At 41.5% G+C, this 67,498-nt stretch overlaps 2 protein-coding genes across 5 annotated transcripts; both read left to right on the top strand.

Annotated features, from left to right (window-relative positions):
* The first annotated feature begins 7,175 nt into the window (after nt 1–7,175).
* Nucleotides 7,176–46,321, top strand: hdac11 (histone deacetylase 11). Of its 4 annotated transcripts, none has more exons than XM_080728561.1 (11): nt 7,176–7,358; nt 9,821–9,884; nt 13,394–13,530; nt 14,278–14,378; nt 18,904–19,020; nt 23,952–23,994; nt 26,120–26,196; nt 26,902–26,964; nt 37,750–37,846; nt 44,173–44,351; nt 45,287–46,321. In XM_080728561.1, exons 2-11 carry the CDS (start codon nt 9,850–9,852, stop codon nt 45,527–45,529), a joined length of 1,092 nt encoding a protein of 363 aa, XP_080584687.1. In that variant the 5' UTR covers nt 7,176–7,358; nt 9,821–9,849; the 3' UTR covers nt 45,530–46,321. The 4 variants fall into 4 exon arrangements, with proteins under 4 accessions (XP_080584687.1, XP_080584684.1, XP_080584686.1 ...); XM_080728558.1 differs by having other exon boundaries at nt 13,391–13,530; XM_080728560.1 differs by having other exon boundaries at nt 7,176–7,362; nt 9,826–9,884.
* On the top strand, nt 20,283–21,323 carry LOC308286346 (kelch domain-containing protein 3-like; the record flags this gene model as incomplete). Its single annotated transcript, XM_080727343.1, has 1 exon — nt 20,283–21,323. One exon carries the CDS (start codon nt 20,283–20,285, stop codon nt 21,321–21,323), a length of 1,041 nt encoding a protein of 346 aa, XP_080583469.1.
* Nucleotides 46,322–67,498: the final 21,177 nt, after the last annotated feature.

Raw genomic sequence — 67,498 nt, 5'->3', positions numbered from 1 at the left:
CTATTTAATCCTTTTGGGGATGATGATGTTGTCATCTGCCCATTTGTCAATTTGGTAAAAATAAATTGGTTGAATAGAACTCATATTTTGGGACCATCGCTCCATTGTTCATAATGGTTTGTAATGTAGAGCCTTGCAGGCTGCTACTCCAGGAAGTCATGTGATCAAAGATGGCCGCGGTGTGAATATGGTCTATTGATACAACTTTACATAGAGACTACAGGATGTGGACTCCATCAATGCAACTTTACATCTATACAGACTGCACAGATTAGGTGTACAGTTATAGGCCTATTCTGTAAGAAACTGTTTTGACTTACAGGCCTTTACTGATACCATTACTAAAATACCATTACAATACTATTATTTAATTCATCAATAAACTATAGCCTACAATAAAAACAAGATACACATTTATCTGTGGAACCTAGTCAACTAAATGTATGTCTCAACTTCCAAGTGCTTATCAAGGTAGGTGTGTCCCAGTTAAAATATGATCATTTTGGGGGATCGCACGGCCTGAAAAGAGAACCACTGGTCTATATATACAGTATGACATGTAAGTTGTAAGATGGGTGGGACGTGAGGTGCGAGCACTTTCAAAGATTTTTACTCACGCCCTGATCCCGAAAAGGGTAGTCGACAAACATTTTCCGTCATAGTTTTTAGGGCTCTATTTTTGTCCATGCCTTACCCCTAATCCCTAAACCTTTTTGCCATTTTGAACAGCTGATCTACAAGCTCACCACGTGTCGATGTAAATCAACTATTTGAAGTACAGTATTTTAAAATGTTTTTCAAAATAGCAAAAGGGCAAAGAAGTTTATAGCTGATTGTCTACGAAATTAAACACTGCCAAGTGCCAACCATCACCATTTTAATCTACTGTAAAGACAGAGCTCTGCTGGTAGAAGGGTCATTAGTACATGCAGAGAAGTCATCACGACCACATTATTAGAGTTTGTATTAATAATCAAATAACAGCAGCAAGCACACACTGAGCTTCCTGCTGGGAACGGCAATGACACTTGGTTGTTGTGTCATTAGGAGTCTGGTGTTCACCACACACGCACGCACGCACACACACACGCACGCACGCACACCCACACGCACAAGCTGCAGTGAGATTTTATATCGGTTATTTCTGGTTAATGTTAACCCCCAGAATATGGATGCTGGTGTTAAAGTGGTTATGTCAAAGTACTTGAGTAAAAGTACAAAGGTATTGGCATCAACATACATTTAAAGGACCACTTCAGACATTTGCAACATCATCTTCATAATACTTGATCCGCATTAATGCTCATCTAACTATTAACCATGATAGATTCATTTAACTATTAACCATGATAGATTCATGAAAATCACCCGTCCCGAACCACAGTTAAGAACCACTGCTTTAGATGAGGACATTCAAACTATTTAGTGTTTCATGATGAGTGCTGTGCAAAAATACTCTATGCTCCATGCATGAAACCAAGCTTATACCATAAATAAAGGGATGGGGCATTCTAATGGCCATTTATGCCCTACATGATGAAAATGTGACAACATTTGAGTATGTCAAGAACAAAAAATAGCAGATCTCACATCGTGGTGCAATGGGAGCTTGTAGATCTGCTATTTTTGAAGAATTGTGTATATTATATTATAATATTGAAAAAGAAAATAATAATACTAATATTTTGGTCATTTTGAAAAGCAAGTCAAATCTCCCTGACACAAAATTCAGATATTTATATTTTTCAATGGTGATAAAAAAAAGAAAAGAAAAAGCACTTCTGGCAAAAAAAAGAAAAGAAAAAACTATTTGGGGCCTAGATGTTGGGTTTTGCCTAACCTTGTTACCTTAACCTGCAAACTGTAGAAAACATGTCATGTTAATGTTATAAATAAAGTGTGAATAATGAGACATTCCTATAGCAGCAGTGCTGTTGGGAAATGGTTTTGTCCACTTATATACAGATATATACAGATACACATTGTGTGTTACATGCTGTTGTAACCACAGTGTTCCATGAATTAATATTCATTTATTGAAATTACTTAACACCCCTTTACTTCAATGTATGATGGTGTACAAACATGTTTAACATTTTAACATTTTGAAAACAAGACAGACAGACAGACAGACAGACAGACAGACAGACAGACAGACAGACAGACAGACAGACAGACAGACAGACAGAGACTCTGTTGAAGTTGCAGTGATGATCAGAGCCAGGCACTGCTGTCACCAAACACTGGCATTTGTCCCTTGACTCCCTTGTCCCCTCCCTGTCCCCTCCTAATCCCTCGCATGCTGTACTCTGTACCCTCCTCTGCATGTCCCTGTCACCCAGAATCTGTTACATACTGTACTGTATTATACATTATATCAATGATTCACAGCCCTTTTCATTTCAATTGGACCCCCAGTTTGATATGCATTAGACTAGAGACCCCCGTTTGATGTCATTGTTATCTCTGGAACCCCCAGTTGCAGGACACATATAGTGGCCTTCAGATCTAGCAGTGGTGGAAAAAGTATTCAAATCTTTTACTTGAGTAAAAGTATCAATACTGCAACGGAGAAATAGTCTGATACAAGTAAAAGTCCGGAAATCAAAATTAAAAAAACGTATTAGTATCAAACGTAGAAAGTACCGGTACTCATTATGCAGAATGTCCTGTTTCACAAGTTTTCAAATGTATGTATAAAATCCTTAAAACACCAGTAAGACTCCCTAATCGGGAGATAAGCGACCGCCACGTCGCATACACAAACTTTAGAAGGCAATCATAGCCAATCAGGAGGGAATATGGGAAATGGGAAAGATCCATGTTGATGACATGACTTTAGAGATACTGTGTACCGCGTGATTTTAGGCCAAAATCTGTAGGAGCAGTGTCCAAATATGTATTTTTCAAAGATCTGCCTGATGCTGGCGCTAGAATAGGGCCATGTGAGAAATCAGGGGCAGAGGTTGTGATTTGCCATCCAAGGAGTGTGTGTGCAAAGTTTGGCATGGATAGGGGCAACGGTGGCGGAGATAAGAGTAGGGGCAAAAGTGTGGCGTGACGTGACAGACAGACAGACGGAGGGACAGACAGCTGGTGGAGCTTTTCATAGTAAGTTGCGACCTAACGGTCGCAATCAGAGCTATAGATCGGCTATTTTCAAATGGACAAAATGTACAGGGTTGATGTGGTTCGTTTATGTTTTGTAATAATAATCAAAAGCAACTAGTAAATAAAGTTTTTAAATAATTGCAGTGGAGTAAAACGTACATTGTTTGCCTCCGAGATGTATGGAGTAAAAGTCAAAGTACTGAAAATTGGAAATACTCCAGTAAAGTAAACTACACCTCAAGATTGTACTTAAGTAAAGTACTTGAGTACATGTAGCCTACAGTACTTAGTTTACACCACTAAAATCTAGTCATCTAAATCTGCAAGGTTAACCTGTCAAATAATTGTGGTGGAGTGAAAAGTACAATATTTGAGATGTACTTTAGTGTAATAGAATAGGGAAAAAAAGAATTATTAAGTATAAACTCATGCAGAGATCATTTAACGCAGACAATCAATAATCCCACAAGCAATAATAACCATCAACACTGTGGCCACGTTGTTTAAACCGATAAACGTGCAGGCGCGTAGCTGTGGTGTCCATGGGAACAGTGCCGTTGATGGATAGTGTTTACGTTGTGACTGATGAGCTGTTGAACGCAATACTGTTATCTCTGGGTGCATGCATGCTATGTGCTACGCTGCATACAGTCCCACACACATTACGCTTTAGAGTGTGAGCGTGAGTGTTGCACTATATGATCTGACAGGCTTATTGTCAAGGTCGTGGAGGGGTTCATTTCTCAATAATGTTTAATTTCTTTGTTCATTACTTATTACACTGTCACTGCTACATAATGAGGAAATTAATCAATTTGTACAGTTTTTACAATTAATTCATATTGCATTTCACGTTGCGATATTTACATATTCTTGCAGTTATTTTGGTTTTCGAAGAAATCGATCATTCGACACAAAATACGTCGGCAAAACTTTTTGTTTGTTTGCTTATTTTGCTGTTGTGCTTGGGTTGCATCCAACTATTGCAAAAAAAAGAAAAAAAAAGAAGAAAGAATCTGTATTAGAAGTTGGACTTTTTCAACTTTTGTTCAACATGTCTATAATAATAGACCTGTTTAACATAATATAGCTCTTACCTTTCAATTTGGGACAGCATCTTTTTAGATGTTGCTATGGGTGTGTTCGAAAATGCCCACACCGAGCGCAATCAAGTAGTATTAGTTTGTATTGGCCAGTAGGCCTACGTTTGGTGCTGTATTTCCGAACGCGCCCTATAGGCCTATATGTATACAGCAATAGTATTATTAATATTATTGAATAAAACCCCAAATAGGCTAAATATATTGCTACAGGCCTATAGCCTGCGTATTTAACGATATTAATATTATTTTTGGATACTGTGAAGTTTTACAGAAAACCGTAGACGGCGTGTTTAGAATCGGCCTCAGGTCTAAAAAGTTTAAAATGTTGGAATGTTCCCAGCAGAAAACACTGTGTGATATGTCTTCTTTTATTTTCCCGGACAGAGTATTTTACAAAGGTCACAGCCGTTCAGAAACAGTGATTATTTATAAGCTGGTCCACCTGGCTCTCATTGACTGCAATGCATTCCATCAAACTCCTGGCTGCAGTTTATGCAAATATGGGGTGGCTTTATCACCAGAGAATTATTTTCTAATCCGCCCCTTGGAAATGCAGGTTCCATACAGAGATTCCAGGCCAGGCTATTGATGATCCCCAAGGGGGCCCTGCACCCCAGGTTTGGGAAACAGTGGCATTGGGAAATAGTGGCATAATGGAGGAGTGCGACAGGATTAGTCCTGATAACCTCTTATCTCCATATTTCAACTTAAATTCTTTCATCGTAAAAGAGTGTTACCAAAAATATTGTGAAAATAGACGATTTACAAGTTTGTAGTAGCAGATCGGTAATTTACTAAATCTTCCTTCCTTTTTAACGATAATAAAAAAGGAACGGTTTTGGACATACAAGGTATGACAGCAACAATATCATAATTGTTATAATATTGTAGGCTGTAGCGTCCCCCAGGCTGTTGACTGTCTGAGGAAAGATACTTCCTGGATGCTCTTTATTGGTTTGTGTTGTGTTGTTATTGTGTTGTTATTTGCCCCTGAGGGAATGTGTACATATATTTATGTAGGTTATATATCATTTATATTGTATGGATATAATTTGGTTAGCTATGAGCAATAGGAGAAAATACAGGGAGCAACCCCTCCCTTCTGTGCTTGTATAGCCACTTAAACCCTATAGACCAGGGGTCTTCAATGTTTTTCAGTCTTAGCTGGGAGGGAGATGAAGCAGGGACCCTCACTACATGTTTTATAAAACTGTGTTGCTGATTAAACCTTTTTCATAGATAGCTTCATATAGACTTGTTTGACAGCACTTCAATGTTGGATTCATGTTAATGTGTATTTTAAGACATCTAACCACTTAATCCCTCAATAGTTAAAACTTGACCTTTTACTCTTTACTTGGTCTTCTTTTTCCCTCTTCACCGGATATCTCCAAGCTCACAATGCATCGCAACTTGTAGATCTGCTATTTTCTGTGATGTTCCCCTCAGAATAGGGATGGTAGGGTTCAAGTGGTTAATGTAAAAGAGATGTCCTATCACACAAAGATTTGGAGGTCCCCATCGCCTAGGCTGTAGTAACTCTGAGGACCTATAGGCTGTAGTAACTCTGAGGACCCCCTCGGGGTCCCGGACCTCCTGTTGAAGACCCCTGCTCTAGACTTCACAAACTTTACCTGGACATGAGTTGTCTCTGTACTTGGACAGCTTTTTTCCCCTGTCTACACCAAATGTCTTTGCCAAAAAAAATAGCAGATCTACAAGCTCACAATGTGTGATGCGTTGTGAGCTTGTAGATCTGTTATTTTATGTGCAAGTTTGCCGCTGAATATGGATACTGCACGGGGTTTATACAGTATTGTTTATCTTTTCAGGTATTGAAAGATTTACCCTGGCCTTTACCAATAAAATAAATGGTCAGCGACCCAAAACGGGTCCCCCCATATGTTTGAGAAAGTGTATTCTAGGTGACAAACATATAATATCATCAAATGACATCTTTATTATTACTAAGGTTGAAAATCACCAACGACAAAGTCAAAATAAAGTCTAACATAAAATGAAATCACATCATGTTTACACCGAGTTTTGTTCTAGTGCAGTGGTTCTCAACCAGTGAGCCGGGGAACACCAGTGGTCCATCAGGGGGTTAACTTCCAGGTGGTCCCAGCTAAATGATGGAGAGTTGGTGACCAAATGGACACTTATAGATCTTTATCTCTGAGTGTAAAATGAAACCAAATTTTATTTCATTTCATTTTACGCTCTAAAAAACATTGCTCAGTGCTGCCAGCCGGTCAGCAGGATGAATGTATTAATATAGACAATATTTTAGGCCAATAAAACAAACTTTATACCAAATTTCACACCCCACCTCAGGGGCTGCTGGACTAAATCAATACAGCAAGGAATTGTGGACTTAAATCTCCAACTATAATAAAATAGTTGTGGGTCTGGCAGAGAGGCTAAATCTCATGTGGTCCGTGGCTCAAATAAATAAAAAATGGACCTTGATATGAAAAGGGTTAAACCCACTGTTCTAGACTCTAGTGGTGAATAACAATGCCACTCTGTCTGTGCTCTTCTAATCTGTGCCAAGTGGAGAGTGCAGCCAGCGTAGTAATGTATGTAAACCATTGGTTCTCGGGGGGTACTTGAGGGTCGGGAGTTCCAGGGGGTCCCCAGCTAAATGATAATTTAATAAGAACCAAATGGGCCCTTATGGGTAGGCTATGTAACTCAGTGTGTACAAATTGAACCAAATGGTCTCGTTAAATTAACATAGATTTTACAAAATAAATTGGGGTCTCAGAGATAGAATGAACAACAATGCCTGTGTGTCACTCACGAGTCACGACTCACTCTCTCTGTGCTGTTCTAATCTGTGCCAAGTGCGCAGCCAGCGTAACGTAAGCGACGGAAACCCGCTGCTCTGCTGCAATGAGCCGTTCTACGTCCTCTACGTAGCTTACGCACGTTGCGCAGCACTTGACAGGAGCGCACTGACAGTAGTGTAGTCCGTGGGAAATGTTGCTGCGTTTGTTGTCGTTGCTGTTGTTGTTACACAGAAATAATCCCGTTTAGGCGAGGAACATGATTCTGCACTGACCCCCTCCAAGACCAGCGTCTGTTGTGTTCCGTGCGTTGCGTTCTGTGCGTGTGTGTTGTGGTATTTCTTTGCAGCAGGTGAGTCCAATCTGTTAATGTTTGATGCGATGCGTTTCCAAGCCTCACACAAGACACAATGATAGCTAAGCTGTGGCTGTAAACCACGACAACACGAAGAAGAGATGCAACGTAAAATAATGTTTAAATGAGTACAAAAAGAAACGCTTATTGCACATTGGTTGTGTAGAAGAAGAAGAAGAAGAATGTTCTTCCTTGTGTTTGCGTCTTTAGCTCTCTGTTTGTGCTGCTGCTGCGCGACAGTGCGCACTGCGCATGCGTCACTGGCACTGCTAGGACTACCACTGGTTCCCAAACCGTGGGTCGGGACCTGTGGTCGGGACCCATTTATTTTGTATTATTTATATGTATTCATATCTATTTAACCAGGTAGTTCCCTTTGAGCAGTGGTAGAAAAAGTACTTTTTACTCAAGTAAAAGTATTGATTGATTGATTGATTGATTGATTGATTGATTGATTGATTGAAGACTTTATTAGAAGTTTGCATAGGAAAAGGTACAGTTTCATGACAGTACAGTTCACTGGTAAAAGGTCTACTAAAAGGAGATCCTAGAAAAGACTAAGCTTATTTCCACAGGAAACCATTAAAGCATCTCATATAACATTGAATGACAGACGAATAGAACACAGTACTATGCAGTAGATATAGTCAGTAAAAAAAAAAGAAAGAAAGAACAAAAAACAGTAAGCCTTTACAAACAGTATTAAAGTATATTCAAAGAAGGGGCAGGGGAGGGTAGTGCTGGGCTAGGTTTGTAGAAACAAGTAAAACTGGCTTAGTCCCATTCCACTGACATTCACGTTGGCAAATATTGCGGCATGGTCATACTGGACCTCCAGAAGGCATTTGACACCGTCGATCACTCTATTCTGATTGATAAACTTAAAGCTATCGGTCTTGACAGCACAGTAGTGAAATGGATGCACTCTTACTTGGTGGGTAGGTAGCTCCTTTCGGAACCCCTCACTCCACTGCTACGCAGCTCCGAGATGGGGTTCCTACTGGTCGCATTCTAGAATCTTCCGGCTGGGTGGACGATCCGCTGTTAGCGATCACTTCTTACCTTTGGTGAACATTCTATCCAAAAAGTGACGGGTTTCTGCTGATCTATAATCGTTTTACTTCTTTATCGTGGAAGAAAATCGATGAAATAAAGACTTTATATCGCTCATTAGGTCAGCCGGTTCTGTGTTTCCCCGTTGTGTGTATACCACGTGACCAGGGGAGGCAGTAATGTTTTCCTATGCGGCCGCAACTTCCGGAATGTCTAAAAAACATGGGACCGTCACTTTTTGGATAGAATGTTCACCAAAGGTAAGAAGTGATCGCTAACAGCGGAACCCCATCTCTGAGCTGCGTAGCAGTGGAGTGAGGGGTTCCAAAAGGAGCTAGTGGGGAGGGAACAAATGGTGGAATGAATCCCTAGCCTCCTTCAAAATAGGTATGAAAAGTCACCTTCAGGCGTCTGCTACTCGAGACTAAGCCCCCATGTTTCCACCCCCCCTTTTGTAATTGATGTTATCTTATGTACTGTAAGTACTATGTTCTATCCTTCTGTCTTTCAATGTTATATGAGATACATAAAGTGGTTCCTGTGTAAATAAGCCGTAATGCTTACTAGGATTTCCTTTCAGTTGACTTTGTACCAGTGATTTGTGCTGTCATGAAACTGTACTTTTTTCTATTGTAAACTGCTAATAAGCTCTTCAATCAATCAATAAAAAATAAAAATAAAAACTCTGGAATAAAAAATGTAGTTGAGTAAAAGTACAACATCAAAATGTAAGCCTACTTAAAGTACCAAAAGTATTGGTATCAAAATGTACTTCTAGTACCAAAAGTAAAAATACTCATAATAACGTAAAAAAAAAACTATAATAATATTTTGAAAAAGCAGCTCTACAAGCTCACAATGCATCACATCTTGACACATTGTGAGCTTGTAGATCTGCTGTTTCTAAATGGCTGAAATGTACAGTTTATGGGGCTGAAGTGGTTAATGTGTGTTTTGCAGTAATACCGGTAATCACAATCTATAAAGTAACTAGTAACTATAAAGTGTTCAAATAATTGTAGTGGAGTAAAAGTAGATACAATATTTGCCTCTGAGATGTAGTGGAGTAGAAGTAAAAGTACTGGAAATTGGAAATACTCCAGTAAAGTTAAAGTACCTCAAAATTGTACTTACAGTAAGCACAGTACTTGAATAAAATTACTTAGCTACCACTGACCAGGTGGGTCCCTTTGAGATATGTATTATCTCTTAATTCTCTTTTACAACTCAGCCCTGGCCAGGGAATCAAAAAGCAGAGATTTTAACATAAAATACAATACAAAATAAATTTAAAAAATAAACATTTGTATGTATATATCAGATGTAGGATATAGCATTTGATGTTTGTATGTTTTTCATGTGCAGTCAGATGTAGTATTTTACAGTTATATGTTTTTCATGTGCAGATGAGAACAAGAAATGCGTGCTGGGGAAAATGTCTCACAAAGAAGATAGTGAACAGAAAAAAAGGTAAGAGCACAAACAACAAATACTAGACTTTACACGTTATTGTCTCACAAGGACACACTCCTTTCCAGTTATCAGACAACTAGACTATAAACAACAACACATACTGTACAACATTGGTTCTCAAAGTGGGGTCCTGGGACCCCCAGGACTCAGGAGTCATTGAGGGGGTTTGGATGTCCCCAGGAAAAGTAGCCAATCACAGCAAAAGTAGCATCACGATCATTTTAACCATATCCATTTATGTTGGATATTCAAAAATAGCAGATGTACAAGCTTGCATCGTGTCACTTATTGCCGCGCTGCAAGCTTGTAGATCTGTTTCCACTTTTCGTCTTCCTCAGAGTCAAACAGAGGAAGACAAAAGTGGAAACATCACCCCTGCAAAATAAAGAACTTGAAGACCAGTCGAGTGCTCCAGTATTTTTTATTTTTATTCTGTAGTCTCTCCTGAAGGGCCCAGGTATTATTTCTGATGCATTTTGTCCCTGTTGAGCACCGACGAGCCTGGCTGAAGCATGCAGACTTCTCTTTATCTATGACTGTAGGTATGTCCCAAAGCCAGCTAGTTTGCACTTCAATGTACCTCAAGATCAATGAACTAGTAGGAAAGTCACACGGCTGTGTGCAGACTGCAGAGGTTGCACATCCTTCAAATGAAGGGCAATCCATGACTCCCGGTAGCTCCGCCCCCAACTTTCCCTCCACGTTACTGCTTTGAAGTCCGACAGTCATTCAACAACACTGTCAGCACGATGGAGGAGAATGTCACACACAGACACACTGCATGTCGCGTTTTGGACCCAGAGCCTTGAAATCTCTTCCAAATCCGTCAACAAGACCTGGCATGAAATTAGAAAAATATGTAGTAGGCCTAGGCCTATTAAAACAAAGCAGCAGAGAATACAGAAGTTCTCTGCTGGATTCAGAGCCGTTTTACACTGACTCGGAAAGATTTAAATATGAATACACTGTATTGGCTAAATGGCGCATGACTATAACATCAACACCTTATTTGTTATGTTAAATAGCTACTGATTATCCCCCTTGGGATAATAAAGATATCTATCTATAGGTCTATATCTATTAAGTGGCCTGCCTAACATAAGCCATAAGCATACTACCATCATCATTATCAGCACAGACTTTATTTGTTTAGATCGATTCATGCCATTACAATGATTAGTGTTATTGACCTGGGCGGAATATGAGTTACTTTCATCAAGTCATATGAACTGAGAAAATGTGTAGGCTACTCATTTATACCAACACAAACATTGTATGTGTTTATATGAAGAAGCACCAAGGAATAGGCTACTTCATCTGATATAAAGCAACTTATCACTGGACTGGACAGTTGTGTACATAAGGTAAGAAAGACAACAACCTAATAAATATACCTACAAGTGAATTTGACGCCTAAACGGCGTGTTAATGTATAATTTATTTGATCTGTGAAGACTGTGATGATGGTGTTTAAACAGCCTATAGCGACGAATGAGGTAGGCAGTATCCTATTCTGTCTATTTCTCTTATTTCACAACAACCAGAATAAACTGCTTCAAATGTAGGCTAGGCCTACATGTTTCTTATCATGCCGATTGCTTATAAATCTAGAACATTTGATATCTCTGGCGTTAAAACGTCTCGATTCCGAAAAGTTTTAGCCGCGCGAGTCACAAAACCAACAAGGGTGTCGTCGCACCAAATTCTGGGCCCTGGGTACAAGGATTCACTGCGGGCCCACATGAATGTTCTTCATCTGGGGATTTCAAAAATAGCAGATATACAAGCTCGCAGCGCGGCACCCTCGAGTTTATATCTGCTATTTTTCAATAGCTAAAGTATAAAATAATTAAGGCCCTTCCACCATGGGCCTTAGTAACCCAGTCCCTCTCCCCCCTCTTGTGACGCACCTGCACAGTGCACACATCCTGCTGCATGTCAGAAATACACTTCGCGTTGTTCATTATCATTCATCATTAGGCTACTTTATCAGTAGCTATTTTACATAACAAATAAGGTGTTGTAGTCATGGGTCAATGGCCTTTTAGCCAACACAGTGTATTCATATTTAAATCGGCTTTTTGATATAAAAAAACGGCGATCTGTGGTCCAACAGACAGGGGCTTCCTCATTCTTTTTTTCCCCAAATATTCCTCTGCGGTTTTGTTCCATAGTTTTGTTCCATTAGCCGTGTAGGCTACTACACCTTCCTCCAACGCATGCCTTGCCCTGCCGACGGACCAGGAAGAGATTTCGAAGCTCTGGGTCCAACACTGAATTAGTATTTAATGTGTAAAATGTGTGTACAATCCGCCGTATTTCCCATTGAAGTGAATGAAGCCAATAGCGGCGCCCTGTGATAGTGGCGGAGGCAGCTTCTGGAGGGGGCGGAGCCGGTAGTCGTCCATTGAGGGTGCCCTGGCCTAGCCTATAGCTAGCCAAGCACATGTGGTTCTCAAAGTAACCACCAAAATAGCTTTGGTTCTAGAACTGGTTCTGTTCTAAATTCTTGGAACCGGCTTGCGTTTCCACCAGTTTACAGCAGAACTGCTGTAATTTTGGGGCGGCAAGGCTGAATGAGCCCATGCACCTGGGGAGCAGGTGTCCCCACTTCCCAGGCTTGGCAAGCAATGTGTCCAATATGACCGGTCAAAGTGTCAATATCACGGGGGAAATTCATTCGTCAATGGTAGTTACAGTTTCCCTTTTATTTCATGTTTTTAATAGTGATTTTTCGCTTGCCTTTGCAATTTTATATATCGCATTTGCATCTTAAAATGGTAAATGGTGCATTTATATTGCGCTTTTATCCAAGGAGCTTTACATAGATTGTGAATTACATTCACCCATTCACACACATACACCGATGGCAGAGGAAACCATGCAAGGCACCAACCCGCTCACCGGGAGCAACTGGGTTCAAGAGTCTTGCTCAAGGACTATTCGACATTAACTCAGGGGGAGCCCGGATTAGAACTGGGAGCCCTTCGGGAAAAGATAAAACAAGTTGTTTTTAGTTCCATTTATTAACACACTCTACAATAGCGATTGTATAAGTAAATATTGTATTACAGATTGGACTAAATAACATTTTATACATTGAATTTTTATATTTGTTTCTTAGAAAGGTTTAATTTTTATTTGGTTTTTGAATTCCTTTAGAAATGTTTTAGAGTTTGTATTGTTTTTTTTTTGTGTCGTTGAAAGTTTTAGACATTTCTAGAAATAGACATTTGTTTTCGGGACTTGAACCCGCGGCGTATCGCCAGGCATCAGAGCCTATATGTGTGCGCTTGGGTGGTCCGCTAGGCCAATTTTCAAAATACAGTATTTATCTTTGGAACCGAGTCAAACTAGATGTAATGCCTACAACTTCAAGTGCTTGTCAGGGTGGGGGGTCCCCAGTTCAAATAATGATTATTTTGGGGGGTCGCGGCCTTGCACTGGGTTGAAAGTGGGTTAACATGCTTTGAATTTGACTTTGTAATTTGTCTGTCCGTCAGCAGTGGTCTATACAGCAGCATTCCTCCAACATGTCTGCCTATAGTCTACCATCCAGACTACAACATCACCTTCATGGGTCTGGAGAAGCTGCATGCCTTCGACGCCGGCAAGTGGGGGAAAGTGATTCACTTTCTAAAAGGTACTATTATGACAAAAAAAATAAAAAAATGACACAAAACTGTTACTTTTTAGGAAATGGGGAAAAACAAGCTCTTGTTGATATGTTTCATTGGTTCAATAACTATAAAACCCACACACTTAACCACTTTCAACCTGGCCTCCCCATTTTGGGCACGTCATTATTACATCAATTCATTGGATAAAAAAAACATGAAAAGTTGAAACATGGAGATACAAGGTTTGTACCTGACAGCAACGATATATAAAGTATTGGACACCTACTGTAAGTCACAGAACTCTCTCTCTGTGTGTGTGTGTGTGTGTGTGTGTGTGTGTGTGTGTGTGTGTGTGTGTGTGTGTGTGTGTGTGTGTGTGTGTGTGTGTGTGTGTGTGTGTGTGTGTGTGTGTGTGTGTGTGTGTGTTGTATTTGTGATACTTGCTTTGGCAATGTAAACGTATGTTTTTTCATGCCAATAAAGCTCCTTTGAAAAATTGAAAAGTGTGTGTGTGTCCGCGCGCATGGGCTAACGGCCAGGCAGGCAGCGCTAATTAGAGAGAATTCCCTGTATAGGAGTGTGTGTATGTGCATGTAAAACATTATTCTATACCTCAGGTACAATCTAATGCTAGGGTTGTCATTTATTTATTCAGCCATATAATGATAATAAAAGGGGGGCTGGCTGAGTGGCTCAGCACTTAGAGCTCCTTGGAGGGCTCCCGGTTTGATTCCGGTGCTCCCATGTTGGTGTTTGTCTTTCTCTGTCAGAGGAGCAGCTGATCAGTGATGGGAACATCGTGGAGGCCCGGGAGGCTACAGAGGAAGATCTACTGGTGGTCCATACCAAACGATACCTACGTAGTCTGAAGGTATACCTGTCTGTCTGGTTGAAATAAAAAACTAATTAAGTGCTTGGAGTGCGATTCATCGCTGAAACTTTATGCCATGCAAGACTAAAAAAAAGAAAAAAAGAAAAAAAAAGTTGTCATGTTGACATTTAACTCAGAGTCATTAATTAGGCATTTATGCCAGCGATGAAGATTGACGGAAATAGGAATTTTTGGTTATGAAACAACTCAAAAAACATATTTTTTGCAGAAATCATAAAACAGTGGTATCATCTGTAACCTATGTTTGCATCCAGCGGCGGATCATGTGATTGAACCGGAACCCGGAAGTGCGCGATCCGTTCTGGGTCGCCTTTTGTTATGATTCTGGTTAGATTCTATTATAAATATAAACACGTATATCTCCTCAGCTGTAAGTCGCAGCTTCAATCCGAAAAAAGATCTGGGAAGTGTGGTGCAGCCCGCTTCCTATCGTTACCATCACATGCACGGAGCGCGTGCACGGAGCGCCTGGTGCGAAAGTAGTTGACGTGTGCTATTTGCTAATTGCGTTAGTATGGTTGGATAGAGTGTAGTGATCGTGGATTTTGGCGTCACCCAGGCCATAGAAAAGACTGGGCAGAACGGATAGACGTGTAGACATCGCTCTCTTGTGGTTGTGAAAAAAACACAGAAATAGGCTGGCATTAAAAGTGTTAATATAGGATTATTACAAAACATACATTAACTATTTAAGCCTTTATTTTGTGCTTTATCTATAAAAAAATAGCCCATCTACAAGCTCTCAATGTGTCATAATGGGTTGTTGTGAGATTGTAGATCTGATTTAAAATAACTACTCTAGTACAATTGTGAATACAGGCCTTTTACTTGAAACAGAGTATAGTATTTAGTTGACTTGAAATGGAACCCTGTCCAAATAAATCAGGTTTTGATGATAGCTCATCTGCTAGTGCTTACAATGAGCATGAGTCATCCTCCTGTAATTTATTTATCTCTCACACACACACACGCACGCACACACGCACGCACGCACACACGCAGGCACGCACGCACGCACGCACGCAGAGTTTCTGCCGCTGTGCAGTGGTGTTACGTAACACACAATTAAAGGTAAGTGGGAAAACAAAGGCAAATCAAGTAGATTGAAAGCAGACGCTCTTCAGTCGGTGAGATAATTAAGCAACCCTCATGTTCAACTAATGCTATGTATAGAGGTAATATCCACCTATTTCAGTGTACAACTAATGGTATAGAATATAAACTAGGGATGTGAGAAAATAAACATATTTTTTCCCCTAGGGATACTACAGGGTGGCTGCCAAATCTTTTAGTTTTTTTCTCCTATTCTAGGGGTAACGTATGCCAAAATAGACAATCTACAAGCTCACAACGTGTTGTTGATCTGCTATTCTCGGCGAAGAGGTTTGGTTTAGATGCAGACCAAGTACAGAACCAACGGTCAAGTTTACAAAGTTAGGTTTTAAGTGGTTAAATGTCTGAAAACACATTTAACATGAATCCAATATGTAGTGGGGGGCTGGGGGCGTCCCTGCTTCATTTCTCAACTAAGGGGTCCTGGGATTGATAAACGTTGAAGACCCCTGGTTTTAAATGATGTTCATAACTCTACTGTGATGGGAGGAGAAGGGCTGAGGAGGACACAAGAGAGAGAGCGAGAGAGAGATGAATGGAAGATACATTTTTGTGAAGAGAATTGTGATGTGATGAATGACGTTCTTCTCACACAAAGAAGTGACGGATCCGGTTCAGACCGGGGCTAATATCACCCCTGACACACATAGATTGTGGTATTATTTTAAAGAAATGATAAACTGGGTGAGAGATTAGGTTTAATTTAATGCAGTGTGGATGGATGGATGGTTTTGTCTGGTGGTTCCACTTCTGCAGATGGATTCTTATAGCTCTGATGTCGGTATTGTGTAAAATGATGGAACGGCGTACTGTATGTATGAGCACTCTGAATTAGAGGAAGACTAAGATGGATGCATGTGTGTCTACAGTGCAGTGGGTCACCGCTCGAGTAAAAATCCCATTTCTTTTCTTACAAAAAATAAATTAAAATATATATTCCAAAAGATGGAAAACCTTTTGAGAAATACAGTATCATTTTGATTTATATATATATATATATATATATATATATATATATACCGTATATATATAATTATTATTTATTTATTTTTATTTTATTTTTTTAATAATTGTATACATTTTCAAACAAACAAGCAAACACATCTAAGAAATTCCATATATAAAATATAATAAGTAAGTAGTGAAAATAGCCGATCTACAAGCTCTCAATGCGGTGCGAAGCCTCTCGTTGTGAGCTTGTAGATCTGCTAATCTCACTACTCTCACTCTACAGTATGTCCAACATTCCAGACTATCAGAATGAGTATTGTCACATCACAGGTTTACATAAGTAAAGAAGTGGGTGAAATATGTTTTTGTGCATCGTTCCCATCTTACTGTTATTTTCCATAGAAGAAAGAAAGGGAAGACAAAATACTGTCAGGCAGAAACCTCTTATCTCCATATTCCAGCCTTTTGTGTTTTTTCATAAATGAATGCTGCTACTTGATCATACTACAGCAGCACACAAAAGCATCAAAAGTATCCTTCAAAGTAACAGTTTTCAGTGTTACTAAGGAAGTAGTTATCAGTATAGCTTAGGCTGAGGTTGCCATGGCAATCAATTGGCTAATTTGGGCCAGAGCCTTTTCTGACGGTTCTGGACAACCGCCTATCCAACCGACTCGACGCCGGGCACTGCACTCCCTCTGGTCGCATGTGACGCGTGTGTCGAATTTGAGTTGGTGGGTCGAACGGTTCTCGAGATATGTGGATTGATGACGTACATTCATATATACTGTACGTACGTACGTACAGAGATGCAGAGACGCATTTAAGATGATTTGGGCTGCCACGAATATTATACATTTGAAAACGTTCTACTTTTGGTACTTTACACACATTTTGATACCAGTACTAATTTACTCAAGTACATTTTTTGCCGTATTGATGCTTTTACTTAAAGGGGAAGACCACCCATTTTCAATATTGAACTGTGTCATTAATATACCTTAGAGGAGTTGTGTGGAAATAGAAAAAAAGTTCCCCCTCTTCTGTGTTGCCTAGAACTGGAGGATTGATTTTGGGGTTTGTATTGTAAAGTACAACTTGATGACATCACACATTGTACTTACAAATACAAACCCCAAAATCAATCCTCCAGTTCTAGGCAAAACAGAAGGGGGGGAACTTTTTTCTATTTCCACACAACTCCTCTAAGGTATATTAATGACACAGTTCAATATTGAAAATGGGTGGTCTTCCCCTTTAAGTAAAACATTTGAGTACTTTTTATACCACTGTATATCAAAGGTCAACGTGACTGCAAATCTCCCATTACAGCGAAGGGAACAAGGTTACAGTATCAGTAGCTGTCTCATGGAGGATTTATTCCTTTCTGCTCTCCTCTGCCGAATATAGAAGCATATCTCAGAGGCAGGCTCCAGAGACGTTATCTCTATAATCTCATGTGAATTAGCATTCTTTCTATACTGTATCTCTATTTTCATATCAGAGGCTCTATGCCAGACAGACGCAGGAAAGCAGGTGTCAGCAGCATTCTGTGCTAAGCTTTTCCCTTCCCTTTTATCCCTGTTAATGCAACTCTGGGACTGTACAAATGGAACCAAATGGACTCGTAATGGGTCCATTTGGTTCCATTTGTACACTAGCAGAGTTGTACACGTCAAACATCATATGTTTTTGCCACAGACATACAAAATGAGCAGTTAGTGACATTACCAGAAACAAGGCAGGAATTTCAGGGAGGCCACGAAGGCAATGGCCAGAGTTGCCCCTCAGTTTGGCCTTGTGCCCTGAGGCCACAGTGGCATTAATGCCCCAGCTGACAGTACCACTTTCTCCTTTGTCTCCTTCTTGTCAATATTGATTTTGGATGGGCTGAGCATTGATCAGATTGTAAATACCATAATGTATTTATTTCACTGCAGATAGTCTACATATTACATTTAAAATCATCCTCAACCCTTCAATTCAATTCAATTAATTCTTTCAATGGACTAAAATCTTGTTTTATTTGATGGCCTTCCTGCCCTGGCATTTGGCCTTTGGTGTTTTTGTGGGCACAAAGGCCAAGTGTCCTTGCCCCAAAAATTGCCAGAACCACCCAGTTAAATGTATTTCTTTGGGAAGTCCCCATTTCAAATATGATTATTTTGGGGGGTCCTGGCTTGACAAGTTTGGGAACCTTTGTTATAGTGTAAGTCAATGACCTGGCATCCTATAGTGTGAATAGTTTCAATGTACAGACTGAAAGTATAATACTTATTTATATTATACTGTTTAGACTGATGATAGGTTCTTGGTTTACCTATGATCTAGATGACTATTTCTGTGCATTTGATTTATTACCTCGTGTTTACCTTTCTTACTGTAAATCGCTCTGTGTTTCGCTCTGTGTTTTTAATGTGTAAATTGTGTTTGTCCACAGTGGTCACTGGTGGTAGCGACCATCACAGAAATCCCTCCCGTCATGTTCCTGCCCAACTTCCTTGTCCAGAGGAAGGTCCTGAAGCCACTGAGGACTCAGACAGGAGGCACCATCATGGTAGGTTGCGCTATTAATTTTATAGATTAGAAATGTCCGTCGAATACCTTTTTCACTGACGAAGACGAAATAAAAAAACTAAGCCATTGATGATTAAACCTGTGAGTAAATATATTGACAATTTCGTAAATACATAAAAATGTTTAGGGAGGCACTAGTGGAGAAGAAATCCAGTAGAACTAAGACATTAAGTTATTCTATGCGTGCCGCGTTGTGCGCCTGCAGATCGGCTATTATGACAAACTAAATGGATTATTTTTTAAAAGACATTTAACAGCTGCAGGAATCATTGCAGGCTCTGCAGTATTGCGAGATTTAATTGTCAGACTGGCAAAAATGGATAGTCTCGCGATATCTGGGCATGATCATAAACATACTTTTATGTCATGAAACCTTTAGAGTCTGCCAAGGCAGTGTCATCAATTTTCCCTATTAGGCAAAACTACACAGATGTCTCACAAAGCTTTGCACAAACGTCATGCGATACCCGACAAACATTATGAGAAGCTCGGCACAACTGTCATGCGAAGCCCTGCGAGGCCCCCACAATAAGACACGTTTAGGGTATGTTTGGCCTATAAGGAATCCCTTCAAATCAGTCAAGCCAGTGGTTCTCATCCTTTTCAGTCTGCGACCCCCCAACATAATCATATTTGAACTGGGGACCCCCCCCCCACCCTGATAAGCACTCCCTGATAAGTACTTGAAATTGTAGTTGAGGCATTACATGTTGTAATGTAATGCCTCAAGCATTACATGTTAGCAGAAAAATAGCAGATAATATTTCTTAGATTATTATTTGGCAATTGTTTGAGATGTTTTTATTTTGATGCAGTAATGGTCTTTTTGTTTTTAGTTTGGGGGGGGGGGGGGGGGGTTAAAAAGATCTTAAAGGTCATCTGACCCCTGGGACCCCTGGGTGTCCCAACCCACAGGTAGAAAACCACTGAGTTAGGTCTCTGTTGGGTCTGTCTCTCCCTCAGACCCAAGTTCAGGCTCGCATTCATGCTTTTTATTTCATGTATATCGCCCTCTGTGTTATTCCCCGGACAGACTGACACACAGAGATTTGGTGACTTATAGATGAATAAATGTGTATCGGCTTCCACGATTGGACAAATCCACCCATCGGCCTCATGGATTGGCCAAACTTAGCATGATATTTGTACCGTTGTACCAATATAAGTCATAGCATATTCATTCTTTTGGCGGAATAAGGATGTGAATATTTTGTGGTCATATAAGGTTACTGAGGGTGTTAAATGTTGCGCTGGACGGTGCATCTGAAGGGAGAACCAGATAAAAGCCGTCATGCTGCTGTGGCAGTGGCCCACAAGGTGTACCTCTTCAGAGGGAACAGCAGTGCCAACGACAGGGTTCAGATCGATGTGCACATCTTAAACACAGTGTCTTTGCTCTGGACGAAGTTGCCCCCGGTGGCAACTGGAAGTGGAGAACGCGAGGTTCCCTCCATGTGCTACTTGAACACAGCTGTGCTGATAGAAGATAACTACACCCCCCAGATCTACATATGGGGGGTGTATTATCGGGAAAACAACATTCTTTATGCATTTGACGTCAACGCCCACAGATGGTTCAGCCCAGTGGTTTCCGGGACCATTCCCGCGGTGAGGTGGGGGCATTCAGCCTGTGTCTTGGAGAAGTTCATGTATATCTATGGAGGATACACCCAGCTGGCCGGTTGCACTAATGATGTCTACAAATTGGACACCGCCACGATGGTCTGGTCTTTAATTGGCACCAGAGGCTCTTTGCCGCCCGTTTCATCGTGTCACTCTGCCACCATCATCGGGACAAAGATGTTTGTATTTGGAGGCCAAGGTCCCCGAGACAAGGACTACCAAAGCGTCAAAGTGTTTGACACAGAGACCAACTTCTGGCTGCACACGCCTCCACAGCATCTTCCCGGACGACGATGGTGTCATTCAGCCTTTGCCTACAACGGGGAGCTGTACATATTTGGTGGTTACAACCGTGATCACAACCGGATGTTCAATGATCTGTGTAAATTCAATCCGGAGACCTACTCCTGGAAGAAGGTTGAGCCCAAGGGGAACCACCCGATGTCTGAGAAGTATAGGATGTGCTGTTGCATGGTTGGTGATCGTATCATCCTCTTTGGAGGATATGGCTTTGAATCTAGTGACCTGTACATCTTAGACTTAAGTCCTACTCTGAAGACGCTATGCAAGCTAGCGGTTATTCAGAACGGTCTGGAGCAGTCGGGACTCCCGCATGACATCAGGTGGGAGCTGGCAGTCATTAGTCATGGCTGGCAGTAACTCAAAAGTACTTCAGTGTTTTTGCTTCAAACAGGGTGAGCCCACAAAAAACAAGAAGAGCAGTTCAGGCAATGGGACAGAAGATGAGGAAAGGTGAGGAGGTACCGCCATTAAAAAGGCTTCTCTCACATGGGAAACAAAGCACAGCACAAGGATCTGCTCATGATGCCCTCCAGGAACTAAACAGTGTGGAAAATTAACATTGGTGAAGACCTCAAGAGCCGGCTGTTCGTAACCACAGTGGAGTCAGTATTGCTGTATGGCGGCTGGAGACAGTACTTGCTGTATGGGGTGCTGAGACATGGACCATCACAGTGGAGACAGTATGGACATGAGACACGGCCCCTCACAGTGGAGACAGTATGGAGCTGAGACATAGACCCTCACAGCACAACAGGAAAATGCCCTGGATGGGGTCTACACAGGAATGCTACGAATGGTACTTGATGTCACATGGACGGACCACATCAGATATGTGGCCCTCTACGGGGGCCTACCACAGGTCACAGATGAGGTCAGAGAGAGAAGGGTGAGGCTGGCAGGGAACTGCGTCAGGCACCTGGAACTGGTGGCAAGCAAATGGACATTGGGAGCCAATGCAGCACTCAAGACCCTGATGCTATACAGGAGGGTGTGGAGGGCACCAATTTGGGACTCCTGAGTTGGTGATGGCACTCTCGCATGGAAACTTCTAAGCCCTGTTGATCTCCATCAGGAATTAATGCAGAAACAAGGGGATGCTTTAGCCAAAGTTATGGAAGAGAACTTCAGGAAATAGATGGGTGTGAAGGAGATTAAGTGGGAGCGGGAAAGACATTTTTTATTATTTTTATATTTTCTCTTTTTTTCCCCCTTTTTCCCCTCTTCCCTGTCATGGTTGAGACTGTTGTGGTCAGGCACGTGCACAGACTGCACACAGACATCAATGGTGGCTTGAGCCCCTGCCCTTTTACCCGGCTGTAAAAAGTGCCCCCCCCCCCTCCAGACCGTGAATGCAGCTTTTATTATGATGAAAGAAATGAAAATACCCCCTTTCTATGCCGTATCCGAATGCAACATTCAAGAGAATTGCAGAATTACAGAACTCTTATGAACTTGAATGCAGCATTGTATGTTGAACGAATTCCCCACTCTGTGTGTAAATCCATGCCGTATGCTGCATCTCCCGTAAAGGCTTGATCATACTGTGTTAAGTGCGGCGTTGCACGCCGAAAATAGCCGATCTACAAGCTCACAACGCACCGCAAGCTCCTAGATCGTATATTTCCACATTTCTGAATGCATTTTCCACTTTCATTTTCACATTATGTGAAGAGAGCCAGCTGGACCTGTTTATGAACAAACAATGCGTTAGCAGGTCTACAAGCCCGGAAAGCAACTGGAAACACATGCTATTGGCTGGAAGGGCAGTAAGGGGCAGGTCTTTATTTGATAACCTTTACCAGTATCAATAAAGTCATACATCAACGTAAGCAAACTGTTAAATAAAGGTGATCAAAAGGAATAGGTTGAAGCTAAAAGCTTTTAGTGCCTATCCTACATACAAAACCATAGTTTTAGTTTTTAAAAAAATGTTACAATGATTGAAGATTCTACAGTAGCCAATTAAGCCAAACAAATACAATAATGTCCAGATTTAAATACTTAACCCAAAGACAAAAGCAATCCCACACCCATCCTTCAATACACGTGTCATTATATAGATTTACCTGGATCCATATAAGCTATTATACACAAATAACCATTATTTAAGCATTTGAATTATTATTACTGTTGTAATTAATACTATATCTTCTTCTTCTTATAATCCACATCACCACAACCATTACCACCAATATTACCATCTCTGCCATCATTGCTATCAGTAGAAGCTCTAAAGGCATAGATTTTTGATATGTTATAAGTAACATATATTTATTTATGAGACTAAAACCGTTGAAAGGGTTTCTGTTGCAATGTTTTCCCTGGTCATATTGCATAATGCCTAGCTATACTATGGTGTGTTTGCCATTGATTAATTGATTTACGGAGTGAGAAATAAGTGCATTGTGTGTTCATTCTTGGGAGGACATGGTGGTTTGTCTATTCTGCCAGTGAAATTATAAGCAGTTTGCCTTGCATTCTACATTGAAGGTAGCAGTGGCAAAATGTATTATAATAATACAAATATAAAATGTAAAAATAATAAATAACTGGAAAAAGTGCTTCTCGGAGCACAGGTCTCCACCAGTTCAGGTAGGTTATTATGGGCCAGCAATGTTCGGAATTCGCCAATCGGGATGGAATAAGAAAATTCTGAACAATCTGTTTTGATCACTTTACTATAGAGATCATGTGCAGATCTGCGTGATGTTTGGCCATCTGGTGGCGCTATAATAGGACAATGTGAAAAGGGTGGCATTTCTCCCTAAACCTAGTGGGAATGTGCGTGCAAAATTTCATGGCAATCAAAAAAGTTCATGATTTGAGGGATTTTGTTCAAAAAGACTGCAAACTTCAGATGACAATCTTAGCCATCAGGATGGATTGTGAAACATCTGACAGATCCTTCTTGACCACATGACTATAGAGATGGTGTGTACAGACAAAATCAGATGATGTATTGAAGGGATCTGTCTTTCTCCTCAGGCAGGGAAGCTGGCCATTGAGCGAGGATGGGCGATCAATGTAGGTGAGTTCAGTTCCAATATGAACAGCCTTGAATGCACCTGTGAGAGGAACCTTCTAATGCTGATAGATTTCCATCTCCATTCATCAGTTCGACCGCAGCATTCAATGTGTGTGATGCTCTTTACTTATGCCTAATAATGTTCCGTTCACGGAGCCCTGTCCACAGAAATGCATTTATTATACTGCCCTACAAAGGCAGAGTGCAGTAACTACGTTTTCGGACACACCAACTTATTTGTGTCGCCCAAAGGTCAAATTAGCCTTCAATTGTTCTTGAACAATTAGCTCAAGAACAGATATACAATCAGTGTAATATCACTTGTATGCCTTTATCTCATTTGGCTGATCAGCTGTAACACTTTTAAACCATTCTTGTGCGTAGTTACTGAACTCTGCCTTTGTAGAATAGAGCACCTCAGCCCTAGCAATTTTAAAATAAATAAATAAGATAAATCAAGATATGACAAATATATAATATTGATATGACAGTATTTGACTGTGGACCCCATCTGAAGAGATGCCAGGGACTCCCATGAGAGAAGATTTGTGTGTCAGTTTGTGTCAATGTTAAAATCTATTCCAAATATTTTACGGTTTTCGAAAATAGAAACATGACGGGCGCACATGTGGTCTTTAGCGTGGAGAAGAAAAAAATGACGCACGACTTGTTATGAGAGAGACTGAGGAGGAGAAACAGGGCTGTGAATGAATCCCAGATGAATGGGTGTCTATGATTAAATGTAGTCGATGGCAGCGCGTTGCCGCTATGCATCATGGGATATGGAGTTGTTTTGCTCACGAGCCACGGCAGGGGCACCTATTTACCATGGTAACCAGGTAAGAGGTCTCGCGACGTCTTAAGGGGGAACTGGCAGCTAAAGTGTTAATTAATCCGCCTCTGCCACGTTTTTTTTTTCTGTTTTTACCTTTTATCTTTGAAATAACTTTGGTTCTAGAACCATTTCCAGATTCTTGGAACCTTAGTGCTTGGTGCTTTCTAGCCAACCGTCTGCCAACCAGCCCCACGTTTAACTTTCCACCAGTTTTAAGAGTGTGTCATGAATGGAGGGCTTTGAGAGGCACGGTGACGAAGTCAGTAGTGCTGTCGCCTCACAGCTAGAAGGTCCTGGTTTAGAGCTGGGGGCGTGTTCTCTTCTCTGTGTCATCAGTGCCCATGCTGGTGGGGTTGGCGAAAGGGCCTTTCTGTGCAGGGTTTGCATGTTCTCCCAGTGTCCTCTAGGGTAGGTACCCTCACAACAAACATGCAGTAATCCTGGTCTCTATAATGCCTCCCCCTGGTCAGCTGGGGCGCCTGATGGTGGGGAAAGGAACTGGTTGGAATAACGTGTTCCTTCAAGTGCTACATCCTACCGGGGAATCTCCCCCGTCAGGTGATAAGAAGTGACCTGCTTGCTCCTCATGCTTTGAAGGAAGCATGAGCTCAGTTTGGGGCTCTCCCCAGGTTGGCAGAGGTAGAGTAGTGCCCAGCATTACAGCTTAGGCAATTGGCACTGGGTGAAAATGGGTTACAACATTGTAATAACAACAATAATAATTGGAGGGCTTTGATGCCTTCAGCTTACAGATAGACGTTTATTTCACAGGAGAACTTCAATCATCAAGGCCGTTACTTAGTTTCCCCAAACAAGCTTTGCGCACATTTTGGAAATAAAACCAATGTTGTAAGATATTTAGGCCAGTGGTTCTCAAACGTTTTCACGTCAAGTTGATATGATGTGCTATTTTTGAATAATTAGTATCATCAGTAACAGCTGTGAAGGAAGTAACATCAACAATCCAATCATGCCAATATGGCTGCCCTGCATTGCGCCTATTATCTCAGTCTTGCCATATTATAATACCACATGGACTCTCGACAGGTCTTCCAACACCACATTGAACGACCCTCATTCCTGTATCGATGATCACATTGTTGCTGCAGCAGGCCTGTGAGGGGGGGAACAGTGGCCATTCCTCTAACTAACAATACACTCGATAATGGCCCTACTTAAAGGGGCCAATTATGGTCATTTTGAGTAATAGACCTGTCGGACAGCGAGCGCGCCACAGCCATGTCTAATAGATGTGACACTGAGCCATGATCGACTTCTCTCTGTGTCTCTCAGGAGGAGGATTCCATCACTGCTCCGGTGACAAGGGGGGCGGCTTCTGTGCGTACGCCGACATCACTCTAGCCATCAAGGTAAGGCTGAACCTGTCTGCGACGTCAGTGGCTGAAATGAGAATGTATTATGCTAATTATGCATATGCAATGGAAGTGTCCTTCCGTTTCCACAGACTGTCAGAGCTTGCTGTATCGTTCAAAAGGAATTGTCCTTGAAAGCAGGCAGAAACCTCTATCTCCATATATGATCTTACGTTTTTATAATTTGTTTCATGAATGAATGTTGTATGTTCATTGTTACGTTTTGAGTTCGTAGATAGGCTATTTTTGGCCACAAGATTTGGTATACATGGAAAAACTCGATGTAACCTGTGTGTGTGTGTGTGTGTGTGTGTGTTTGTGTGTTTGTGTGTTTGTGTGTGTGTGTGTGTGTGTGTGTGTGTGTGTGTGTGTGTGTGTGTGGCCTTTTTACTGCAAAAGTTTATAATAAAAAAGAAATGGAAAAGGGAAAAAAAGGCAATTACAAACTACACTATAAAAACTGGTCAAACATTGGCAAAATTGTCAAATAATAATGCCTCAGCTCCTACAATTCCAATTGCTTGTCATGGTATGGGGGGGTCACGGTGTGAAAAGGTTGAAAATCACTGGTATAGACGCTCGACAGCCATGGTGGATTGAAACCCCCAGAAGCTGCGGTGCAGGTCCATTTTACTGAGAAAAGAGGTGACGGTGGTGTCATCCAGATGATTGAGCGAATATCTCTCCTCTCTCGTCTCTCAGTTTCTGTTTGAGCGGGTGGAAGGGGTCTCCAGGGCGGCCATCATCGACCTGGACGCTCATCAGGTGAGTCACGGCCGTTCTGTTCCTGACGTTCAATGTGAGGAGCTGACACTGATGACACAACAGCATCCATCTTTTACCGTGTCAGTCATCAATAGGGCTCAGTGATGGAAGAGGGAAGAAGTAGGTTTTACTTAAGTAGAGGTATCAATAATGCAATGTAGAAATACTCTGTTACAAGTAGAAGTCTCGTATTCAAAATGTACAAAGTAAAAGAGTAAAAGTACAATGGTATGTGCATCGAAATAAGCACTCAAGTACTCATTGTTTAGCATGTCCCATTTCACAAGTTCAAAATGCATAAAAAAAGCTTTTGAAAATGGCTGATCTACAAGTGTCGCATCGTAATACCTTGTTGTACATTGTGTGAGCTCATAGATCTGCTATTTCCAAAATATATACAAGGCTGAAGAGGTTAGTGTACACCTTTGTTTAAACTGTTGACTAGAGTAGTGTTTCACAACAAGGGCTTCCTAAGTTAAGCATTAGGCACTATTTTATGTTTAAAAAATAATAATCTTAAAAATAGTAGAAATATGCTGATCTATCCACCTGTTTCAGCCAGAATTTACTGTAGAATTATTTGCGGGACACTTCTGGTTAACAGCAGACATACAAGCTCACGTCGCGTTGCAGATGCAACCGTTGTGAGCTTGTAGATCACTCTCGGCTGCGACGCCGGAAATGCCGCACGCCTTCTGCGCAATGCACGATGGGACGTTGGAAAGTTGTGGATAAGCTCACAAAGCAACATTTTGACCTCATCCACCGGATTTAGTCGACTAAAAATGACAAACTAAATCAAAATGTGCCGTCAAAATCAACATTGGTTTCAGCCAAGTGGCACTTTTGACATTTATTAAAGTTGTGTACTGAAAGATGGAGTCACCTCCACAGTGTCGTCGCATACCTATTTATACCACGTTGAGTCCTTGCAGCCTCTCACACTACAGCACTTGCGTTAGCGGTTGACGTCAGTTCAGACTATGAGAGGCTGGAAGGCTTGAGCCCAAGTCTTGTTGCAACATTGATCCTAGCTGTCGTGCCCTGTTGTGTCTCTGTTGTCCCTATTGTCCTTGTTGTCCCCACAGTGGAGTAAAACAAGCACTGCACTGGGGAAGAACACAAGGTCACCATTGTACTTATGCAAGCTTTCAAGGGTGGCCATGTAATGACAAGCCATTGTGACTGGGGGGGGGAATCATGCATTTAGTAGTCCCTCTAACACAATATCTTGTGTTAGAGATGCTTCCAGTGACTGTCTAACAAACTATGCAAGGATTGTGAGATGGGTGGGCTGCAAACAGATTTTCAAGTGGGCCCTGATCCAGAAAATGGTTGAGAAACACTGTGTTAAGGCCCGTACACATTGAGCCGATCCCGGAGCCGAGGCTCCCCGATCAGATTTCGGGATGACCCCCCGGGAAAATCGTTTGGTCGGCCCCGGAATCGGTCTTGGGCTTGAACAGTACCCCGACACGATCGGATTATGTTAATTGGCTTTTTATGACCTCGGGACTCGTCGGGAGCGCTCCCGATAATATCAAAAAAGCTTGATATTCTCGGGTCATCGGGTAGGAATCCTTTACAATTATTGTCGTCTGAATGAGCTCACGGGATTGCTTGAGATTATATGAAGCCAGCTCCTCCCTTTTTTTAGGCTGCGCAGAGTGTAGGCTATTCTGTCACCTCACAATAGAACAGCCTACACCTTTATTATTATTATTAGCCTACTTACTTTTTACTTTAGCCTTCTTTCTCCCTAAAATGTTGTAATCACTTGTTCAAAAACGTTATAGCCTATAGCGTTCTTTTTTTCCCCTTTTTTTCTTCTGCGCAGTCATTTGGCGACAAGGCAGTGTAGGCCTATTCTATCACCTCACGAAAGCCTTTCCCCATATATATATAATATATTTTTTATATTTATAAAAGATAATAATATATTGGGCTATCATCATCCTTTTTTGGACAGTTGGTTGAAGGCTTGGATGAGGCAATGGATTTTATTAAATCAATGATATTGGAGATGCGACACTCTCAGCCGTGTCTTGGATGCGCATCACATTGCACACTGCGAAAGTTTGGGTACAAACATTCCAGAAGAGTGGCAGTGATGGAGACTGTAATCTTTTAAAATATGTATAGTGAATGAAATCATACTGGACGACTGCATTATTATGCCCTTCTTAACTATGCGTAAAACAATTTAGGCTACACCTACCAGAGGAGCGAGACGCGCGCTGGGATCCTTTCCACTTTATCACAGATGCAATATCTGTTCTTATTTTTATAGTTAACTTAATATCTAGTAGTCATGCAGAGCCAGATGTCTCGCTTGCCAAAAAATAACTGAATATATAATTATAATAGGCCTATCTATAAAGTGAGACATTCAACACAAGATCAAAATGTCGTGAGCTTGTAGCGCTAATATTTCAACACGCATGATTATGAAACCAAATGGAGCCATAGGCCTACGGCGGTTTCATTATACGCCCTCAAGAAGATTAATAGGGTCCATTTGGTTACCATCTCCATAAGCTGGGGAATGTGTGGAAAGGGAGAGGACGCGTCGTTCGCTTCACGCTGTTGGTTACAACAATATATTCATTATTTATTTATTTTGGTCGGCAAAGCCCATGCCTGCAAAGCCCAATGTCTGGCTGGTTGCCGTTAAAATGCTGGTTGATGCTATATGCCACATTATTATTCATATAGCCTAATGTCATCATACTCAAAGTCAGAGAGACATACATTCCTTGGGATTTTTTTTTCTTTTTTACTACGTGCGGTCTTTTTTCTTGTTTTGTTTGGTGTTGTATGACCACAACTCATTAACACCACGCAATTTAGGCTATTGTTCAAAAAGGTATATCATTCCCACAAAGGTATATCATTCCCACGTAATATTACAGTGCACACAGGATTATTTGGTCATCAAAATGCGCAGCGTGGTTAGGCTATGTTCCCAAAATAACAGATCTGTTCTCTGTAGACGCAGCTATGGCACAGTGCATTGTGAGCTTGTATCTGCTTTTGGCTATCAACGAACGCGAAGATGGATAGGCCTATTACATGAAAAAGGTTCACGACTCAGCCTAATATATTAATAAATTAAAAGGGTTCTAAATCGACCTATACAAGTGCTACTCTGACAGTGTTGGTTGAAGGCGCTTAAGGTGGGACAGTCACAGACTGAGTTCAAGTTTAAACCTCTCTTTCTTTTTTTGTGCGGAGAAAGGCTCACTTTGATGTAATGGGCAATTTCCTATATTGAACATGCACACCTGCAAGCATTCTCAATGATGAGAAGAAGCTTGGCCACTTTTGAGAGCGGACCACCACCTGGAACTGATGCGCTAATTATTTATCTGGCCTAGTTTCGCGCAATGATGTAATGATTAATTTGAGCTCCATATAAGTGAGTTCCAACCTGCATCTTCGAGGTGGCTTTTGATGGCGTTTCACCTCGCTAAAAAACCTCCATGATTTTCACCTTCAACAGATTGGCAGCACTGCAGGACTCATTGCATATGCAAACAGAAGGTAATAAATGGATTTGGGAGCATAGCCTAATTACAATGCGTGTCTCATAAAAAACAATATATATTTTATAGTTGAAGGGCAAATAGACGTTATACACAGTAGTATGGTCGTCAATGTGCGAGCCCATGGCACCTTCCGCGACCCCACGTTGGGTCGGGAGACTCGGGCACATAGTTTGAGAACCGAGGCTGGAGCCTTGTTTCTTTATTCAATCAACTGCCAGAAAAAATAAAATAAAACTTTTTCCCCAATCAACTCTGGCCCGAGATCGCTAGGGGTGGTCATCCAGGATATCTGGCTCATTTGTAATGGTCTCAGATATTTCACTTGGCACAGCGGGATATACCGGGCCCGAATTCAAGACCGAGGATTACTGTCGTTTGAAATGAACACCGATAAACCCCCGGGCACGAGATCTGATCCGACCCAACATCGCGTTTCGTCTGTGGGGCCTTTTAAGCGGAAGCATTTGAGAGAGAGTTCATATGAACGACCGCTAGTTTCGCTGTTTCCCCAGTGCTGGGGTCAAATCAATAACTATTCAAGTGGATGGGTTTTTACTGAACTTTCCACTTGATTTTATTACCTTAATTAACGTTGCCATAAATAATTCATGCTTCCAGTCACTAATTTAAAGTCTTTTTTCAATCACCTTGACAAGCTCCCAACCAATAGCATTTATTAACCCACCCCCCGCTCTGTCTCAACCGATAGAATTTTGGTTTCATTTCCATTTCAGGACAGGATGGAGATTGCCAAATAGTAGTATTATGGGCATAACGCTGTCCATTAATTTTTACAGCCACCTCGAGGGACTATTAATGTTGTTACAAATCACAGGTTTATTAGACCTGTCGCATTATTTTATTCTGGGTCTTGGAGAACAAGTCTTTTTTTCTTAACCACAAATGTTCAAAATGTTAGGAACAGTATATAGAGGTGGTATATAATTGTGCCATTTAGATGCTTTCTTTTTATTTTTATTTTTTTATTTTTTAAACAATATGTTTATTTTCTCTTTTTTTTCACACAAAACAACACACACATCATAAGCATTACTTTTAGCCTTTCATTCATTCATTCATTCATTAATTAATTCATTCATTCATTCATTCATTCATTCATTCAGTCAAAGATATTGAGGTTGCCCTCATTTGCAGTGTTGTGGAGGTACATCACTGTACCACATCAATATTCACATCAATAATAAAACAAAACAAAACAGAAACGTTCCCCTAACATAGTAATGTGTGATACTGTATATTAAAAACAGTTGCAGTCATTTGTGGGTATAGTCTGCAATTAAATATTTAAATTGACTGTATGTTATGGGAGAACAGACATTTAATTTAAGCTGTAGCATTTCAAGTGGTTTGCTGTTTTTCCCAGTTCACTCTTTCCCCCGGGGACATTTAGCATGTGCCAGTCATTGGAGCGTGTCCTATATATGTTCCAGGATGCCATCCCAGCAAATATTTAATATACAATGGTAAAGTCCTATCAGCTGCCTTGAAAATTAACCGGTACCAGTGTTTGTTTTGCCTTTCCACTCTATCATATAGGATGCAATATGAGTCCTATAATGCTCACCAGCCTACTCTGTGTCCTCTCTAAAACATCCCTGAATTACACAACAATGACAAGTCCAGTTGTATAACTTAAGGTTAGGTAGGCAATGATGCCAAGCCTTTTGTGCATGTGGAAGTAAGGCCACTGTATGCTTCCTGCCCATGGCTGTTTATTTTCAAATTCTAGCCTCCCTCATTCATCATTATTATGCGATGAAAAGTTCATTTTGACAGTAAATTTAGATTTATAGTTTGATTAAGTCATATTTTAGTCATTTGTAATGTTAACGTTTAGTCTAGTCGGTTGACCCACCCACCCTCGGCAATTTTAACACTTCTAGCGCCATTATTTTTGTAATCATCCAGACACAGTGTGCCGCCAATCACTGTGTTTTATTTTGAAGATCCATGTTCGTGTCCATGTTGTGGAAATTCACTAAATCCGGTTGTAGACCGGGATGTTTACTTTCACACAGAAATGAAGAATTCTAACCGCGGCCGACTGCTGCTACTTTTACTCCAGTAAAAAAAAGAAAAGAAAAAAAAACCCCTGAGTGCTTCCTCCACCACTGAACATGGGACAACATGGTGTATTTTCCAGCCCAATGATCGTGTTTCGCTCTTGCTTTGTGTTGTGTAATGACTCATATCACAACCCCAATTAAACCCACGCAGGGAACTTTGTTAACATTGATGATGTGTCAGGCGGAGGGGCCCTCGGGGGCCAATATTCCACACGTACACCTTTGTGTGATGCTCATGTTGCCGTTGCTCTTATTGATAGAGGCAGCCGATCAATAGAGATGCTATTTAAATAATTCATGAAGGCTGTTTCCCCCAAACAAAGCATCACATCTGCATGAGAGCATGGAGGAGGAAGAAGCACATTATCTCTGTCAGGTGGAAACCTTGTAGCCTACTGTACGTCCAAAACCGTTTTAGTCAAAAGCTTTTGTTTACCCATTAAGACCTGTGGCCGATTCTACAAATGTCTTCTAAATCAGTGGTTCTGAAACTTTTTCATGTCAAAAGGACCCCCAGATTTGTATGCATTTTGCCAGGGACCTCCATCTGAAAATGGTTTGTGCCAGGGACCCCCTTAAGAGAAGATTTATGTATGTATGTTTTTTTTAATAGCAGATGTACAAGCTTGAAGCCCGGCATGAAGAGCTTATAGATCTGCTATTTCTGAGAACTACTGTTCTAAATCATAAAAAGATGTACAAGCTTGAAGCCCGGCATGAAGAGCTTATAGATCTGCTATTTTTGAGAACTACTGTTCTAAATCATAAAAAACGTATGTTGCTATATAATATATATATACAGTATAGCAGGGTTCTAGGGGGTCCTCAGAGTGACTACAGGGGGGTCCTCCAAATCTTTGTGTGATAGGAACTTGTTTTTTCCCCCTTTATATTAACCACTTGAACCCTAGTGTCCATATTCTGAGAACTTTAGCCAAAAATAGCAGATCTACATGCTCACAACGCCTCTGCGAGGCGTTGTGAGCATGTAGATCTGCTATTTTTGTCAAAGAGCTTTGGAGGGGATAAAGAGCAGACTAAGTACAGTGAAAGGTCAAGTTTATTAAGTATTGACCGTTCAAGTGGTTAAATATCTGAAAACACACATTAACATGAATCCAAAATACACTGATGATTGTGCTGTCAAACAATGAAACTATATCTATGAACAGGTTGTGGGGGTCCCTGCTTCATCTCTCTCTCAACTAAGGGGTCCTTTGCCTGAAAACGTTGAAGCCCCCTGCAGTATAGTATAGCTAAATTCTAAAATGGCACAGTTACTTTCCAGGTTTTATGAGTTAATACTTTGGTTCAATATTTATAAAACCCCACAGACCACACTTAACCACTTTGACAAATCTATTCAATTATTTTCCAAAATTGCAATAAAATTGCTGATTAACACATATGGTGCCAACCCCGAGTTTCCCGAGTTTGTATTGGTACTACCGCTGTGCCAACCCCGAGTTTCCCGAGTTTGGGCCGTTTTTGAAAAAAAAAAGTTTTTTTTTTTTTAAAATTTTTTTTTTAATTTTTTTTTTTTGGACCTCCAGAAATGTATTAGGCATGATCGCGATCGCGAAATTGCATGTTTAACCCCCATACCAACTCATTCTTTCAAACATGGCAGCCATGTTTGTTTACATCTGAAGAAAACATAATGGCTGATAAATCATGAATGCCTGAACGGATTTCCAAGCGGATTTTTTTGTTTGAAAGCTGTGAACAGCATCTACACACGTGGTGCATCATCTAGGCATGGGCGTGCACTTTTTACACAATTGCACAATTACATGGAAGTCTATGGTAACCATGGCAACGCGAGACATTGAAGAGAAAAAATCATTGCAACATAAGTGTTAACAGTACAAGCTCACAACACGCTTGTAGACCAGGTATTTTCACTACTTATGCACGTAAATTCTGTGCGATGCAGGAGGGCGTTAATTTACGGCAAAACAGAACAAAGCAGAAAAAAGTTTAATTATGGAGATATGAGGTTTCTGCCTGACAACGGCATTCACTTCACAGGTGGGTGGGCTGCTGTAAGACCCCTGGAACAGCCCACCGGAAGTACTCTTGACGGCAAGCATCTGTTATTTTAAACAAAGCCAAAAAGGAAGTGCTGAATTCCCTGCAGTTCTCATTAATAACCTAGCAGGTGTCGCTCTTTCTCCCCTTGCTGGCTGCAGAACAATTACCACTCCTTCATTTCAATGGGGATTTGATCGTAATTTACACTTTATTTTATTACTGCTGGTCCCTGATTGGCTCCGGCATGAACACAAACAGATACGCGACAGATATGCCACAAACGCAACTTGCGCACTCTGCTGGCACAAGTAATAAAGTTTGACTAACCTGCCCTAGTCGTAGCCTGATCTCAGACTCAGCTCACGCAGTAGTCTGAAACTGGCCCTATTCTGAGCGATTTAGGGGGAGGGACTTTTTTGCAAGCGACGCACGGTGATGGAGACGCACGGTGGACGCGACGCACGGTCGCGGAGTGTGTGTGTGATTCTGTGTCTGTCTCTGTCTGTGTCTGTCTCTGTCTGTGCCAGTGACTGCTTCCACACAGAACTGCGACCAGAAACATGTAATCAACATTAACAGCTTGGTGAAATCAGCGCGCGAGTGCGTGAGTGTGCCTTCCTCAGCCTGCCTGTGTGTGTGAACTTCGTTTGAATCGTTTCAACTGCTGCGCGGATTGGATATTCGTTAGACCCACCCCCACCCCCCGCGCTCATTGGACAGGCTGAAAATAAATCCCGATTCATGTACTCAGCTCCAGACCAGAGAAAGAGTCCACTCTGAGAGTGGGCGGGGTCTATGGTCTGGAAGCAGGCTACCCTAGTCGCCTCTTTTGGGCTTGTTTTCATTGACCTGGTTCCTTGTTTCTCTCGCAAATTTTGGCAAAACTGCACTTGCATTGCACAAGCGTCATTCAGCATTAGAACACAGCTGTTTAGAGCCATTAGCATGCCCCTGAGGATGACAATGTCAGTGCAAGGAGCAGCACTGCCTCTAAGGGGCACTAGAGCGATAAAATAGCAGCCAGGAGAATGAGACTTGCAGGACACTGCCAAAGACACCAGGAGCTGCCAGCGAGCAAACTGGTGCTGTGGGAACCAACACATGGGCACCGGTCACAAGGACGTCCCCGCACTAACATACTGTACGTGTATGTACTCAAGAAAGCACCAACGAGCTGGCAGGATGTATGGAGAACCGGGATGACTGGAAGTGACGATGGAGGACAACCTAGAGAGAGAGACCGAAGTCATGTTTATTAATAGTAAATGATGCATTTATATCAGTGGTTCTCAAAGTGGAGTCTGGGGACTCAACTAGGTTAGGCAGGGGGCCACAATTGTAAAATGACTTAAAGTTGGGGGCCACACAACAAAAAAGAAAAGTTTATGGTTTACCAGAAAGTGTATATTCTGAGTTCTGAGTGCAGTTCGTCCATTCTTTTTATGCACTTAACTCTCAACTAATGGTTCATGAAACATCATGAGAGCTCTCTCCATTTCTGAGTTGTGGGGGGATTTTGACCTTCACATCAAAGAAAGAATTCTCCATGTACATCCATTAGCTTTTACACAGTTGTTTCATTCAATCACTCAAGAGCGTCTGGGCTGAATGTTATGATGCTGTTGCTCTCAACAGAGAGTTTTCATACAAACACGGAAACACTTTCACCGTGCCAGCTTGGCTCCACTACTGTCACCAAAATGGACATAATGTGTCCATTATTGTCGTATAGGACATATAGCACATAACAATGGGCATCATGTTGTACTACCCCTTAGTTATTAACCATTAACGAGTTTTGGTTGAATAAGGATAAACCTTTAAAATGGACATCCTTTACAACCAACCATTCAAGATTATTATAATGTTTTTGTAATATGGAATGTCTTCCAGGGCCACTGCTTTAGGGGGTTCCAGGGGATCCACAGAGTGATAGTTAGGAACCAAATGGACCATTATTGGTATGTAACTCAGAGAGTGTACAAATGGAATGAATGAATATTAGTATCATTGGTAACTCCTGTGAAGGAAGTAAGGAAGCGGCCCAATTTATTTCCATTATGGCTGCTGTGCATAGAGCCTATTGCCCAAAGCTAACCTCAAAAACCACTTCCATCTCAGGCAAAACCCTCGGAAAAGAAGGACACTCATTCGTAGCAGTGGTGTAGCTAACTAAGTACATTTACTCAAGTACTGCACTTGCGTAAATTCTCAAATTGTCTGTACTTTTACTTCTACTCCACGACAGCTCAGAGGGAAATGTTATGCTTTTACTCAATACTTTTACTACTACAATTTGAAAACTTTAGTTACTTTGTAGATTTTGATTATGATTACAAACCATATAGGCTACATTAACCACTTAAAGCTATACTGTGTAAGTTGCTCAACTAGTGGTCTGTAGCAGTATAGCAAACCGCGGTCGCGTCTGCTTTTTTCGGCCGTTCTTCGCCGCGGACCGGGCCGTCAGACCACCGCGCCCGCCTCGCCTCGCCGAGACCTATCCATAGAGGTCTTTCGTGTCCCTCTACGAGCCTCGGTTGGGGAGTTACATGCTAGACTCCTAGCCCAGTGTAAACACTGCAGTGTATTTCCTGAAGAGCTCGGCAGTGTATGATCTGGGCTTTGATTGGCCGGTAGGGAGACACGTGTACAGAATGATGCATATGACCTAATTTTGCCGGGAAAAACAGCCCCGGTCACGGCCACCAGGGCTCAGTAGAACACATATAAAGAAAAGGCTTTGGGAGCTGAAATGAACAGAGTGGGTGTTCTAAAACTTTAGCGATTTAATAATTAGGACAATTTTAAGATTTGTTTTATTAAAAAAGTTACATAGTATAGCTTTAAGCTTTATATAGAGTACATTTCGGCCATTTGAAAATAGACGATCTGCAAGCTCACAACGTGTCGCAATGCGACGTATTGTGAGCTTATAGGTCTTTTATACATTCGAAACGTTGTGAAAGGGGCCAAGTCGATTCTACTTGTCAACATCTACATTGCAGTATTGATACTTTTACTTTATTATTATTGTGTACTTTTTCCACCTCTGAAAAATATACATTCTAAATGATGTATTTAGTGATGCACATCTTGCTCCCGCTGCGCTGCAGGGAAACGGACATGAGAGAGACTTCCTGGACGATAAGAGGGTTTACATCATGGACGTATACAACCGCTACATCTACCCAGGAGACACGCATGCCAAACGTGAGTTCTTACAGCATTCATTGCATTGTTTCATTTAACTGCTCCACTCAATTGATAGATGACTAACCTCGCCTCACCAGGCTTTCTGGGGGAAAGCTTGGTATTCGTTTACTAAACAGGTTGGTTGATCCAGTCTAGACCGGATGGTATCTTACGTCATTTTGTATTCAAAACGGACTACACTTTGGCTGGAACTATCGACCGGAATCAGTTTTATCCCAGTTAGCGCATGCGCAAAACCAGGTTAAAACTGATTCCGAAATTGGAAGCCATCCCAGGCTAATAGATGACAGAGACAGCACAGCAGTCACAGATACAGATACATTAGTAGTAGTAGTAGTGTAGTAATTTTGTAGTAGTAATTACTTACTTACTAATTTTATATCTATCTATAAATGCGACAAATCTCTGCGTGCGTGTCTGTCTGTATGTAATCCGCGTATCTCGAGAACCGTTAGTCCCACCGGCTTCAGATTCGGCCCGCGCGTTCCCCGCCGCGGAGTGCCGTGCCCGGCCTCGACCCGACCCGACACATGTTTTTTTCCGAACCGGCGCGAACCGTTCGGAATCACCATATGCGGAGCTGATTGTTGACATCAGGTGTTTCGGAGGAAACCGGCGCAAGCGCTGACTCATTGTGACATCACTTCATAAAAGGCTCTGACATCACGTACACCACATGAGTCAACAAAAAATCTCTGTGAATGTGTATGCATGTATGTAATCCGTGTATCTCGAGAACCGTTCTTCCCACCGGCACGCGCGTTCTCCAGATATGGGCATAAAATGAATGCCCGTATGCGGAGCTGATGTCTGACATCAGAGTTTTCAGCAACCGGTACTGTGTGTGCAGAGATCTCCATATATGGGCATAAGGGGACAAAGGCAAACAGATGGTCAAAACGGGTCCTATGACAACAGGTATATTGGGGTTTGCATTAAAGGGTGGGGCATTCATGGGGTCTGCTCCAAAAAAGAAAAAGAAAATAAAAGAGACAAAGACAAGGATGACTTGAATGATGCAGATTTAAGCAGGCTGCGTATTCTGCTTAAAGAAGAAACAAACAAAAAGCGACAGAGATCTCATATATGGGCATAAAATGGACGCAGATAAACTGATATCTCCATATATGGCACATATGGGCATAAAATGGACGCAGAATCACAAAGAAATGAATGCCCGTATGCGGAGCTGATGTCTGACATCAGAGTTTTCAGCAACCGGTACTGTGTGTGCAGAGATCTCCATATATGGGCATAAGGGGACAAAGGCAAACAGATGGTCAAAACGGGTCCTATGACAACAGGTATATTGGGGTTTGCATTAAAGGGTGGGGCATTCATGGGGTCTGCTCCAAAAAAGAAAAAGAAAATAAAAGAGACAAAGACAAGGATGACTTGAATGATGCAGATTTAAGCAGGCTGCGTATTCTGCTTAAAGAAGAAACAAACAAAAAGCGACAGAGATCTCATATATGGGCATAAAATGGACGCAGATAAACTGATATCTCCATATATGGCACATATGGGCATAAAATGGACGCAGAATCACAAAGATCTCCATATACGGGCATAAAGGGACACAGACAGACAGATACAGAGATCTCCGTATATGGGCATAAAATGGACGCAAATAGACAGATATCTCCATATATGGGCATATATGGGCATAAAATGGACCCAGAACTATATCTGCAGTGATCTCCATATATGGACATAAAATGGACGCCGACAGACAGACAGATACAGATATCTCCATATATGGGCATAAATGGACTCAGGCAAACAGATGGTCAAAACGGGTCCTATGACAACAGGTATAATGGGGTTTGCATTAAAGGGCGGGGCATTCATTCCCTATTTACATCGTTCCCGAGTTGGCCAGGTCGCCGACTAGTATGTATAATCGATTAAATGGATTAGTTTTATTAACTGTTTCACCCTGTGTAAAACAGTTCAGGAATCCATGGCCAAGCCATTTTATTTGTCTTTTTGTTTGCAGTATTCTGCAGGCTTGAGATGCCATCTTATCTTCTTCAATTGCAGTTCTATTTCCACTTCTATTTGTCTGAGTAGATTTTAATCATTGTTGACTTCCAACTTCAGCAGAGAGTTCACTCTTTCTCGCCGCACACTGCAACACATCTAGTCAGCTAGAAACTGTTTGTGTTTTTCTTTTCAGCTTTTCGTCACTGTCGGGTGGAAACCTTGTATGTCCAAAACAGTTACTTGTCAGGAAATGTAAAGAAAAAAATTATAAAAAAGAAGCTGTGTTCCAGTGGATCCAAATGTAATTTAGTCACAAGCTCTTGTTAATAATTTTCATCCTATAATAAATTAACTAGACTCTACCATTGCTCCGATCCACACCTAACCTGGCACAAACACTTTGAGAATAGTACAAAAACTACATTACACACATACGAGACGTTACAGCAGTGTTACAGCAGTGTTAACACTTTAAATGGATATACGTAAAAAAAAAAACACTGACTGATTTAAGTGTTAATACAATATAACTTATACAATTGGGGTGGTTGTATTTTGTCTCCAAGCAAGCAGGCATGCAGGCTCTATTAGCTCAATGGTAAAACTAAAAAGTGCACCACAGCGACCACCCACGTGCATGTCCCCTTGTATGGGCCGTTCTGTCGGTGACTTTAGATATCTCCATAAATGGAGTACTGTGCTCATACGGACACTCATACTGACATTCATACGGACATACGCAGAGATGGGAAAAGTACTCACATTCTGTACTTAAGTAAAAGTAAAAGTACTTGTGAAAAAAACGACTTTGGTAAAAGTAAAAGTACTCATTCCAAATAATTACTCAAGTAAAAAGTAAAAAGTATGTGCTTTGAAAAGTACTTTTAAAGTAAAAGTACAGTATTTTCTGGACTATAAGGCGCATCTGACTATAAGGCGCACTGTCAATGAATGGTCTATTTTCAAACTGTTTTCATATATAAGGCGCACCTGACTATAAGGCGCACATAATAGACGCTACCGTTGCGTTATGCATCAAACAGATGGAGCTGTGCTAAAGGGAATGTCAATGTCAATGAATGATCCATATATAAGGCGCACTGGACTATAAGGCGCACTGTAGTTTTTTGAGAAAATTAAAGGCTTTTAAGTGCGCCTTATAGTCCGGAAAATACGGTAAAAGTATTTTTACCGTATATTTCTAGAATTTGAAGGATATTAAAATTAAAAGATCCCCACCAAACACACGTCTATGATTTGAAATCTAAATGCAGCAGTGTTTTTTTTAGACTGAGTACCAGTTATAGTCAGATAATATAGTACAATCATTATTATTATAAAAAATAAATGTATAACCCACAATTTTGTAACCCTTTTTTTAAGTGTCAATTGACCACCAAGTAGTCCTACACCATTATGACTGATGTTAAAATACAGATAAGGTTTCCTAATAAGAATGTCGTTTTCATTGTTCAATTATAATTATAATACATCTCACATCCACAGACAGACAGATTTCTGACTGTCTGTTACTGTAAGATGTTTTGCATGTCTGTCACTGGACCCCAATGTAAATAAGCCATACTGTAGTCGTGCTTTTGCTATGCGAACTGCTAATCAAATATTCAATCAATCAATTCAAACACACGCATGCATGCAAGCGCATGAGGGCACGCGCGCGCGTGCCGCGCACACACACACACACACACACACACACACACACACACACACACACACACACACACACACACACACACACACACACACACACACACACACACAACACACACGCTAAAGGCTTTTGCGAGGCAAAGATGACCGAAGCTACAGTTGTGCAGACTGCAGACCATTTTTTCCACACAGAACTTGACAGAAGCACTACTTTATCTAGCTTGCCCGTTTCAAGGCTACACTTTATCCAGCATGAGTTAAAAAGCACTGCCACTGACTCACCTAAACTTCGGAGCTTCAAAAAGAACGCATTTCCAACGCGTGTGCATTACATGGCCAAAGTCGTGTGTTCATAATCCAGAGTTATAGAATCCACGTGAATCGTGTTGACATGTTTGAAAGCCACGACGAGATTAATGGTTTACACAGCATTGTCATGATGGTAGAATTAAACCAGACTCTGAAAACCGCGGATTTCAAAATAAGAGCACAAGGTATGAGGCTATTATGTAGCCTATATGATTAGTTTTATTTGTTAGTCTAGTTACAGGAAGTAAATAGACCAGTGCTTGCCCTCCCTTGCCTACTTGACACAGTGTGAATCTCCCACTCTGGCCAGCAGCAGAGCGTCATCGCAGCCTGTATGCATGATGATCAAGCGTTCTAATCATTTTGTTTGATCTGCCACGCATCGGCGCAACATTAACATACCGGTATAAAACCAAAGTAGCGAGCCTGTTTTGAAAATGTAGCGGAGTAAAAGTACAGATACTTGTGTTAAAATGTAACAGATAAAAGTAAAAAGTACTCAGAAAAATAATTACTCAGTAAAGTACAAAGTACTGAAAAATGTACTTCGTTACAGTAACGAAGTATTTGTACTTCGTTACTTCCCATCTCTGGACATACGGACCTTCACACAAAGACAGACGTACAGTAGGAGCGGTTAGCACCGCTCAGAAAAGGATGCACAGATCCAGTACATATAGAGATACAAGGTTGCTATTTTACACAATGAATGCGTCATTGCATTTTCACATGACAGGTGGGACAAAATGTTCCAACCCAGAAATCCAACCAGAAAATGTCATAGTCACAAAGCAAAAAAACGTGACGCCCTTACTTGTGCTTGTGTCGGTAAGAACAACGAACACACTGTATCTCACACTTTAACCTGCTCTTCCACTCTGCTGTATGCTACGTTATTGTGCTACACTGTCACACGGAAACCTTGTATGTCCAAAACAGAGTCCTGCACGGGTCCAATGTTGACAATCCGCACCCGCGCCACCGGTCATTAATCAGATCTGCGGACTGACCTTGTTACCCGTAATTATATAAAAATTGAAACCAAATCCGCCCCGCCCGTCAAAAAATTGACCCGTTGCCCGCCCGTCTACCCATGATTACTGTACATGCAGTAAAGCAAATTGCCTAGAGCCGTACATGCCTGCTTCCAAATGGCATCGCACTCGATCGTCCCTGCACGCCGTCCTCAGTGTTTGCGACGCAATATAGACCTACACTACTAGTATTTACATAAACGCCAGGCCGGCTGCCACTCTTAATTATTTTAGATAGCCTTTTAAACCACCCTTGCTATGATGAGAATAAGGGTTAACGTGCTAGTCCGTGCTGTGGTGGTTGTGTCTGTGTGTTGTGTGTGTCCACTGTCCTGCTGCCCACTGACTGTGTGCTCTCCACGTTGTTTAGGTGGAAACAATGCTGTGTCCTGCTGCTCAATGTGTGCGCTCCTGTCCTGTTTTCACAATAAAATGTTGCCCGCTCGTTTTTAGTCGCGCACCGCCCGTCCCTGCGACTTTATAATAGTATATATTCCGCCCGTTTTCACCCGTCAAACACGGGTACCTGTCGGGTACCCGTGGGGCCCTTGCCCGTTGCAAGGCTCTGGTCCAAAATCATTACTTTATTTATAATTAAAATAGTGAAAATAGCAGATCTACAAGCTCACAACACGTAGCATGGCGACATGCTGTGAGCTTGTGGATGTGCTATTTTCATTACTTCTATGTGACACTCTTGTTATGATGAAGTTGGGTGTTCATTTACAACAAAAAAGGTTTATTACGAGGTTTATTTCTGCCATCCGCCAGGACTGTCTAATTAGTTTCAGATAAAGACTAACTACAGTTCCCGTATGCTAAAGGCTTCAAAATTGATAGGTGGTCTTACTATATAATTACTGAAAAGGCCATTTCACTGTTCCTTCCTGACGGCTAATTCTGTCTGAATTAGAGAAGTCAATGCCAGTGCAAGGACTTTTAAGTGCCGAGCACTGAGCACCAACCTTTTTGGGGGTCACTAAATTGCAGGGTAAAAGTGAAAGAAGACTCTACAATTGTCAAAAGACTGGAACAACTGCTGCTGAAGAACTGATGAAAGCATTTAACTTATAAAACAGTTAAATGCCTCTGCAGAACCAGAACCCACTGGTGAAGCAAACATTTTCCGATGCAGAGAAGAGCTTTCAAATCGTCTATTTTCGGCACACAGCTATGTATAAATCAGCCATTACGATGCCATCACAGCCTGCCAAAATATATATATTTTTATTTAGTCTAATATCATTTTAGATGACTAACATAAGATTAAAACTAACCGCTAAAGTAAATTCACTCGGTGTGTTATTGCGGTGTGTCAACTAGGGGCCATCAGGAGGAAAGTGGAGCTGGACTGGGGCACCGAAGACGCAGAGTATCTCCACAAGGTGGCGCTCCACACGGAGGGCGTGCTGAACGAGATGCGGCCCGACGTCCTCGTCTACAACGCCGGGACAGACGTCCTGGACGGAGACCCTCTGGGAGGACTGTCCATCTCACCTCAGGTACAGTAGGACTTCCTGTCTGTCTGTCCACCTCACCTCTATAGACTGTTTTCTTGAGCGCTCCCCTGTACAGGGCGCCGCCGCCAATTGCCGCGGTGTAAACAGCAGCCGGTGGTGGAGTAGAAGTAAAATGATTGAAAATGGGAAATGCTCAAGGAAAGTACTGTACAAATACTCAAAATTGTACTTAAGTACAGTACTTAAGTAAAGGTAGACTACTAGTTACTTAGTCTCGTGTGGCCAGACTGTTGCCTCAGCGATTTGCAAATGCTCCCGTCATACAGTCTGGAAGACAGAAGTTCTAATGATGAGTGCGAGATAAAGTGGATGTGACGCACCCGCTCCCTTGGTGCAGTAGCGATAACAAGTCCTACTGGAAGCGTTATCTCCTTTCAATATTTTTGGGGCCGTATTATTTAGTCTTTCTCTGGTGTTTTTGGTGTTACTTTCAAATGTTTTGTTAAACTATACACGCATAACAAGAATATGCCGCTTGACTGACTGTCTGTGCTAGTGTGTTTCTGTTATGTTTCCAATGGGACTACAGTTCCGTGCTGCATTGGCTACTATTCTCGATACTCGCCGTTCGAGAATTGTAGTTCCAGACTATATAGCATTCGGAGATTGTTGAATAGTTGTCTGGCTATGCGAGACTACTATTTACAGTACTTTACCCAACAGTTTAACCGTGGCGACGGCCCAGTGCAGGGTGTCACGCAGGACATCGGTCTAAAGGACATCCTGTCTATCCATCTCACCACTGGCCGGAGACCGGCCGGGAGGACTGTCCACCGAAGTTCACAATACATGTTTGTTTGTTTTGAAAAATTGAAATTCTCCTCTCTCCTCTCCTCTCCTCTCCTCTCCTCTCCTCTCCTCTCCTCTCCTCTCCTCTCCTCTCCTCTCCTCTCCCCTCCCCTCCCCTCCCCTCACAGGGCATAGTGAAGAGAGATGAGCTGGTGTTCCGTGCTGCCAGGAGTCGGGGCATCCCCATCCTCATGGTGACGTCGGGGGGCTACCAGAAGAAGACCGCCCGCATCATCGCAGACTCCATCCTCAACCTGCATCAGCAGCGTCTGATTGGACCGGAGGCCCTGGAGGGTGAGGGCTCATCCACCCTCGTTAGCAGCATGATGAGGGGGCCGGTGTCGGCGGGCTCCGCGCACACCGCTGTGTGACGATGAGGGGCGGAGGCGCAGGTCTGTGGTAGAGGGGAGCGCGGGTCTGTACGGAACCGGAAATTCCAGAACCGAGAGCCAAGCCGGGTCGCGGTCCAAAATACTGACTTGTCCCCTCGGGCATGGGTCCGATCGGTTCCAATTGCCACAGGTCTCGGTCTCTGCAAATGAAGTGGAGAGACCTGTATGGAGCCGCGAGGGACCCGACGACCAGGTTTTTTTTTTTCTCTCTCCACAATTTAGTCGTTGTGCCAATTAATTCCTAACCCACACGTGTGTTGCTGTTGTGTCCTACTGACTCACCTGTCAGCGAGGAGCCCCCACCGGGAGGACGTAGAGCCTCCTTCCTATTCCTCCAGCCCAACACTCCCTGCTGACAGGCACCGCCCCCTAGCCTGTAGAGTACTTACAGTACAGTGACAAATATCACCCTCCTTGCCTTGGCATATTAAACCTTTGATTTTAAAATGAGACATAGAAGTTGTAATTATGCTCCGGAAATCCATAGTGTCTGTTCATATTGAATGAGCCACGTTTGCAGCTGATTGAAACACTGTCAGTCCCAAGCACACTGCACTGCTGAACACCATGGAAGGTTTTCTTTAGCCAGGTGAAAACAAACAAAAGTCGGCCAAGAAGTTGCAAGTTGGAATATCATCTGTGTGGAGTGGAGCATGTTTGTGGTCATTATGGGGACGGACTATAAGAAAGTAAATGAAAATTAACTCTGTCTGCAACACAGAGCGCACTCCTTTCTCAACTTGGCTCTGTCTGGGACTGAGACTGGGACTCCACTCCGGAGGCTTCGTTGAGGCGGTGGGAGGTGGCCAGGGGCGTCACAAGGGGGGGGGGAAGTCGGACTGAGTTACTAGGGCCCAAGGTGGAGGGGCCTTAATTAAAAAAAAAAATAACAGATACAAGCTTGCAGCGCGGCACTCGGTGCACAACATGTGAGTGAATCCTTGTACCCAGGGCCTAGAATTTGGTGCGACACCCCTGGAGGTGACACTCATGCCACGGTGACATGAGTATTGACGAGCATGGGGTCCAGTACGGGTCTGGAGACCACGTCTAATGAATTAAAATTATCCTTGGGTCAGTTTCGGACCCGGTCCAATTATCCTCAGGTCCACTTTTTTTCTACCCATGCTACCCTCAGGGGTCTTCAACAGGGGGTCCGCGACCCCTAGGGGGTCCGCGGAGGTACTGCAGGGGGTCCGCAAAATTATTGGTTAAAAAAAAAAAAAAAAAAAAAAAAGATTTCAAAAAATGTTTTTTTTTTCTTTTCACATTTATGTTAAAAAAATAATCATGATTCTATCCATTTTGAATAGCTTGAATACATGATTACTATGCAATTGACAGATTGTTGATATTATTGACATTGGTTCTCAGTTAATAAGTAGTATGTTTAGAAATGGTAGTGGTACGGCCCACCCTGCTCGCTGTAACTTGTACATGTTTAAAATAAAAAATATGTCGTAGCCCCGACCCCCCCACCCTAGGTGGTAGGGGGTCCCTGCTCCATCTCCCCATCAGTTTGAAGACCCCTGCTCTAGTCTACTGTTAATGTTTTCAGAGTAACTATCCTCCTTTTTTCCGTGTTTTGTCACCCGGTGTCAATTATCTAATGTAATCCTGGGTGCTACACTCCCTCTGCCAACCTGGGGAGAGCAACGGACTGACCTCATGCTTCCTTCTATTCATGAGTAGTCCAAGCCGCTTCCTTTCACCTGACAGGGGGGAGTTTCCCCGGTTGGACGTAGCGTGTGGAAGGACACATTATTCCAACCAGTTCCTTTCCCCTCCATCAGGTGCCCCGGCTAGTCATGCGGAAGCAGTATAGAGACCAGGACTAATGCATGTTTTTTGTGAGGGTACACTACCTACCCTAGGCCTAGGGGACATGGGGAGAATATGCAAACTCCACACAGAAAGGCCCTTTGCCAACCCCACCTAGGAATATGGGCTCTGATCACATCACACTGAGGAGAGGACACGCCCACAGCGTCCCCAGTGGGAATCGAACCCTGGCGACAGCGCTACCGACTGCATCACCGTGCCCCCTATCCTCTTCCACAGATCTACAGATAGATTGAATATTTTCACTAGTTGCATCCCGTAAAATTCCTCTTTTGGGTCTGGAGCAAAAAACGTTTGGGAAACACTTCTCTATAGTCTGCGGGCTCCATACACAGAACCCAACCTTGGGTTTAGGACAGTTTCTCAATGTAGGCTCCGGCTCTGAGAAGGACCAGGCGTCTAAATGAGAGTCTGTAACTCTGAGAGTGTACACATTGTAACCAAATTGATCCAGGGTCCATTTATTATAATGCAATACATACTGTAAAGTTATAATGGAAACAATTAGATCTTCACAGAAACTTCTGGAAACCATAACCTGGACATGTTCAGGTTATGGAAGGTTCTACAATTTACAGTTACAATTTAGGCATTCGAGGATTCTAGGATCATAGGTAAACCAAGAACCTATCATCAGTCTAAGAATATAAAAGAATATATATAATCTGTACATTGAAACTATTCACACTATTAGGCCAGGTCTACAAATGAACCTGGCATCTGTCTACATAACATGCTACTGTATATCTCACTTTCATTTTAGCCTTATAAGCCTGCAAGGTCGTCGAGGCTAGGGAAAGTGCTAGGAGTCTGAAGAGGTGAGTCTTGTTAACCCTTCGTATTGGGAAAATAGCCATGAGAAAATGAAGCCTTAAAATGTCTAATGAATTATTATTTTAAATGTGATGTTAGTAGACCACGTAGGACACTTCCATCTGAGGAAATGTCACAGTTTGACATGAGGAAAGGCACTGTGCATTTAATAAATGTATTATGGTATATGCCAGGGGTCTTCAACACGGGGTCCGGGACCCCTAGGGGGTCCTCAGAGTTACTACAGGGGGGCCGCCAAATCCTTGTGATAAGATCATTCTTTTAAATTAACAACTTGAACCCTCGCATCGCATCCCTATTCTGAGGAGAAATTTAGCCAAAAATAGCAGATGTACAAGCTCTCAACAAGCTCGTAGATTGGCTATTTTCGGTAAATAGGTTTGGTGTAGAGGTAAAAAGAGCAGAGTGAAAGATCAAGTTAACTAAAACCACAAATCCAACATAGACTGATGACAGTGCTGTCAAACAAGTCTATGAATCTATCTGTGAAATCGATGAAAATCTGCATCACACATTTATACAATATGTAGGGGGGGGTCCCTGCTTCATTTCTCTCTCAGCTAAGGGGTCCCTGGCCTGAAAACGTTGAAGACCCCTCGTATATGCATTAAGGACCACGGACCCCCATAACTCTGTACACATGTACAAACATTTGTGGTCAGATGGGTGGACCACATGCATCTTCAGAGCATGTTTATTTTAATGATCTGTCAATCGATCATAGTTCTGATTTGTCTGTATGCGACGATGTCAAAACTCATGTTTCAATGTTTTAAATAAATAATACAATGATTTATTTTAATGTTAAGGATATATTATCATTGATTGATTGATTGAATGAATAATCAAGTTTGTTAACAGTGCATGTAGTACAGCACATAACACAAAAGCTCCCACTTGTTTTCATTGTGGTCCATAGAATAATTAAAAATAATAAAAAAAAACATTTTGTCAATTATTTGGCTGGGGGCCCACTTGAATACCCACAGTGGTTCGCAAACTCTTTTTGGCTCTTCCCTGTAAATAATGTATCCATACCCGGCACCCCTGAATTACGTTTATTATAGCACCTTACATTTGTCATATTGATATGTATGTAAATATGTAAATCTTTCACCCTTAGATACCGTATGTCACCAGGGCAACTCAAAAGAATATCACTTTCCATTATGACAGATTGAAAATAACTTTATACTTGACGTTTAACCACTTGAACCCCAGCTTCCCTATTCTGGGGAGAACATTCGGCAAACATATTCGATCTACAAAAAGTGGGAGCTTGTAGATCGGATATTTTTGGCAAAGACATTTGGATAGAAAAAGAACGCACAACATATTCTCAGACAGGGATCCGTGGATGAATACATATAATTTGGGGGGTCCTTGATATGAAAACGCTTGAGAACCTTTCCCCAAAACATCAGAGAAAGTTGGACTGACCTGACCCCATATTCTTTTCTAGCTTGTTTTTGTGCAGGGTTGCTTGTTCCTCTTGCAAAATATGGCAACGTTGTCTGCACAGCAACATCAAAGACACTCAATCCTGTTCTCTTCTCATCCAGGGAAGTGCTTTGTTTGGACTCATTCACACTGATCCACCAATTAACGGTATTGAGGCTAATTAGGCATGGCTCTTTGATGTGGTGCGTGCGTGCGTGCGTGCGTGCGTGCGTGCGTGCGTGCGTGCGTGCGCGCATGTGTGCGTGTGTGTGCATGCGGATTATAAAGCTATAACTCTCTGCTCTTAATTAGATATCTGATCATTAATGTCCCAATAATGAAACAACAACCATGCTAATGAAAGTGCTCTCCTTACCCAGTTTCAGAGCTTTTGACACATTAGAGCATACATGGGCAACAGGTGGCCCGGGGGCTACATGTGGCCCCCACCTTCACTTAATGCGGCCCGCAGGTTAATGTCGGGATACTGGTATGTTATAGATTTCAGCTGTTACAATTTACAAGCTCAAAACGCGTCGCACTGTGACATGTTTTGAGCTTGTAGATCGGCTATTTTTGCTACTATTGTGTGACATGGAATGGCAAAGTACAAGCTCACAATGCCTCGCACTTGTGAGCTTGTAGATTGTCTATTTTCACAATGTTTACCTCTGTCTTTATATTTGACAATTTACAAGTCATAAATTATAACTATATAAAAATGTGCAGATACGCTGTAAATACTTATTGTTTTGGTTTGTTTACTGTTGAGTGAGATAACAATGTTGTAGCTTATCATCCCCCCGAGATAAATCCCAGAGATATATTGGCAATCCCCACATACAGTACAAAGGCGTTTTTTGTCACTCTGCTTTTCTCTAAAGCCTTAAAGGAATTATGACATGCTGTTTTTACCAATCATAAAATACTTTGTTATGGTCCTTAAAACATATATTGAAATGTTAAAACTGAAAACTCCACTCCAGGGAGCCACAGCAGTTTTTTTTCCTCTCTGTGTTCTGTGGCCTTTTGAGTATCAAAGATAATATACCTAGTAGTCACCAGAGATGGTGTAGTTCAGAGACTTCCATGGTAAAAGCCCTGGCCCTCCCACCTTCTCCAAACACCCCGCACCTCTCCTCATTGTATGTACTGTATGGTGCAGTGATGTGATCTTGAAAAGCTCCAGTGATACAGCAAAGGTGATACAACCACACCCTCCCCTGGACGATGATGCGTTCGTCCAGAGGCCAATGAACTCACTTTTCTGAGCCTAATTATTCTAAAAAACACTGATGTTGAAAGCTCTTTTTTTTGTAATTGAGGTCAGAAAACATAAAATAAAAACATTAAAATTTAAAAATAATAATAATTGATGTCATATGACCTTTAATATGTTAACCTTCAGGTATCACGTCACGTCATCCAGGACCGAGAGGGACTGGCCAATCACGTCCTATCTCACTGTGGCTGCAGTGCGTTGCATAATGCAACTGCCATGTCAGCGGAACAGGAGCGGGTATGATAACGGAACCATCAATGTTGAGTCATGAGTGGAGCGGGTGAGGGAGTCTGGGCCAACGAGTAGTCTTTTAGATTTATTGCAGTTGAGTTGTAGGAAGTTTGATTGCATCCATGTTCTGATGTCGGTCAGGCAGTAGGTGAGGGTGGAGTAGTGGGTGACAGCAGTGATGTTTGTGCAGGAGGGGAAATAGAGTTGTGTATCATCGTCATAACATAGTGATGTTTGTGGAGGGGAAATAGAGTTGTGTATCATCGTCATAACAGTGGAAATGGAGGCTGTGTCTGCCAAGTATCTGTCCATTAATGGGAAGCAGATGAAGGGGAGAGGGCCAAGTATTGAGCCTTGGGGGATGCCGTGGGTGGCGAGATGTGAATGACTGGCAGTTATCAATGGCCATGAAATGATGTCTTTCAAGTATGATTTGAACCAGGAGAGGGCAGTACTAATGTAAGAATGTAGAGGCCAACTAATTTTCAAGCATGTAGGGCATGTCTGTATGACACTTAATGATGTTTCTCCATTGGAAGGGTACAGAGGGCATTTTATCATGTTGTTTATCACATGTCAAGCTTATTTGGGCTTAGGCGAAAATTGAATCATAATCATAATCCTAATAATTAATAATAATGTATCCTATGTAATATAATCAGCCAAATCATTTCTAAAAAGTCACCAGAGGGGAGAAAAGAAGTGGCAAAGCCAGACGTCTGGAGGATGGAGAGCTGAGCTGACTCTGGAGGACTCTGGATAAACCATCTCTTTATGCATGGGTTCCAAAGTTTCACCCTGGTCATCACTGAACACAACTGATGGAGTAGAGGACGGCTCAAGGTAGGAAGTGTGTGTGTGTGTGTGTGTGTGTGTGTGTGTGTGTGTGTGTGTGTGTGTGTGTGTGTGTGTGTGTGTGTGTGTGTGTGTGTGTGTGTGTGTGTGTGTGTGTGTGTGTGTGTGTGTGTGTGTGTGTGTGTGTGTGTGTGTGTGTGTGTGTGTGTGTGTCACTATGTACAGTGTAAATGTGAGCACCAACAATTATATAGCATCATTTTGGAAACAGACATTGTGAGGACCATTTTCCTGGTCCTCACAATAAAAATGGTTCCTTTATGGTTGAATTCTTTTTACATGCGTTTACAATTAGAAAAACATTCAGATTAGGATTATAGGATTAGACATGTATAGGTTTAATAGGTTTAGGGGTTGGAATTAAAGTAAACCATGATTTATGCATACGTAGTTGTGTGCCAGTGTTGTGCACCGGAAAATTGACAATCTTGTACATCTGCTATTTTTTTGGCTCTAGGCTTACAGTTAAAAATGGTAAGATTGGCATTGATGAAATCACTTTCCTAGTGTGTGTGTGTGTGTGTGTGTGTGTGTGTGTGTGTGTGTGTGTGTGTGTGTGTGTGTGTGTGCGTGTGCGTGTGTGCGCGCGTGCAAGAATCACCCTTGGTGAGAATGTAAAAACATTCCTGTGTATTTTCATCCATGTTTTATCTATGTGATAAGCCAGACATCTTTACATCTTTGACAGTTATTACACCAGATGTTGTTGTGGTTGTCGAAGAGTCCTGAGGAGTGTCTGTATTAGAGATAGCAGCACCTTTGACCCCAGCCGAGAGGAAGCTTTTATGACCAAGGTCATTAAATACCAACCACTTCTAGTACATACCATGTCAGAGCTGGGTTTTAGGTGCATGCTATTTGTTTTTATATTTGGCAGCCTAGGACATTGTACCCACCGAATAGTTGTTAGAAGGCAAAGTACTGAGTGATATCTTGAAGACATAATTATGCCATGATTTTGTGAATGTGGACAGGTACTTTATCCTCTATATCATCCGATCGCCCACGACATTCGATATAAAAGTTTGACAATACGTTTATTTGGACACTCAATGCAGCTTCTTCTTCTTCTTTCGTGTATCATCGTCCTTGAGCTGTTTTCCCTTCATGTCACTCTAATGGAACTGTACTGTATGCTTGTTGCTGTGGGTTAGAGGCTACAAGACAAACTGTTCAAATTATGTGGTCAAAGGCAGAGAATACTTTTTGACAGATGCGCGTTTCCCCATGAAAGCAATCTCTCCACAGAACAAGCATCTCCTCTGTCAGCGTCAAAGTGAGAGACTTGAATGTGCATGTGTGTGTACTGTATCTATATGCGTGCAGGCGTGTGCGTGTGTACAGTACGTGCGTCCTTGTGTTAGTTAGTTGTCATGACATTGAATCCTGTCCACACATCCAACCATATCTCTCTCATTGTGATCATTGGCACTGCTGAGCAGCAAGAGGAAAATTAACCCATTTAGACCTAACATTATTGAATGCTTTAACTATTGAAAAATAGCAGATCTACAAGCTCACAGCGCAGCACCGAGTGCCGCGCTGCGAGCTTGTAGGTCTGCTATTTTTGAAAAGTCGTGAAAATGTATGAAAATCTTTGAATATATGTCTTTTTAAAGCGAACGATTGTAACTAAAATTTTGCTTCTGGAGGGTCCCTGGAACGAAATATTTTGAGATGGGGGTCCGTTGCCAAATACGTATCATTTTGGGGGTCCTTCACATGAAAAGGTTTGAGCACCACTGACATAGTAGTCTCTCAAGAACAGACCAACTGAGCTCCAGTTAAGTGAAAAGGACCTTTTCTTTGACGATAGCTGGCCAGATTGCTGACATAGAAACATAGGTTTTTCAAAAAAAGCTTAGAAGGATTCAAAGGACACTTATTTAGAATCAGGTCAAAATTCTAATTTTCACAATTTTTCTAAAATAGCAGATCTACAAGCTCGCAGCGCGGCACTCGGTGCCGCGCTGTGAGCTTGTATATCTGCTATTTTTCAATAGTTAAAGCATAAAATAATGATACACTATACTGTGTCTGTTTTGAATGGCTTAAACACATAATACATGCTGTACAGCTATACAAAACAATCTGTGTTCTAACATCCCTCTCTCTCTCTCTCTCTCTCTCAACATGTTTCCAGTTTGTTTTGGAAGCTAGGCAGATCTATTTGGCACTCTATTATTATTATTGTTATTATTAATATTTAATCTCTGAATCCTGCATTCCAGGTTCCACCCTTATTTTTCTTGTCGTACGAGCTGAGCTGTGAGGCAAAGTGCTTATTGTCACTGTCGAGTGTAAACCTTTTACGCCCAGAACCCTTCCTTTTTTTGTTACTATAAAAACATTATATGAAATAGTGAAAATAGCAGATCATTGCACCTCGGCAAAACTGAATCCATTCTGTTTGGGATCAAGTATCAGTCCCCGGGCTTCACGATTAGGGTTGATGACAATGTAGTCACAAGGAAGAGGTCACTTATATTTATATTGGATAACCAACTCACAGGTGAAAAACCTTTGAAGGTGATCTCGAAGGTCAATCACAGGATAAAGATTCTTGGGCAGGATATGTCATATGTCAACAGTACTGCAATGAGGACCTTAGCTCTCATTCAGTGTTACTTTGACTTTGCATGTACCTCATTGTACAATGGCATCTGAAGAAAAAAATGGCATACCTCCCAAAATAAACTACTGTAGTAAGCTTGCAAAAAGTTAACCCCAGGTCTCATCTAACCTTCAACCCACTTCTGTATCCTGGGATGGCTAAAAGTGGAGGAGAAAGTATCTCATCTCTCACTGTGTTTGGTCTTCAGGATCCTAAATGGTTCAGTTCCCAAATACCTGCTTAATTACTTGTCCAGAGTGAGTGATGCTCACATGTACTCAACCAATTCGATCACTGGTTAAGTGATGTCCTTGAGGGGTTTCCAGAGAGTCCCCATGCAGCAAAATGAGTTATAGCTTCAAGAAAAAAATAATAAAAGTTGAACCACTTTCAACCTGTACACATCAGCTATTTGAAAATAGCTCATCTACGTCGAAGGCTTATAGATCTGTTCTCGAATACATTTGGAATATTTTTTAAACACATCTTATATGGGGGTCCCTGGCACAAAATATATGTCTGGGGCCATATCATTTGGGGGTCTTTGACATGAATCAGTTTGAGCAGCAACTGGCGTAGACAACAAAGCAGTCACGTTCTGGCCTTGGTTTGATGGAGTTCTGCTGTGGCCATGTGGACTGGAGCCAGACATTCTTACTGACCTGCCGCACCAGTGGTGGAAAGTAACTAAGTAGGCCTACATGTACTCAAATACTATACTTAAATACAGTTTTGAGGTGTTTTTTTTTAGCTTGTTTTCGTTTTACTTTACTGAAGTATTTCCAATTTTCAATAATTTTGCTTTTATTAGACTACATCTGAAGGCAAATCTTTTACTTTTACTCCACTATAATTATTTGAAACTTTAGTTACTACTTTGTAGATTTTGATTATTATTACACCACTTCAGACCTATACTAGGGCAATTTGACGTGCCGCGTTGTGAGCTTGTAGATCAGCTATTTTCAAAGGATTGAAATGGAACTTCTGCATAATGAGAACTTTTACTTTTGGTACTTCAACTAGGCTACATTTTGAAGACAATACTTGTGTACTTTTGCTCAAGTGAATTTTGAGTACCGGACTTGTACTTATACAAGACTGTTTCTACAATAGGGTATCGTATCGATGCTTTTACTTAAGTAAAACAAGTGAGTAACAAATTCCTCCATCACTGCACCCCAGACCCAGACCCTCAGTGAACCCACTCCTCACTACACACGCACTCACACTCACACACACACACACACACACACACACACACACACACACACACACACACACACACACACACACACACACACACACACACACACGCGCACACGCACACGCACACGCACACACACACACTGAAGCAGAAAGCGTGCATGTCCAGCATGCCACAGTCCATTAGTCCTGGCACATTCTCAAAACAACAGGGCTTTTCAGAACAGCAGCCAGCAAATTATTACCGAGATTGAGTTTCCGCATCTTTGAAGATCTTTTTGAAGTTTGTGTATGCCAAGTGTTTTGAGGTATTCTTTTACTTTACTGGGGTAGATCAAACTTTCTATACTTTTACTTATACTCCACTACTTGTTAGAGGCAAACCAGTGGGGAGAGTATATATACTCCATGTCAAATATGACTTAACTACAAAGTCATCATGTGACTGAGGAGAGGTCAGAGGTCAGAGACGGTTCACACGGTCAAAGGTGACTGAGGTCTAGTCTGGCTGGATAATCAATGTGTTTTCTAAAAGAAATAAAGTCAATAAAAGAAAAACAGCAATGACACCGGGACATTCTCTTCAATGAGTGAACTAGGCTACAATTGATACCTTTAAATATATTTTGAAGTCAATATTTTTGTAATAAAAATGTTATACTGGACTTTTATGTAACAGATTACAGTACATTGTGTTATTGCTACTTTTACTTAACCACTTAAACCCTAATCTCTCAAGGCAGACTCTGATAGCTATGAAAAGCAGATGAAAAGGAACAAAACAGAGCGGGCGTTTCCTTTTATTTGACGATGGTTAGCCAGACTAAACCCCAGCATCTGCATTCTGCATTCTGCATTCTAAAGGCCCATTCCCACTGGGCCAGATAACAGATATCTGGAGATATTTCTCCAGATATTTCTCCATGCAAAGTGGATGGTAGATACAGATAAAAAAATGTTTTGCCACAGATAAAAGTATCTGTGGCAAATATCTGTGGTATATATTTTTTTTATCTGTATCTACCATCCACTTTGAATGGAAAAATATCTGGAGAAATATCTCCAGATATCTGTTATCTGGCCCAGTGGGAATGGGCCTTAACGGAAGATAGCAGATCTTCAAGCTCACAACGCCTTCACATTGTGTTCAGCTGTCTTCAGAGAAAAACAAACCAAACTAAAAATTCAACTAGATTCGAGCCCAGAGGAAATCTGTTCAACCAGGTATAGGGTTTAAGTCATTGGTTCTCAAAGTGGGGTCTGGGGGCCTGGGTTCCTCTCCCCCAGCAGTTCTTGTATTCTTATATTTGTTTTACTGAGGATAAGGTTAGGAACAAGTAGGCATAGTTCTCCTGAGGTGAAGTTTAAGAATAAGGTTAGGTTTATTTTATGTTTAATTTGACAGAGGTTAAGGCTAGGAATCAGGTTAGGTTTAGGCATGTTTCTGCTGAGATTAAGGTTAGGAATTGATTGATTGATTATTGTAGTAGACAAAAATGGAGAATAGTACAAGTATACACAAACTTTGGAAGGCAAAGGTAGCCAATCAGGAGGGAATATGGGAAATGGGACAGATCCATGTTGATGACATGACTGTAGATATTTGTGTGATTTTAGGGCAAAATCTGTAGGAGCAGTGTCCAAAAATGTGTCTTGCAAGAATTGGCCTCATGGTGGCGCTAGAAGAGGGCCATGTGAGAAATGGGGTTGTGGTTTGGCAGCCAAGGAGTGCGTGTGCAAAGTTTGGCATGGATAGGGGCGACAGTGGCGGAGATATGAGTAGGGCAAAAGTGTGACGTGTGACGTGACAGACTGACTGACTGACTGACGGACTGACTGAGAGCCGGTGGAGGTTTTGATAGTAACTACTTTTACGGTCTTTTTTTTACGTTGAAGGCCCTCTGTATTTAATTCATGAATAAGGTTTAAGCATAGTTTTACTGAGTTTGTTTACAGTAGGAATACCCCATTTGACCCAGGGCCAGCGTTCTCGCTATTCCTTCTATTTGCTCATCATTATCTCCCTTCAGGCTGGCTTTTCATGCAGTTTAAAAGTGTTTCACTTCAGTTTACACCCGAAAATAACTTAAAACAGAACCAACAGCATCCACATCAGGCATCTCAGCAGGGCTTCTGCTCTGCGCTGGCATTTGGCGTGCGGAGGTGGCAGGTACTTTGTCAGCATTTGAATTTGAGTCTGGTTTTCACTGTGTTCATTTAATGATGATGAGACAATCCGACAGTGGCTAAAATATGTCTTTCTAGATCACTGTCGCCTTTCTGAAATATTTCCCTTTTTTGTAGCTCCTGTAGCGGCAGGATGAAGCCACGATCAAACACACACATGCACACGCACAACGGGAGAATTCCTGATTTAGCAGCCGCCTCTCTTTGAGCCTCCTGGCGTTCCATCTTGGAGACATTCTCAATTTTAATGGCCAACGACATGAAGGGACATTCAGGCGTTTATTTTTTTCGATGGTAATCAAAGTTAACTCGGACCTGTTAGTAGCATGATCAAAAGTCTTCATTCAGAGGAAATGAAAAGCCTGCGAGGGCTTTTGTCATCTTATCACATAGTTGCTGTCAGGCAGAAATCTTGTATCTCCATATTTCATTTAGACTGCCACAATGTTATTCAGCATCCATTAACCAGCTCTATTTTATAGCACAAATAGACAATGTACAAGCTTGCATTTTAGTCTGTAATGGCATGCCCAAAATAGGGTTAAAACAAGTTATAATAGCGCCACCATGAGACCGATTTGAAACGTTTGGGCTGGAGGTTCTTCTTTGCCTCTTTGGACTTCTGTCAGTGTGTGTGCGCCAAGTAGTATTGGCAATCGGACGCTGCGTTCATGATTTGTTGACAAAACGAGCCGCTCCTGCAAACTTTGAAAACCAGTCGTAGCCAATCGGAAGGAAATCTGAAAAAGGCAAACTGGCGTAAAATCTTGTCAGACAGAAATGGTCATGGCCCATATGGGGCGTCATGGGGGAGTCATATCCAAAGAAATGTCTGTATGACCTACGATTCAAGAGATATGCCAAAATGTGAACTGGCCTGTTAAAGTGCCACCATGAGGCCTATTTGAAAGAAATGTGGCCGACATTCTTCCCTTGGCCGACTCTGGGAGTGTGCAGGCAAAGTATCACACCAATAGGTCCAGCTGTGCCTGAAATTAGCTGTTCACGGACGGACGGGCGGACAGACTCACGTGAGCGAAAACACCCCACGCCTTTCGGCTGTTCCAGATAATAACTACTTCTTTTTTTATTACTGTTTGCATAAGAAAGTTTAGTTTCTAGCCAGCTTTTTTGGGACACAGTCAGCGCACACAGTGTGTGTGTGGAGAACATACAGTAATTGGCTGGGTACTGTACAGATGGTTGCTGCAGTTAGTCTGCAGGAAGGTGAGGAGACACCATGCGGTTGTGCTTCCAGTAACATCCACAATGCTGCCGCCCACCACCTCTACCTCCCCCTCCCCATTGCACGCTGCTACAGCCAGGCTTCACACAAACAGCCCTCAATGGATAACACTGTAGAATGACCTTGGGAGAGCTCTTTGAGTGAGACATCAGGAGAGAACACCCCCAAGTGATTTTTCTGATAAAAAAAGGTTTTCTGTTTAAAGGTTAAAGCTTATATGGTGATAGTAGAGCATAGAGCAGTGTTTGTGTTTCTCAAACTTTTACATTTCAAGGACGCCTTAACTTAACTTAATGGAACTAATGGAACCAAATGGACCCATTGTAACAAAATGGACAATAATAATGTTTGTTCAGAAACAGTATTGTGACACTATAATCATTGCTATAGAGCAGACCAGGGCATTGTGCGGCCTGGAGGGGCCCTTTGGTTCACTCTGACTGGCCCTTGTAGGGTTAATGGCAAATTACAAAATAAACACATTTTCTAATTTAACCTCATGCATGGACTAAAGCTGCATTTCTTTTATTTTGAAGTTTTTTATTCACGTACATGGACGCAATGCGTACATTGGATGTTGTCTCAATAACAAGCAGTTGGTCAGACTGGTCACAAGTCAAGACGACCTGCCTTACCTTACCCATCAAAAATGGCTAAAGTGAAGTGAAGTGGCCAAAGTGAAGTGAAGTGAAGAAGTCGATGCCGAATGCCGGGTTTTCAACAAAATTGGACTGCTAAGTATTTATTTACTGAAGTCGGAGGTAAAGCCGTGTGTTTAGTTTGCGGGGAGCACATCTTGCGGAGAGAACTGCCTTTTGGCCTGTCCCTCCACAATACTTTCTGTTGTTCATGTGGCCCCATGGAAAAAATAATTGCCCACCCCTGCTATAGAGTGTTTGTTCGATAACAGTGTTAAATAGCTCTAGTGTGATATTATACTATCACACTATAGAGCTATTTAACACTGTTACCGAACAAACACCTGTATAAAGTATAGAGTGTTTGTTCAGTAACATTGTTACAGTAGCTCTATATTGTGATAGTAACGGACCAAATGGACCCTTACAGGTCTGTAACTCTGTGGGGCCTTTTCCACCAAAAGAACCTTGGTTCAAGAACCAGTGCCGTTCAACTTTCTTGGAAACTTGGTTCGTTCTTGCAAACCGGCCACGAACCGGCTTGCGTTTCCACCAGACTGAACCAGATTGAACCAGAGGAACCAAGGATTTTGTGGTTCCGTGTTCTGAACCAACTTTTACGGTTCGGAAACAACTTGGTTCTCGGTGGAAGAGCTCAATAGGCGGGAGAAAGAACCCAAACCGGTTCTTTGCCGGTCGAAAGGAACCCTGAGAGTGAACACATTTAACCGATTGGACCCTTGTGGGTTCAACTGGAAAAACTCCCGTATTTCCCTTGAGACTTAGGGAAATACGTTAATAAGGCTGTCTATAGGATCCGGTGCAGAAACACAGATCAAAGCCAAGGCTGTTGGTTTGTGCCAGCGATGGCACACATATTCATCTCTCTGGTATTGAATGTCAACCGGGCAAGTCTTCACACAAGACAACATTGTGATGTGATGTGTATGTTTTCACTGGTTAAACCCTACTAGTGCATGTGGAGGCCCAGCCAACACTGTGAGCTTGCCAGACGTGCTGTATTTATTATGAGCTGACATGTGAGTTCTGTCTGCAGAACTGGTGGACAGTAACCAAGTAGGTTTATACTTGAGTACAGTACTTAAAGGATGACTTCACCCATTTTCAACCTATCTTCATATAATTGGTCCTCATGATAAAATACAAAAATAATCTACTCTGTCTTTGTCTCATAGGATGGCTGTATTTTTATTAACGTGAGAACAAAGACTTCCATTATATCATGCTAAAAGAAACCTAGGCAGGTTTCTTTTTTTTGGATTTGTTTTGGGGCTTTTATGCCTTTATTGATAGGACCAGTAGGCCAGTGGGTGCCCTGGTAGGCAGGTTTCTGAACGGTCCACAGCCCTCCTCTGAGACACAGACCGTGTAGACTAAAATAGTACCATATTATAATGAGAAAACGGGTAAAGTCGCCCTTCAAGTAAAAGGCAAAAAAGAAAGGTTCGGTATGTTGTTTTTTGTATACTTGAAAATGTTTGCTTCACCAGCGGGTGCTGCCGACACATTTCACAGCTTTAGCATTCTTTCAGCTAGTCTCGTAAACTTCGAACAGAAGGTAGAAGGAGTCTAGTTTACTAGGCTATCTTTCAGCAGCCAATGCTGCAGCACCTAAAGTCCTTGCATTACGCCTGCACTGGCCATGGTGTTTTTAGTTTAGCGCCATGGCGTTTTAAGGCAACCGTTTCAGTCTAGCTTTAGTTTAGTTTCAGTCTAGTTTTAGTTGACTAAATTATATTTCGTTTGTTGACGAAATTGTCAATATATTTAAGTAATAGTTTTTGTCATCATAGCTTAGATTTAATTGCGACCGTCAGGTCGCAGTTACTATCAAAACCTCTGTCCTCTGTCAGTCAGTCAGTCTGTCCGTCACACTTTTGCCCTACTCATATCTCCGGCACCGTTGCCCCGATCCATGCCAAACTTTTCACACACACTCCTCTAGCGCCACCATCAGGTAGATTTTTGCAAAACATATTTTTGAACACTGCTCCTACAGATTTTGGCCTAAAATCACGCACATTGGATGGCAAATCACAACCTCCGCCCCTGATTTCTCACATGACCCTCTTCTGGCGCCACCATCAGGCCAAATTTTGCAAAACACATTTTTGAACACTGCTCCTACAGATTTTGCCCTAAAATCACGTAAAGCGGTACACAGTATCTCTAAAGTCATATCATCAACATGGATTTCCCATATTCCTTCCTGATTGGCTACGATTGCCTTCTAACGTTTGTGTTTGCGACATGATGGTCGCTTATCTCACGATTAGGGAGTCTTACTGGTTTGCTTATTTGGTTTTCGTCAGTGGAAACAGGTATAGTCACCGAAATGTTTCGTCATGGTTTTAGTCGACAAAAAGAGGACACATTTTCAGCCAGGGAAGAAAAGCCTCAATGAACCTGACTGCTGAACCCTTAAGTGTCCAGACAGAATCACTCCACTGAATTGAACAGCGCACCCATTTCCTGAAAGATGAGACATGCACTCGCAGGCTAAATAAATACCTGCTACTGTAGTTCTCTGAGGCACATATATAGGAGTAGAATAGAGGGCGGTGTGGGGGCCCAGGGCAGTTGGTGACGTCACAGTAGGGGCGCGTGCATGTGTGTGCATGTGCGTGCGTGTGTGCGTGCGGGCGTGTGTGTGTGTGTGTGTGCATGTGCGTGCGTGTGTGCGTGCGGGCGTGTGTGTGTGTGTGTGTGTGTGTGTGTGTGTGTGTGTGTGTGTGTATGTGTGTGTGTGTGTGTGTGTGTGTGTGTGTGTGTGTGTGTGTGTGTGTGTGTGTGTGTTTCAAAAGTGAATAAAGGGCCCATGTTGGGGGTGTATTGTTTGCTGTTCATTCTTAAAGACAGTGGGTGTTTATTGTTGTTCTAAAGGGTGAGTTTAGCGTGACTGTAATTATTGAATGGAGAGGAGGGCAGCCCGGGTTGTGCTCCTTGTGGGATGGGGAAACCAATGGCTTTTTCCAGAGGGCGGTTTACAGATCAGCCTAGGGTTCTATTCCTTGTAGGATGGGGAAATGGGATGGTTTTTGGATTAATAGCATTGTGACTCCTCTGTCATAAAAGTGTGTGTACACATTGGTGAATGGAGGGTCACCGTGTTGGGGGAAGATTGTGGCTCTCTTATGTATGACTTTAGTCTCATTCTGTGTACTGGGGACAGTGGGTATGGCTGGATGGAAATGCTGCAGCTTGTGTGATGTCCTCAACAGGGAGAGAGGATGGATCAGTTTACCTAACTATGTTCCTGTACCCAGCATGGGTTAGGGTAACTATTCAGTAGGTCCAAGCCAGTAGAAGAATGGTCACACATCAGGGGGTGGTGTAAAACAATGATAGGCCTACTGTTAAGCTCAGTGACCACAACACAGGGTGTGTAGAAACAGGGCATGCACTTTTTAGTGGACAATGCACTATATATTTTTCCAGTATGCACACGTGGATATATTATAGACAGCTAGCCAAATGTAAGAAATTCCATGAATGAAAATAAAAGAATAAGTAAGTAATAAAAACAGCCGATCTACCTGCACACAGAACGAGGCGACGTGGAGAGAGAGAGTAAGATGTCAGAGTGGGGTAGAGGCGGACAGATCTACAGTACAATTATTGCTTGTAGTTAGGCTATGTTGATCGTTTTGGGGGGCAAACATATAATTTATCGATTGGGTCTCGAGATAAATAAATACCATTTAAATAAAAAACGTTTGGTAGCAATTAGTATACACAGAGTTTTAAAAGGTTATAGTGCAAATAATATTAACAGACCAGTAAATATTTAGTTATTATTTGTTTTTACATTAGCAAGCCTTAGTCAAACCTTAACATAGTTACAATGGTTATCACTAACAATACTCATTAGTTGAGTTTTGTGCTCCTACAGTACATAGAATCAGAGTCTATTTAACCCTCAAATAAAGCCAAATGATTCAAGTCACAAAGAGTGACTGATAGGAGTGTGATGTGTAATGTGTAATGCTAGGTTTGTACGTATAATCACTAGAGTGGACTCTCAAAGCATTTACGTGTCAGGGGACAGGCCTGTAAATCCAGGGGTTCAAACTAGTCAAAATAGATGATATACAGTATATCCATGTCAGTGTCAAATTGTTCACCAAAACCTCATTCTTGCATGCTATTCTTAAAATTCTATAATGTAATATTATAACACACACACATTTCATCCTTCAACACGATTTGAAAGCTTTGAAAAACTATGTAGTTCTGTATTTAAAGAAAAAATGTGTTACACACGCTCTTACAGAAATTATACGAAAACAGCAGATCCACAATCTCACAATTAGTTTACTCTTTACTGTCACTTGACAACAATAACAATGTCTGAGGGATGTAGATTCTTTCTGTTTTTTTTCTTCCATTTTATATATTTTCAATACATGATAGGGACCATAGTAATAATCAGACAACTTATTGTTTATTTCCTGGGTGTTCTGTAGGGCTAACTACGTTTGTAATTAGCCTGTACCATCCATGAGCCTCACACCATGTACGGTAGTACATTTACAGTAAAACGTTTAAGCCCATGCATAAGCTTACTATTTAGTGTTTTATCTATGACATTATTGTATTTCACTGGCTGTATAGCGGACAGGTATAGAGGATCAGCTATGCATTTACACTATACTTGTCTATTTTCCTCTCACTACATATTTGTTTTCCCACTACAATTAAAAAAGCTCACAGTCATACACATCAACATAACTACAAAAGCCAGTACAACATCAACAAAACATCAACACCCGTACACATTACAGCAGGACAACGCCAAAACACATGATACCAAAAAGTCACAATATTTTACTAACAATGTGGTCAATAAACTAGTTCCAACAACAACCGTTAATCCTATAAGACATCTGGTAACATAAGGCTATAATATATGGTATAGCCAGTTTGAATAGTAGTTTGACTGAATGCATGAAGGATTTATTGAAGTTTATATGAAGTTTGCATATACGAATGGGTGCAGTTTCATAACAGTACAGTTAATTCACAGGTACAAGGACAACTAAAAGGAGATCGTAGTATGGTTTTTGGCTTAGTTTCACGGGAAACCTTTCTTTATCTCTTCCCATATTGGGAGTTGAACCCGAGCTGCTGGGTTGAAAACCCGGAATATTAACCGCTAGACCATATGGGATGCAAATCGTACAAACTGTATACACCATATCAATCATAAAGTGTAGAGGACTAAGTATACAACACACCTATGCGACATCAACAGGCCTGCATATTACCTACAGTAATCAACTACTGTATATTCAGCACAAATATACACCACCAACAGAAATCATCAGCATCGTCACTACACATTGGGAGTAGCACACAAAACATAACACACAAAACATAAAAAACATAACTCTTGCATTCACGTGAAGACAATACACAATATGTTCTAATAATAAAGTGTTCAACAGACTTTTGCTCAACAGCCTTTTAATATCAATTGACTGTGTAAATAACTGAAAGTTTTTTTTTTCTTCTTTTGCATAGGTGATGGGAAAGTATGGTTTCAATGTATAGTTTGGATATTTGTTTTTGTCACTTTACTGTTAAGTTAATGATAGGATCATGGTTTACGTATGGTCATAGCTATGGATATGCATCTTTATGTATAACCTTGTTTATCTGAACTCAATCTGGAGTAAGAGTGTTTTCTAAATGCCAAAACACTTCCCTAATACAAAGCAAAATATGATGATATCCTAGAAAACACATTAACATCAAACATCACCTACATCAAATTGTGTCTACAGTACACTATCTACACTACAGTATACTGTGTATACTAAAACGTGTAAGATTCACCATTGCATTTCGTGAAATGAAAACCTACTGTACGTTTTTAGAAGCGTGAATAAACTTTAACTATGCCTAAAACAACATAAAAACTTAGATGAAATTTTGTTGTAGAGTCACACACTATCTTATCTCATGCATGTGGCTATATGCTAGACGTCACAGAAGGTGCTTCTAGCGAGCAGCGGGGTCTTCTTTTAACATCTCACTCACATAATATCTCTATCACCTTTCACTCAATCTATGACCAAAACTGTATTTCTCTGTCAATTCACAATGCTACAATTTGTTTCTCCTAAGCCAATAACAATTTGTTACTGTGTACTCAGTACACCATTAATCAAAATCTGTAACTTATGTGACAATAAAACTGCATATGATTCTATAAACATATGTCATTACTAATTATTTAAGTGAATCACACATTTGTAATTCATCCGGTAGTTTATTATACAGGGGGAAATGCAAGTCATTCAAGGATTGAAAATGGTTGGTGTAAAACAGTAGCTGGTTTTGACTACACACACAAATCATTTCTTTTTTTCTCCCTGAAATTTGTGTTGTTCACATTAAAATTGTACATAGTACACTCATACTAGGCCATGTGTAGGCAGTTTAGCCATATGTAACAGTACAGGTATATACATTTGTTAAAATATAAAATATAATATACAAGACTGCATGAACACCATAGCTATTGAAAATGGTGTACAAAATTATACACACGGATCATTAAATACAAAACTTGTTTATTTTTATTTTGGTTACAAGAATGCATGAACAACATAGCTTGCAACTTCTTTCATATTGCGCGAATAGGCTTATTTTATGTAAACTAGATGGTTTCAAGGTGTAAACATATTGTACCAGTTATTTTATCAGTTGTCATGGGGAGGGTCAGTTTAACCTATTGCAATTATCCAGATCCCTCCTACATTAAATTTCATTGGTTGGTCAATGTTCGGTCTCTCTAATACCCGCCTCTCTCGGGATCCTTTTTCTTTAAATATGAGGAAGACCAATTCTTACCACCAAAAATGGACTCTCACCGCCTGAATTACCAGGGCGAGGATAAGCTGATATGGAATCTGTCTAATGAACGTAAATTACGTTGCCATTTTTCGCCACCCATGCACCTTTTTCCATTTGTTGATCTGTATACAGTGGAAGATGGGGAAACATTGTTTGCAGATTTGCATCATGTGAGAGTATATGCATCTGAATTTGAGAGGTTTGAGACTGCCATCATGGATTTCACTGATTATCTGCTCTGGGGGAGATGGGCCAAAGATGACTACATCAAACCATCGGATATGGTGAAAGTGGATGAAGCGATGCCTACTCGTTTATCAGGCGGAGAAGCCTTCCTTATCGACTGTTCACAGTCATTTTTATGTTTGTTGGTAAGATTCAAGTCAGTGGGACCAACTTGTGAAAGATCGAAGACTGTAATGGACAAAGAATTGTATTTTCCAATCCGTTTAGCCTTTCATGCTGGTGATTTGTGGCTTCTGCAGGACGTGCTGAAATTAATCAAAGGGTTTTTCAGCAAAGCAAAAGAGACTCGCAAGATGATGTTGCTGGATGATCGCCTGAACGGTGTAAATCGTACGAACTACCTCTCTACAAAGAAACCAAGACGCGTACCCCTGGTGCATGATAAAAAACTCTTGAATGAACCTAATCACAATCATCCCTCTGGATCTACTCTGTTTTCAATGGA

The sequence above is a fragment of the Nannobrachium achirus genome, assembly GCF_963921795.1.
Source record: "Nannobrachium achirus genome assembly, chromosome: 6".
Taxonomy (NCBI): Eukaryota; Metazoa; Chordata; class Actinopteri; order Myctophiformes; family Myctophidae; genus Nannobrachium; species Nannobrachium achirus.
Note: the sequence above shows the minus strand (reverse complement) of the source record. Positions and strands in the feature narration are given on the sequence as shown.

Coding starts and splice junctions, on each gene's coding strand:
- hdac11 (XM_080728558.1), top strand. CDS start 9,850: ATGTCTCACAAAGAAGATAGTGAACAGAAAAAAAG. Junction 14,379..18,903: donor GATACCTACGTAGTCTGAAG/GTATACCTGTCT, acceptor GTTTGTCCACAG/TGGTCACTGGTGGTAGCGAC. Junction 23,995..26,119: donor AGGATGGGCGATCAATGTAG/GTGAGTTCAGTT, acceptor TGTGTCTCTCAG/GAGGAGGATTCCATCACTGC.